The sequence below is a fragment of the Oncorhynchus clarkii genome, unplaced genomic scaffold, assembly GCF_045791955.1.
Source record: "Oncorhynchus clarkii lewisi isolate Uvic-CL-2024 unplaced genomic scaffold, UVic_Ocla_1.0 unplaced_contig_261_pilon_pilon, whole genome shotgun sequence".
Taxonomy (NCBI): domain Eukaryota; kingdom Metazoa; phylum Chordata; class Actinopteri; order Salmoniformes; family Salmonidae; genus Oncorhynchus; species Oncorhynchus clarkii.
In genome coordinates this window covers 10949-83037 of record NW_027258337.1, presented here as the reverse complement: position 1 = coordinate 83037, position 72089 = coordinate 10949, and the positions used below count along the sequence as shown (strand labels likewise).

Sequence of the window (72089 nt, the reverse complement as noted above, 5' to 3'; positions counted from 1 at the left end):
CCTAGACATACAAAAACCCCTAGACATACAAAACCCCTAGACATACAAAACCCCTAGACATACAAAACCCCTAGACATACAAAAACCCCTAGACATACAAAACCCCTAGACATACAAAACCCCTAGACATACAAAAACCCCTAGACAATACAAAAACCCCTAGACATACAAAACCCCTAGACATACAAAACCCCTAGACATACAAAACCCCCTAGACATACAAAACCCCCTAGACAATACAAAACCCCCTAGACATACAAACCCCCTAGACATACAAAAACCGCTAGACATACAAAACCCCTAGACATACAAAACCCCTAGACATACAAAAACCCCTAGACAATACAAAAACCCCTAGACATACAAAACCCCTAGACATACAAAACCCCTAGACATACAAAAACCCCTAGACATACAAAACCCCTAGACATACAAAAACCCCTAGACATACAAAAACCCCTAGACATACAAAACCCCTAGACATACAAAAACCCCTAGACATACAAAACCCCTAGACATACAAAACCCCTAGACATACAAAACCCCTAGACATACAAAACCCCTAGACATACAAAAACCCCTAGACATACAAAACCCCTAGACATACAAAACCCCTAGACATACAAAAACCCCTAGACATACAAAACCCCTAGACATACAAAACCCCTAGACATACAAAAACCCCTAGACATACAAAAACCCCTAGACATACAAAACCCCTAGACATACAAAACCCCTAGACATACAAAACCCCTAGACATACAAAACCCCTAGACATACAAAACCCCTAGACATACAAAACCCCTAGACATATAAACCCCTAGACATACAAAACCCCTAGACATACAAAAACCCCTAGACATACAAAACCCCTAGACATACAAAACCCCTAGACATACAAAACCCCTAGACATACAAAACCCCTAGACATACAAAACCCCCTAGACATACAAAACCCCTAGACATACAAAACCCCTAGACATACAAAACCCCTAGACATACAAAACCCCTAGACATACAAAACCCCTAGACATACAAAACCCCCTAGACATACAAAACCCCTAGACATACAAAACCCCTAGACATACAAAACCCCCTAGACATACAAAACCCCTAGACATACAAAACCCCTAGACATACAAAACCCCTAGACATACAAAACCCCTAGACATACAAAACCCCCTAGACATACAAAACCCCTAGACATACAAAACCCCCTAGACATACAAAACCCCTAGACATACAAAACCCCCTAGACATACAAAACCCCTAGACATACAAAACCCCCTAGACATACAAAACCCCTAGACATACAAAACCCCTAGACATACAAAACCCCCTAGACATACAAAACCCCCTAGACAATACAAAACCCCCTAGACATACAAAACCCCCTAGACATACAAAAACCCCTAGACAATACAAAACCCCTAGACATACAAAACCCCCTAGACATACAAAACCCCTAGACATACAAAACCCCTAGACATACAAAAACCCCTAGACATACAAAACCCCTAGACATACAAAAACCCCTAGACATACAAAACCCCTAGACATACAAAACCCCTAGACATACAAAACCCCTAGACATACAAAACCCCTAGACATACAAAACCCCTAGACATACAAAAACCCCTAGACATACAAAACCCCTAGACATACAAAACCCCTAGACATACAAAAACCCCTAGACATACAAAACCCCTAGACATACAAAACCCCTAGACATACAAAAACCCCTAGACATACAAAACCCCTAGACATACAAAACCCCTAGACATACAAAACCCCTAGACATACAAAACCCCTAGACATACAAAACCCCCTAGACATACAAAACCCCTAGACATACAAAACCCCTAGACATACAAAACCCCTAGACATACAAAACCCCTAGACATACAAAACCCCTAGACATACAAAACCCCTAGACATACAAAACCCCTAGACATACAAAACCCCCTAGACATACAAAACCCCTAGACATACAAAACCCCTAGACATACAAAACCCCTAGACATACAAAACCCCTAGACATACAAAACCCCCTAGACATACAAAACCCCTAGACATACAAAACCCCCTAGACATACAAAACCCCTAGACATACAAAACCCCCTAGACATACAAAACCCCTAGACATACAAAACCCCCTAGACATACAAAACCCCTAGACATACAAAACCCCTAGACATACAAAACCCCCTAGACATACAAAACCCCCTAGACAATACAAAACCCCCTAGACATACAAAACCCCCTAGACATACAAAAACCCCTAGACAATACAAAACCCCTAGACATACAAAACCCCCTAGACATACAAAACCCCTAGACATACAAAACCCCTAGACATACAAAACCCCCTAGACATACAAAACCCCCTAGACAATACAAAACCCCCTAGACATACAAAACCCCCTAGACATACAAAAACCCCTAGACAATACAAAACCCCTAGACATACAAAACCCCTAGACATACAAAACCCCTAGACATACAAAACCCCTAGACATACAAAACCCCTAGACATACAAAACCCCTAGACATACAAAACCCCTAGACATACAAAACCCCCTAGACATACAAAACCCCTAGACATACAAAACCCCTAGACATACAAAACCCCCTAGACATACAAAACCCCTAGACATACAAAACCCCTAGACATACAAAACCCCCTAGACATACAAAACCCCCTAGACAATACAAAACCCCCTAGACATACAAAACCCCCTAGACATACAAAAACCCCTAGACAATACAAAACCCCTAGACATACAAAACCCCCTAGACATACAAAACCCCTAGACATACAAAACCCCTAGACATACAAAACCCCCTAGACATACAAAACCCCCTAGACAATACAAAACCCCCTAGACATACAAAACCCCCTAGACATACAAAAACCCCTAGACAATACAAAACCCCTAGACATACAAAACCCCTAGACATACAAAACCCCTAGACATACAAAACCCCTAGACATACAAAACCCCTAGACATACAAAACCCCTAGACATACAAAACCCCTAGACATACAAAACCCCCTAGACATACAAAACCCCTAGACATACAAAACCCCTAGACATACAAAACCCCCTAGACATACAAAACCCCTAGACATACAAAACCCCTAGACATACAAAACCCCTAGACATACAAAACCCCTAGACATACAAAACCCCCTAGACATACAAAACCCCTAGACATACAAAACCCCCTAGACATACAAAACCCCTAGACATACAAAACCCCCTAGACATACAAAACCCCTAGACATACAAAACCCCCTAGACATACAAAACCCCTAGACATACAAAACCCCTAGACATACAAAACCCCCTAGACATACAAAACCCCCTAGACAATACAAAACCCCCTAGACATACAAAACCCCCTAGACATACAAAAACCCCTAGACAATACAAAACCCCTAGACATACAAAACCCCCTAGACATACAAAACCCCTAGACATACAAAACCCCTAGACATACAAAAACCCCTAGACATACAAAACCCCTAGACATACAAAAACCCCTAGACATACAAAACCCCTAGACATACAAAACCCCTAGACATACAAAACCCCTAGACATACAAAACCCCTAGACATACAAAACCCCTAGACATACAAAAACCCCTAGACATACAAAACCCCTAGACATACAAAACCCCTAGACATACAAAAACCCCTAGACATACAAAACCCCTAGACATACAAAACCCCTAGACATACAAAAACCCCTAGACATACAAAACCCCTAGACATACAAAACCCCTAGACATACAAAACCCCTAGACATACAAAACCCCTAGACATACAAAACCCCCTAGACATACAAAACCCCTAGACATACAAAACCCCCTAGACATACAAAACCCCTAGACATACAAAACCCCTAGACATACAAAAACCCCTAGACATACAAAACCCCCTAGACAATACAAAACCCCCTAGACATACAAAACCCCCTAGACATACAAAAACCCCTAGACAATACAAAACCCCTAGACATACAAAACCCCCTAGACATACAAAACCCCTAGACATACAAAACCCCCTAGACATACAAAACCCCCTAGACAATACAAAACCCCCTAGACATACAAAACCCCCTAGACATACAAAAACCCCTAGACAATACAAAACCCCTAGACATACAAAACCCCTAGACATACAAAACCCCTAGACATACAAAACCCCTAGACATACAAAACCCCTAGACATACAAAACCCCTAGACATACAAAACCCCCTAGACATACAAAACCCCTAGACATACAAAACCCCTAGACATACAAAACCCCCTAGACATACAAAACCCCTAGACATACAAAACCCCTAGACATACAAAACCCCTAGACATACAAAACCCCTAGACATACAAAACCCCCTAGACATACAAAACCCCTAGACATACAAAACCCCCTAGACATACAAAACCCCTAGACATACAAAACCCCCTAGACATACAAAACCCCTAGACATACAAAACCCCCTAGACATACAAAACCCCTAGACATACAAAACCCCTAGACATACAAAACCCCCTAGACATACAAAACCCCCTAGACAATACAAAACCCCCTAGACATACAAAACCCCCTAGACATACAAAAACCCCTAGACAATACAAAACCCCTAGACATACAAAACCCCCTAGACATACAAAACCCCTAGACATACAAAACCCCTAGACATACAAAAACCCCTAGACATACAAAACCCCTAGACATACAAAAACCCCTAGACATACAAAACCCCTAGACATACAAAACCCCTAGACATACAAAACCCCTAGACATACAAAACCCCTAGACATACAAAAACCCCTAGACATACAAAACCCCTAGACATACAAAACCCCTAGACATACAAAAACCCCTACACATACAAAACCCCTAGACATACAAAACCCCTAGACATACAAAAACCCCTAGACATACAAAACCCCTAGACATACAAAACCCCTAGACATACAAAACCCCTAGACATACAAAACCCCTAGACATACAAAACCCCCTAGACATACAAAACCCCTAGACATACAAAACCCCTAGACATACAAAACCCCTAGACATACAAAACCCCTAGACATACAAAACCCCTAGACATACAAAACCCCTAGACATACAAAACCCCTAGACATACAAAACCCCCTAGACATACAAAACCCCTAGACATACAAAACCCCTAGACATACAAAACCCCTAGACATACAAAACCCCTAGACATACAAAACCCCCTAGACATACAAAACCCCTAGACATACAAAACCCCCTAGACATACAAAACCCCTAGACATACAAAACCCCCTAGACATACAAAACCCCTAGACATACAAAACCCCCTAGACATACAAAACCCCTAGACATACAAAACCCCTAGACATACAAAAACCCCTAGACATACAAAACCCCCTAGACAATACAAAACCCCCTAGACATACAAAACCCCCTAGACATACAAAAACCCCTAGACAATACAAAACCCCTAGACATACAAAACCCCCTAGACATACAAAACCCCTAGACATACAAAACCCCTAGACATACAAAACCCCCTAGACATACAAAACCCCCTAGACAATACAAAACCCCCTAGACATACAAAACCCCCTAGACATACAAAAACCCCTAGACAATACAAAACCCCTAGACATACAAAACCCCCTAGACATACAAAACCCCCTAGACATACAAAACCCCCTAGACATACAAAACCCCTAGACATACAAAACCCCCTAGACATACAAAACCCCTAGACATACAAAACCCCTAGACATACAAAACCCCTAGACATACAAAACCCCTAGACATACAAAAACCCCTAGACATACAAAACCCCTAGACATACAAAACCCCTAGACATACAAAAACCCCTAGACATACAAAACCCCTAGACATACAAAACCCCTAGACATACAAAACCCCTACCAAAACCCCTAGACATACAAAACCCCTAGACATACAAAACCCCTAGACATACAAAACCCCTAGACATACAAAACCCCTAGACATACAAAACCCCTAGACATACAAAACCCCTAGACATACAAAACCCCTAGACATACAAAACCCCCTAGACATACAAAACCCCCTAGACAATACAAAACCCCCTAGACATACAAAACCCCTAGACATACAAAACCCCTAGACATACAAAACCCCTAGACATACAAAACCCCTAGACATACAAAACCCCTAGACATACAAAACCCCTAGACATACAAAACCCCTAGACATACAAAACCCCCTAGACATACAAAACCCCTAGACATACAAAACCCCCTAGACATACAAAACCCCTAGACATACAAAACCCCCTAGACATACAAAACCCCTAGACATACAAAACCCCCTAGACATACAAAACCCCTAGACATACAAAACCCCTAGACATACAAAACCCCCTAGACATACAAAACCCCCTAGACAATACAAAACCCCTAGACATACAAAACCCCCTAGACATACAAAACCCTTAGACATACAAAACCCCTAGACATACAAAACCCCTAGACATACAAAACCCCTAGACATACAAAACCCCCTAGACATACAAAACCCCTAGACAATACAAAACCCCCTAGACATACAAAACCCCTAGACATACAAAACCCCCTAGACATACAAAACCCCTAGACATACAAAACCCCTAGACATACAAAACCCCCTAGACATACAAAAACCCCTAGACAATACAAAACCCCTAGACATACAAAACCCCCTAGACATACAAAACCCCTAGACATACAAAACCCCTAGACATACAAAACCCCTAGACATACAAAACCCCTAGACATACAAAACCCCTAGACATACAAAACCCCTAGACATACAAAACCCCTAGACATACAAAACCCCTAGACATACAAAACCCCCTAGACAATACAAAACCCCCTAGACAATACAAAACCCCCTAGACATACAAAACCCCTAGACATACAAAACCCCTAGACATACAAAACCCCTAGACATACAAAACCCCTAGACATACAAAACCCCTAGACATACAAAACCCCTAGACATACAAAACCCCTAGACATACAAAACCCCCTAGACATACAAAACCCCTAGACATACAAAACCCCCTAGACATACAAAACCCCCTAGACAATACAAAACCCCCTAGACATACAAAACCCCCTAGACATACAAAAACCCCTAGACAATACAAAACCCCTAGACATACAAAACCCCTAGACATACAAAACCCCTAGACATACAAAACCCCTAGACATACAAAACCCCTAGACATACAAAACCCCTAGACATACAAAACCCCCTAGACATACAAAACCCCTAGACATACAAAACCCCTAGACATACAAAACCCCCTAGACATACAAAACCCCTAGACATACAAAACCCCTAGACATACAAAACCCCTAGACATACAAAACCCCTAGACATACAAAACCCCCTAGACATACAAAACCCCTAGACATACAAAACCCCCTAGACATACAAAACCCCTAGACATACAAAACCCCCTAGACATACAAAACCCCTAGACATACAAAACCCCCTAGACATACAAAACCCCTAGACATACAAAACCCCTAGACATACAAAACCCCCTAGACATACAAAACCCCCTAGACAATACAAAACCCCCTAGACATACAAAACCCCCTAGACATACAAAAACCCCTAGACAATACAAAACCCCTAGACATACAAAACCCCCTAGACATACAAAACCCCTAGACATACAAAACCCCTAGACATACAAAAACCCCTAGACATACAAAACCCCTAGACATACAAAAACCCCTAGACATACAAAACCCCTAGACATACAAAACCCCTAGACATACAAAACCCCTAGACATACAAAACCCCTAGACATACAAAACCCCTAGACATACAAAAACCCCTAGACATACAAAACCCCTAGACATACAAAACCCCTAGACATACAAAAACCCCTAGACATACAAAACCCCTAGACATACAAAACCCCTAGACATACAAAAACCCCTAGACATACAAAACCCCTAGACATACAAAACCCCTAGACATACAAAACCCCTAGACATACAAAACCCCTAGACATACAAAACCCCCTAGACATACAAAACCCCTAGACATACAAAACCCCTAGACATACAAAACCCCTAGACATACAAAACCCCTAGACATACAAAACCCCTAGACATACAAAACCCCTAGACATACAAAACCCCTAGACATACAAAACCCCCTAGACATACAAAACCCCTAGACATACAAAACCCCTAGACATACAAAACCCCTAGACATACAAAACCCCTAGACATACAAAACCCCCTAGACATACAAAACCCCTAGACATACAAAACCCCCTAGACATACAAAACCCCTAGACATACAAAACCCCCTAGACATACAAAACCCCTAGACATACAAAACCCCCTAGACATACAAAACCCCTAGACATACAAAACCCCTAGACATACAAAACCCCCTAGACATACAAAACCCCCTAGACAATACAAAACCCCCTAGACATACAAAACCCCCTAGACATACAAAAACCCCTAGACAATACAAAACCCCTAGACATACAAAACCCCCTAGACATACAAAACCCCTAGACATACAAAACCCCTAGACATACAAAACCCCCTAGACATACAAAACCCCCTAGACAATACAAAACCCCCTAGACATACAAAACCCCCTAGACATACAAAAACCCCTAGACAATACAAAACCCCTAGACATACAAAACCCCCTAGACATACAAAACCCCCTAGACATACAAAACCCCCTAGACATACAAAACCCCTAGACATACAAAACCCCCTAGACATACAAAACCCCTAGACATACAAAACCCCTAGACATACAAAACCCCTAGACATACAAAACCCCTAGACATACAAAAACCCCTAGACATACAAAACCCCTAGACATACAAAACCCCTAGACATACAAAAACCCCTAGACATACAAAACCCCTAGACATACAAAACCCCTAGACATACAAAACCCCTAGACATACAAAACCCCTAGACATACAAAACCCCCTAGACATACAAAACCCCTAGACATACAAAACCCCTAGACATACAAAACCCCTAGACATACAAAACCCCTAGACATACAAAACCCCTAGACATACAAAACCCCCTAGACATACAAAACCCCCTAGACAATACAAAACCCCCTAGACATACAAAACCCCTAGACATACAAAACCCCTAGACATACAAAACCCCTAGACATACAAAACCCCTAGACATACAAAACCCCTAGACATACAAAACCCCTAGACATACAAAACCCCTAGACATACAAAACCCCCTAGACATACAAAACCCCTAGACATACAAAACCCCCTAGACATACAAAACCCCTAGACATACAAAACCCCCTAGACATACAAAACCCCTAGACATACAAAACCCCCTAGACATACAAAACCCCTAGACATACAAAACCCCTAGACATACAAAACCCCCTAGACATACAAAACCCCCTAGACAATACAAAACCCCTAGACATACAAAACCCCCTAGACATACAAAACCCTTAGACATACAAAACCCCTAGACATACAAAACCCCTAGACATACAAAACCCCTAGACATACAAAACCCCCTAGACATACAAAACCCCTAGACAATACAAAACCCCCTAGACATACAAAACCCCTAGACATACAAAACCCCCTAGACATACAAAACCCCTAGACATACAAAACCCCTAGACATACAAAACCCCCTAGACATACAAAAACCCCTAGACAATACAAAACCCCTAGAAATACAAAACCCCCTAGACATACAAAACCCCTAGACATACAAAACCCCTAGACATACAAAACCCCTAGACATACAAAACCCCTAGACATACAAAACCCCCTAGACATACAAAACCCCTAGACATACAAAACCCCTAGACATACAAAACCCCTAGACATACAAAACCCCCTAGACAATACAAAACCCCCTAGACATACAAAACCCCCTAGACATACAAAACCCCTAGACATACAAAACCCCCTAGACATACAAAACCCCTAGACATACAAAACCCCTAGACATACAAAACCCCTAGACATACAAAACCCCTAGACATACAAAACCCCCTAGACATACAAAACCCCTAGACATACAAAACCCCCTAGACATACAAAACCCCTAGACATACAAAACCCCCTAGACATACAAAACCCCTAGATATACAAAACCCCCTAGACATACAAATCCCCTAGACATACAAAACCCCTAGACATACAAAACCCCCTAGACATACAAAACCCCCTAGACAATACAAAACCCCCTAGACATACAAAACCCCCTAGACATACAAAAACCCCTAGACAATACAAAACCCCTAGACATACAAAACCCCCTAGACATACAAAACCCCTAGACATACAAAACCCCTAGACATACAAAAACCCCTAGACATACAAAACCCCTAGACATACAAAAACCCCTAGACATACAAAACCCCTAGACATACAAAACCCCTAGACATACAAAACCCCTAGACATACAAAACCTCTAGACATACAAAACCCCTAGACATACAAAAACCCCTAGACATACAAAACCCCTAGACATACAAAACCCCTAGACATACAAAACCCCCTAGACATACAAAACCCCTAGACATACAAAACCCCTAGACATACAAAAACCCCTAGACATACAAAACCCCTAGACATACAAAACCCCTAGACATACAAAACCCCTAGACATACAAAACCCCTAGACATACAAAACCCCCTAGACATACAAAACCCCTAGACATACAAAACCCCTAGACATACAAAACCCCTAGACATACAAAACCCCTAGACATACAAAACCCCTAGACATACAAAACCCCTAGACATACAAAACCCCTAGACATACAAAACCCCCTAGACATACAAAACCCCTAGACATACAAAACCCCTAGACATACAAAACCCCTAGACATACAAAACCCCTAGACATACAAAACCCCCTAGACATACAAAACCCCTAGACATACAAAACCCCCTAGACATACAAAACCCCTAGACATACAAAACCCCCTAGACATACAAAACCCCTAGACATACAAAACCCCCTAGACATACAAAACCCCTAGACATACAAAACCCCTAGACATACAAAACCCCCTAGACATACAAAACCCCCTAGACAATACAAAACCCCCTAGACATACAAAACCCCCTAGACATACAAAAACCCCTAGACAATACAAAACCCCTAGACATACAAAACCCCCTAGACATACAAAACCCCTAGACATACAAAACCCCAAGACATACAAAACCCCCTAGACATACAAAACCCCCTAGACATACAAAACCCCCTAGACATACAAAACCCCTAGACATACAAAACCCCTAGACATACAAAACCCCTAGACATACAAAACCCCTAGACATACAAAACCCCTAGACATACAAAACCCCTAGACATACAAAACCCCCTAGACATACAAAACCCCTAGACATACAAAACCCCCTAGACATACAAAACCCCTAGACATACAAAACCCCCTAGACATACAAAACCCCTAGACATACAAAACCCCCTAGACATACAAAACCCCTAGACATACAAAACCCCTAGACATACAAAACCCCCTAGACATACAAAACCCCCTAGACATAAAAAACCCCTAGACATACAAAACCCCCTAGACATACAAAACCCTTAGACATACAAAACCCCTAGACATACAAAACCCCTAGACATACAAAACCCCTAGACATACAAAACCCCCTAGACATACAAAACCCCTAGACAATACAAAACCCCCTAGACATACAAAACCCCTAGACATACAAAACCCCCTAGACATACAAAACCCCTAGACATACAAAACCCCTAGACATACAAAACCCCCTAGACATACAAAAACCCCTAGACAATACAAAACCCCTAGACATACAAAACCCCCTAGACATACAAAACCCCTAGACATACAAAACCCCTAGACATACAAAACCCCTAGACATACAAAACCCCTAGACATACAAAACCCCCTAGACATACAAAACCCCTAGACATACAAAACCCCTAGACATACAAAACCCCTAGACATACAAACCCCCTAGACATACAAAACCCCCTAGACAATACAAAACCCCCTAGACATACAAAACCCCCTAGACATACAAAACCCCCTAGACATACAAAACCCCTAGACATACAAAACCCCCTAGACATACAAAACCCCCTAGACATACAAAACCCCCTAGACATACAAAACCCCTAGACATACAAAACCCCTAGACATACAAAACCCCCTAGACATACAAAAACCCCTAGACAATACAAAACCCCTAGACATACAAAACCCCCTAGACATACAAAACCCCTAGACATACAAAACCCCTAGACATACAAAACCCCTAGACATACAAAACCCCTAGACATACAAAACCCCCTAGACATACAAAACCCCTAGACATACAAAACCCCTAGACATACAAAACCCCTAGACATACAAAACCCCTAGACATACAAAACCCCCTAGACATACAAAACCCCTAGACATACAAAACCCCTAGACATACAAAACCCCTAGACATACAAAACCCCTAGACATACAAAACCCCTAGACATACAAAACCCCCTAGACATACAAAACCCCCTAGACAATACAAAACCTCCTAGACATACAAAACCCCTAGACATACAAAACCCCTAGACATACAAAACCCCTAGACATACAAAACCCCCTAGACATACAAAACCCCTAGACATACAAAACCCCTAGACATACAAAACCCCTAGACATACAAAACCCCTAGACATACAAAACCCCTAGACATACAAAACCCCTAGACATACAAAACCCCCTAGACATACAAAACCCCTAGACATACAAAACCCCTAGACATACAAAACCCCCTAGACATACAAAAACCCCTAGACAATACAAAACCCCTAGACATACAAAACCCCCTAGACATACAAAACCCCTAGACATACAAAACCCCTAGACATACAAAACCCCTAGACATACAAAACCCCTAGACATACAAAACCCCCTAGACATACAAAACCCCTAGACATACAAAACCCCTAGACATACAAAACCCCTAGACATACAAACCCCCTAGACATACAAAACCCCCTAGACAATACAAAACCCCCTAGACATACAAAACCCCCTAGACATACAAAACCCCCTAGACATACAAAACCCCCTAGACATACAAAACCCCCTAGACATACAAAACCCCCTAGACATACAAAACCCCCTAGACATACAAAACCCCTAGACATACAAAACCCCTAGACATACAAAACCCCCTAGACATACAAAAACCCATAGACAATACAAAACCCCTAGACATACAAAACCCCCTAGACATACAAAACCCCTAGACATACAAAACCCCTAGACATACAAAACCCCTAGACATACAAAACCCCTAGACATACAAAACCCCCTAGACATACAAAACCCCTAGACATACAAAACCCCTAGACATACAAAACCCCTAGACATACAAAACCCCTAGACATACAAAACCCCCTAGACATACAAAACCCCTAGACATACAAAACCCCTAGACATACAAAACCCCTAGACATACAAAACCCCTAGACATACAAAACCCCTAGACATACAAAACCCCCTAGACATACAAAACCCCCTAGACAATACAAAACCCCCTAGACATACAAAACCCCTAGACATACAAAACCCCTAGACATACAAAACCCCTAGACATACAAAACCCCGTAGACATACAAAACCCCTAGACATACAAAACCCCTAGACATACAAAACCCCTAGACATACAAAACCCCTAGACATACAAAACCCCCTAGACATACAAAACCCCTAGACATACAAAACCCCCTAGACATACAAAACCCCTAGACATACAAAACCCTTAGACATACAAAACCCCTAGACATACAAAACCCCCTAGACATACAAAACCCCTAGACATACAAAACCCCTAGACATACAAAACCCCTAGACATACAAAACCCCTAGACATACAAAACCCCCTAGACATACAAAACCCCTAGACATACAAAACCCCCTAGACATACAAAACCCCTAGACATACAAAACCCCCTAGACATACAAAACCCCTAGACATACAAAACCCCCTAGACATACAAAACCCCTAGACATACAAAACCCCTAGACATACAAAACCCCCTAGACATACAAAACCCCCTAGACAATACAAAACCCCTAGACATACAAAACCCCCTAGACATACAAAACCCCTAGACATACAAAACCCCTAGACATACAAAACCCCTAGACATACAAAACCCCTAGACATACAAAACCCCCTAGACATACAAAACCCCTAGACAATACAAAACCCCCTAGACATACAAAACCCCTAGACATACAAAACCCCCTAGACATACAAAACCCCTAGACATACAAAACCCCTAGACATACAAAACCCCCTAGACATACAAAAACCCCTAGACAATACAAAACCCCTAGACATACAAAACCCCCTAGACATACAAAACCCCTAGACATACAAAACCCCTAGACATACAAAACCCCTAGACATACAAAACCCCTAGACATACAAAACCCCCTAGACATACAAAACCCCTAGACATACAAAACCCCTAGACATACAAACCCCCTAGACATACAAAACCCCCTAGACAATACAAAACCCCCTAGACATACAAAACCCCCTAGACATACAAAACCCCCTAGACATACAAAACCCCCTAGACATACAAAACCCCCTAGACATACAAAACCCCCTAGACATACAAAACCCCCTAGACATACAAAACCCCCTAGACATACAAAACCCCCTAGACATACAAAACCCCTAGACATACAAAACCCCTAGACATACAAAACCCCCTAGACATACAAAACCCCTAGACAATACAAAACCCCTAGACATACAAAACCCCCTAGACATACAAAACCCCTAGACATACAAAACCCCTAGACATACAAAACCCCTAGACATACAAAACCCCTAGACATACAAAACCCCCTAGACATACAAAACCCCTAGACATACAAAACCCCTAGACATACAAAACCCCTAGACATACAAAACCCCTAGACATACAAAACCCCCTAGACATACAAAACCCCTAGACATACAAAACCCCCTAGACATACAAAACCCCCTAGACAATACAAAACCCCCTAGACATACAAAACCCCTAGACATACAAAACCGCTAGACATACAAAACCCCTAGACATACAAAACCCCGTAGACATACAAAACCCCTAGACATACAAAACCCCTAGACATACAAAACCCCTAGACATACAAAACCCCTAGACATACAAAACCCCCTAGACATACAAAACCCCTAGACATACAAAACCCCCTAGACATACAAAACCCCTAGACATACAAAACCCCTAGACATACAAAACCCCCTAGATATACAAAACCCCCTAGACATACAAAAACTAAACAAACCACCCTCGTCACACCAGGCGTGACAAGAACAGGGCTGTATTAGGTCTAGACAAACACCAGGGCAGGGCTGTATTAGGTCTAGACAGACACCAGGGCAGGGCTGTATTAGGTCTAGACAAACACCAGGGCAGGGCTGTATTAGGTCTAGACAAACACCAGGGCAGGGCTGTATTAGGTCTAGACAGACACCAGAACAGGGCTGTATTAGGTCTAGACAAACACCAGGGCAGGGCTGTATTAGGTCTAGACAGACACCAGGGCAGGGCTGTATTAGGTCTAGACAGACACCAGGGCAGGGCTGTATTAGGTCTAGACAGACACCAGAGCAGGGCTGTATTAGGTCTAGACAGACACCAGAACAGGGCTGTATTAGGTCTAGACAGACACCAGGGCAGGGCTGTATTAGGTCTAGACAGACACCAGAACAGGGCTATATTAGGTCTAGACAAACACCAGGGCAGGGCTGTATTAGGTCTAGACAGACACCAGGGCAGGGCTGTATTAGGTCTAGACAGACACCAGGGCAGGGCTGTATTAGGTCTAGACAGACACCAGGACAGGGCTGTATTAGGTCTAGACAGACACCAGGGCAGGGCGGTATTAGGTCTAGACAGACACCAGGGCAGGGCTGTATTAGGTCTAGACAGACACCAGGGCAGGGCTGTATTAGGTCTAGACAGACACCAGGACAGGGCTGTATTTGGTCTAGACAGACACCAGGACAGGGCTGTATTAGGTCTAGACAGACACCAGGGCAGGGCTGTATTAGGTCTAGACAGACACCAGGGCAGGGCTGTATTAGGTCTAGACAGACACCAGGACAGGGCTGTATTTGGTCTAGACAGACACCAGAACAGGGCTGTATTTGGTCTAGACAGACACCAGGGCAGGGCTGTATTAGGTCTAGACAGACACCAGGGCAGGGCTGTATTAGGTCTAGACAGACACCAGGGCAGGGCTGTATTAGGTCTAGACAGACACCAGAACAGGGCTGTATTAGGTCTAGACAAACACCAGGGCAGGGCTGTATTAGGTCTAGACAGACACCAGAACAGGGCTGTGTGTGTGTGTGTGTGTGTGTGTGTGTGTGTGTGTGTGTGTGTGGATACTCTTATCACTGAACCCAATCTAAAGGCATACATCCACCACACCACATGGCTAGAACTTAATATAAAACCTGGAGGAAATCTAGGCTTACTGTTCACTCAAATAGCACATATATCTGTTCAGATTTTCCACTCAGAGATTTATCAGGTGATGGTGTGTGTTGGTCATGTCAACTAAGCAGCAGGTGTGATGATGAATTTGAACTGGATGAAAACACTGCAGACTCCTGCTGTAAAACTAAAAACAGTTGTATTGTGAGAATAGTGAATAGAAAGCGGTTGCTAGCTAAGTTGATTGACAGTGATTATACTGTACCATTTGAAACAGGTCCATTAAGTCTGGAGGCTCAGGTCTACATATGTGTGTGTGATCAGTCAGTCTATGTAGGGCTTAGAGAGCCAGCAGGACAGGAGGGGCGAGGAGCATCGCTCTGGGGGGAGACAGCAGGGGACTCTCCCCCCTGGGGAATAGTGGACCCTCCAGCCCTCTGGTCATGGACTTGAACCCGGTGGGCCTAAAGGCCAATCTGTTCCGTTCCTCAGTGACATGTGAAGTGTCATGCATGTCCTTAATGGATAAACAGACGGGAGCTGTTGCTCTGTTTCACTGCTTGGTTGGTTCATTCCTTACAGAGGAAAGGAAATAGGCATTTGGAATCTGTTGGTTTATAATCCTACTCTGGAGTTGAATTGCAGAAGGGCTACTGCATGAAAATGAATAAAGCATCTCTATGGGCTTTAGAGAAACATACTGTACCCAGGGTCATTGTGTGTGTGTGTGTGTGTGTGTGTGTGTGTGTGTGTGTGTGTGTGTGTGTGTGAGTTATGTTATGGCCTGCTCATTCTTCACTTGCAAAATAAATAATACTCACCTGGCTCAGAGAAAAATAAATGAATTGAAGGTGAATGGAAACATGGAGAGGAGGAGGCAAGGAGCGTTATGTGGAAACATGGAGAGGAGGAGGCAAGGAGCGTTATATAGAAACATGGAGAGGAGGAGGCAAGGAGCATTATATAGAAACATGGAGAGGAGGAGGCAAGGAGTGTTATATAGAAACATGGAGAGGAGGAGGCAAGGAGCATTATATAGAAACATGGAGAGGAGGAGGCAAGGAGCATTATATAGAAACATGGAGAGGAGGAGAAAGGGTTATGGGTGGGTCATATATTCTCCTGTCTTTAAAAAAATATTTATGCATCTTTCTTCTGGCTGTTTGTGTTTGTGGAGGATGACTTATCAGATTGAAGCTCCATTCAGGCCTTCGGTCAGCCAGGGGAAGCAGGCAGACACCTTTCTCTCCTACCCTTTGGAGAAGAGGAGCCTTGAATTTGATTTTCAGAGTCAGGGAGCGAGAGAGAGGGAGGAGTGGGTTGAGGTGGGATTTGAAGCAGGCGTCGTTGAGAAAGGGCCGGCAGTGTGCGTCCTTCCCTTTCCCCCCTACTAGGGGCCCCGATCGATACCAACTCCGAGCAATAAAGCTTTCCCCCTGTCATCTCAGCAGAATACAAAGCAGAATAGAGAGAGAGAGAGAGAGAGAGAGAGAGAGAGAGAGAGAGGTGAAAAGCTGTTCCGCTAGCCAGACCAATTTCCTACCCCCCTCAACCCACAACCACCACTCCCTCCCTCCCTCGTTCAATCGCTCTTTCTCTCCTCTCCCAATGCACACCATGTCCCTGTGCTCTGACTGTAGAAGGCTGATGTCTCTCCATTATAAATAGAACAGAATATATAAAGAATACAATGAGAAACATTATTCCTCTGATTATCACAGGGAGAGAAGGAGGGATGGAGGGAGAAAGGGAAAAGAGAGGTAAAACATCCACAGAATTGGATGGATGAATGGTGAGCAAAGAACATGCTAGTGGTAGGATAGGATAAAGGGAGTGAGGGAAGATGGGATGGAAGGTAAATGAGAGGGGGAACAGGGGATGTACTGATAGAGGAAGAGGGGGAAGAGGAATATTGATGAGGAAAAGCAGAACAGAGAGAGGAAGACGGAAAAGGTGAAAGAAAGAGAGAGAGAGCACAAAGCAGAGTGTGCTAGGCAGAGAGAGAGGGAGAGTACAAAGCAGAGTGTGCTAGGCAGAGAGAGAGGGAGAGCACAAAGCAGAGTGTGCTAGGCAGAGAGAGAGGGAGAGTACAAAGCAGAGTGTGCTAGGCAGAGGGAGAGGGAGAGTACAAAGCAGAGTGTGCTAGGCAGAGAGAGAGGGAGAGTACAAAGCAGAGTGTGCTAGGCAGAGAGAGAGGGAGAGTACAAAGCAGAGTGTGCTAGGCAGAGAGATAGGGAGAGTACAAAGCAGAGTGTGCTAGGCAGAGAGAGAGGGAGAGTACAAAGCAGAGTGTGCTAGGCAGAGAGATAGGGAGAGTACAATGCAGAGTGTGCTAGGCAGAGAGAGAGGGAGAGTACAAAGCAGAGTGTGCTAGGCAGAGAGAGAGGGAGAGCACAAACAGAGTGTGCTAGGCAGAGAGAGAGGGAGAGTACAAAGCAGAGTGTGCTAGGCAGAGAGAGAGGGAGAGTACAAACAGAGTGTGCTAGGCAGAGAGAGAGGGAGAGTACAAACAGAGTGTGCTAGGCAGAGAGAGAGGGAGAGTACAAATAGAGTGTGCTAGGCAGAGAGAGAGGGAGAGCACAAATAGAGTGTGCTAGGCAGAGAGAGAGGGAGAGCACAAATAGAGTGTGCTAGGCAGAGAGAGAGGGAGAGTACAAACAGAGTGTGCTAGGCAGAGAGAGAGGGAGAGTACAAACAGAGTGTGCTAGGCAGAGAGAGAGGGAGAGTACAAACAGAGTGTGCTAGGCAGAGAGAGAGGGAGAGTACAAACAGAGTGTGCTAGGCAGAGAGAGAGGGAGAGCACAAATAGAGTGTGCTAGGCAGAGAGAGAGGGAGAGCACAAATAGAGTGTGCTAGGCAGAGAGAGAGGGAGAGCACAAATAGAGTGTGCTAGGCAGAGAGAGAGGGAGAGGGGAGGTTAGAGGGTCAAACAGCAATCCCTTGAATTGAGAGCCAATTGCAGTAATTGTAATCTAGATTCAAAGCAGACAGCTACAGCCACACACACACACACATACACTACACACACTACACACCATGTGTAGACAGAGAGAAGCACTTAGGCAGACAGACAAAAGACAGGGAGAATGCATTCTGGTTCTGTAACCTGCGTTGTGTGGATGCTTGTGTGTGAGAGAGGGTCGAGGTGTAAGTGTACTGTTTGTGTGTGTGTGTGTGTATGTGTGTGTGTGTGTGTGTGTGTGTGTGTGTTTTCAGCGGGGCACATTCTCTCTCTGTTCTTCTCCATTGAATGTCAGCACAGGAGTCAGCCGCCAATCAGACATTGTGCTGCCGCCAATTTCATAACATTTCTCTATGCTGACCCCCACAACGCTACTGTGTATATGTGTGTGTGTGTTTCACCTCAATCCGGCACCCCACGCCCCTCTCTCGCCCCCTCTCTCGCCCCCTCTACATTTCCCTCGTTATTTCCTCCTCTGTCTCATTCTCTTATTTATTGGAAGATTCTAGTGTAAATCCTTCATCTCTCGTTTGTTTCTCTACCTTCATTGTCCCCTCTCTCCATCTCCTCCTCTCTGTCTCGCTGCACTCGTTTACCGGGATACCTGCTCTCTTCCCTTCTTTCTGTTCTCTTCTCTTTCAGCCCTATTTTCTCCTAGAACTCACCACTCAATCTATATGTTGTTACATCTCTCTACCATCCTTCCTTCCTTCCTTCCTTCCTTCCTTCCTTCCTTCCTTCCTTCCTTCTCTCTCTCTCTCTCTCTCTCTCTCTCTCTCTCTCTCTCTCTCTCTCTCTCTCTCTCTCTCTCTCTCTCTCTCTCTCTCTCTCTCTCTCTCTCTCTCTCTCTCTCTCTCTCTCTCTCTCTCTCTCTCTCTCTCTCTCTCTCTCTCAATTCAATTCAATTCAAAGGGCTTTATTGGCATGGGAAACATATGTTTACATTGCCAAAGCAAGTAAAAATAGATAATAAAGAAAAGTGAAAAAAAAACAATTTAAAACAATTACAGGAAACATTACACTCACAAAAGTTCAGATAGAAAAAAGACATTTCAAATGTAATATTATGTGCAAATAGTTAGAGTACAAAAGCGAAAATAAATAAACATAAATATGGGTTGTATTTACAATGGTGTTTGTTCTTCACTGGTTGCCCTTCTCTCTCTCTCTCTCTCTCTCTCTCTCTCTCTCTCTCTCTCTCTCTCTCTCTCTCTCTCTCTCTCTCTCTCTCTCTCTCTCTCTCTCTCTCTCTCTCTCTCTCTCTCTCTCTCTCTCTCTCTCTCTCCCTCCTTCCTGCATTTGTCTTTCTCTTTCTTTCTCTCCCTCATCCCTCTCTCCCTCCTGCGTTCCCTGGGGAGGTCAGTAATAATGGTAGTGATGGAGTGAGAGAGGGAGGTGCGATTATTGTCTTGTCGGGAGTCAGACGAATCGATCGGCCCAGAAATATGAGGCGCGAGAAAGAGCCGCTGTGTCAGATACAATAACCACCAGCTCCCAGGGGCTTAGAACAACACACACACACACACACACACACACACACTCACACACACACACACACACACACACACACACACACACACACACACACACACACACACACACACACACGTACACTAACCAAACACACATTTCATACACTGACGCAAACACACACATTTATTTATACAGACAAAAACACAAGCATACATACAGTATATACACACACACAACGGCATCCTCTCTCTCTTTCATTAACACACAGATGGATATATACTTGTCTCTCTGAGAGAACCGACAGGCAGACAGGATGAGCATATGACTTGATATCAGATTTACAGTTACATTTCTTTATTTATACATTTTCCTCCACACGTAGACAAGGACATGACCACAACATCTCTCACACACCGCTCACACACGCATGTATAAACAGAAGTAAACACACGCGCACACACACGCCGAGACCTTTTGCTGCTGTTGCCTGGCAACGTGTGTCCAATCAAGGTGCAGAGCAGTGTCCAGTGATGTCAGAGCTGCTGCTGACCAGCAGAGAGTGAGGGAGAGAGAGAGAGAGGTTGTTAATGTATGTTGTGTACATGTGGATGCATATGTGTTAAATAGAAAGTTTGAATTTAGAGAGTGAAGCTGGTCGGAAAAAAAGTGTTGTGATGAGGGGACAGAGAGGAGGCGAGGGATAGAGGAGGGCCTGGTGAAGGTGAAAGAGGAGGAGAGACATAGAGGAGGGTCTGGTGAAAGTGAAGGAGGAGGAGAGAGATAGAGGAGGGCCTGGTGAAGGTGAACGAGGAGGAGAGAGATAGAGGAGGGCCTGGTGAAGGTGAAAGAGGAGGAGAGACATAGAGGAGGGTCTGGTGAAGGTGAAGGAGGAGGAGAGAGATAGAGGTGGGTCTGGTGAAGGTGAACGAGGAGGAGAGAGATAGAGGTGGGTCTGGTGAAGGTGAACGAGGAGGAGAGAGATAGAGGTGGGTCTGGTGAAGGTGAACGAGGAGGAGAGAGATAGAGGTGGGTCTGGTGAAGGTGAACGAGGAGGAGAGAGATAGAGGTGGGTCTGGTGAAGGTGAACGAGGAGGAGAGAGATAGAGGTGGGTCTGGTGAAGGTGAACGAGGAGGAGGATGGAAAGGATGACACAGAGAAAGATACTGCACCATCATTTAAATTTGTAGGTGATAAACAATACAGATGATTTACTATCCAACTGACCATGATATCTCCTCCTCCTATAGTTAAGTAATGATAACACTTTCTCTTTCAGTCTGCCCTTACAGCTCTGACAGAGTTCTGTCCGTCTCAACTAGCTGGACTGTGTGTTATTACTGGTCACATGGTAGAGACAGGTGTTATCTAGTTCTCACCCCCTGCTGGTTTCCATACACCACCTAAACCTCCCACCCTCCTACCAGTACAGTTTATAATCCTGGAGCTACACACACACGCGCACGCGCACACGCACACAGTGATGAGACAAACACACATTGTAGGTCCAACACCAGTGTAAAGATGAGGATGTGTGTATCTGCTCTGGGCTCCCCTGTGGTGGCTGTACAATAGATGGGAGCTCCAGAGGGCTGTACTGACCTATTCTAGACACCTCTCTTTCCCTCTCTCTATCTCTTTACCTCTCTCCCCCTCCTTCCCTCCTTCCTTCTCTCTTTATCTCTTTACCTCTCTCCCCCTCCTTCCCTCCTTCCTTCTCTCTTTATCTCTTTACCTCTCTCCCCCTCCTTCCCTCCTTCCTTCTCTCTCTATCTCTTTACCTCTCTCCCCCTCCTTCCCTCCTTCTCTCTCTATCTCTTTACCTCTCTCCCCCTCCTTCCCTCCTTCCTTCTCTCTTTATCTCTTTACCTCTCTCCCCCTCCTTCCCTCCTTCCTTCTCTCTCTATCTCTTTACCTCTCTCCCCCTCCTTCCCTCCTTCCCTCTCTCTATCTCTTTACCTCTCTCCCCCTCCTTCCCTCCTTCCTTCTCTCTCTATCTCTTTACCTCTCTCCCCCTCCTTCCCTCCTTCCCTCTCTCTATCTCTTTACCTCTCTCCCCCTCCTTCCCTCCTCTATCTCTTTATCTCTTTACCTCTCCCCCTCCTTCCTTCCCTCCTTCCTTCTCTCTTTATCTCTTTACCTCTCTCCCCCTCCTTCCCTCCTTCCCTCTCTCTATCTCTTTACCTCTCTCCCCCTCCATCCCTCCTTCCCTCTCTCTCTATCTCTTTACCTCTCTCCCCCTCCTTCCCTCTCTCTATCTCTTTATCTCTTTACCTCTCTCCCCCTCCTTCCCTCCTTCCCTCTCTCTTTATCTCTTTACCTCTCTCCCCCTCCTTCCCTCCTTCCCTCTCTCTTTATCTCTTTACCTCTCTCCCCCTCCTTCCCTCCTTCCCTCTCTCTATCTCTTTACCTCTCTCCCCCTCCTTCCCTCCTTCCCTCTCTCTTTATCTCTTTACCTCTCTCCCCCTCCTTCCCTCCTTCCTTCTCTCTTTATCTCTTTACCTCTCTCCCCCTCCTTCCCTCCTTCCCTCTCTCTCTATCTCTTTACCTCTCTCCCCCTCCTTCCCTCCTCTCTCTCTTTACCTCTTTACCTCTCTCCCCCTCCTTCCCTCTCTCTCTATCTCTTTACCTCTCTCTCCCTCCTTCCCTCCTTCCCTCTCTCTATCTCTTTACCTCTCTCCCCCTCCTTCCCTCCTTCCTTCTCTCTTTATCTCTTTACCTCTCTCCCCCTCCTTCCCTCTCTCTATCTCTTTACCTCTCTCCCCCTCCTTCCCTCCTTCCCTCTCTCTATCTCTTTACCTCTCTCCCCCTCCATCCCTCCTTCCCTCTCTCTCTATATCTTTACCTCTCTCCCCCTCCTTCCCTCTCTCTCTATCTCTTTACCTCTCTCCCCCTCCTTCCCTCCTCTCTCTCTTTACCTCTTTACCTCTCTCCCCCTCCTTCCCTCTCTCTCTATCTCTTTACCTCTCTCTCCCTCCTTCCCTCCTTCCCTCTCTTTACCTCTTTACCTCTCTCCCCCTCCTTCCCTCCTTCCTTCTCTCTTTATCTCTTTACCTCTCTCCCCCTCCTTCCCTCCTTCCCTCTCTCTATCTCTTTACCTCTCTCCCCCTCCTTCCCTCCTTCCCTCTCTCTATCTCTTTACCTCTCTCCCCCTCCTTCCCTCCTTCCCTCTCTCTCTATCTCTTTACCTCTCTCCCCCTCCTTCCCTCCTTCCTTCTCTCTTTATCTCTTTACCTCTCTCCCCCTCCTTCCCTCCTTCCTTCTCTCTTTATCTCTTTACCTCTCTCCCCCTCCTTCCCTCTCTCTATCTCTTTACCTCTCTCCCCCTCCTTCCCTCCTTCCCTCTCTCTATCTCTTTACCTCTCTCCCCCTCCTTCCCTCCTTCCCTCTCTCTCTATCTCTTACCTCTCTCCCCCTCCTTCCCTCCTTCCCTCTCTCTCTTTATCTCTTTACCTCTCTCCCCCTCCTTCCCTCTCTCTATCTCTTTACCTCTCTCCCCCTCCATCCCTCCTTCCCTCTCTCTCTATCTCTTTACCTCTCTCCCCCTCCTTCCCTCCTTCCCTCTCTCTATCTCTTTACCTCTCTCCCCCTCCTTCCCTCCTTCCCTCTCTCTCTATCTCTTTACCTCTCTCCCCCTCCTTCCCTCCTTCCTTCTCTCTTTATCTCTTTACCTCTCTCCCCCTCCTTCCCTCTCTCTATCTCTTTACCTCTCTCCCTCTCCATCCCTCCTTCCCTCTCTCTCTATATCTTTACCTCTCTCCCCCTCCTTCCCTCTCTCTCTATCTCTTTACCTCTCTCCCCCTCCTTCCCTCCTCTCTCTCTTTACCTCTTTACCTCTCTCCCCCTCCTTCCCTCCTTCCTTCTCTCTTTATCTCTTTACCTCTCTCCCCCTCCTTCCCTCCTTCCCTCTCTCTATCTCTTTACCTCTCTCCCCCTCCTTCCCTCCTTCCCTCTCTCTCTATCTCTTTACCTCTCTCCCCCTCCTTCCCTCCTTCCGTCTCTCTTTATCTCTTTACCTCTCTCCCCCTCCTTCCCTCCTTCCTTCTCTCTTTATCTCTTTACCTCTCTCCCCCTCCTTCCCTCCTTCCTTCTCTCTTTATCTCTTTACCTCTCTCCCCCTCCTTCCCTCCTTCCCTCTCTCTCTATCTCTTTACCTCTCTCCCCCTCCTTCCCTCCTTCCTTCTCTCTTTATCTCTTTACCTCTCTCCCTCTCCTTCCCTCCTTCCTTCTCTCTTTATCTCTTTACCTCTCTCCCCCTCCTTCCCTCTCTCTATCTCTTTACCTCTCTCCCCCTCCTTCCCTCCTTCCCTCTCTCTTTACCTCTCTCCCCCTCCTTCCCTCCTTCCCTCTCTCTCTATCTCTTACCTCTCTCCCCCTCCTTCCCTCCTTCCTTCTCTCTTTATCTCTTTACCTCTCTCCCCCTCCTTCCCTCTCTCTATCTCTTTACCTCTCTCCCCCTCCATCCCTCCTTCCCTCTCTCTCTATCTCTTTACCTCTCTCCCCCTCCTTCCCTCTCTCTCTATCTCTTACCTCTCTCCCCCTCCTTCCCTCCTTCCTTCTCTCTTTATCTCTTTACCTCTCTCCCCCTCCTTCCCTCTCTCTATCTCTTTACCTCTCTCCCCCTCCTTCCCTCCTTCCCTCTCTCTATCTCTTTACCTCTCTCCCCCTCCTTCCCTCCTTCCCTCTCTCTCTATCTTTTTACCTCTCTCCCCCTCCTTCCCTCCTTCCTTCTCTCTTTATCTGTTTACCTCTCTCCCCCTCCTTCCCTCTCTCTATCTCTTTACCTCTCTCCCCCTCCATCCCTCCTTCCCTCTCTCTCTATATCTTTACCTCTCTCCCCCTCCTTCCCTCTCTCTCTATCTCTTTACCTCTCTCCCCCTCCTTCCCTCCTCTCTCTCTTTACCTCTTTACCTCTCTCCCCCTCCTTCCCTCCTTCCTTCTCTCTTTATCTCTTTACCTCTCTCCCCCTCCTTCCCTCCTTCCCTCTCTCTATCTCTTTACCTCTCTCCCCCTCCTTCCCTCCTTCCCTCTCTCTCTATCTCTTTACCTCTCTCCCCCTCCTTCCCTCCTTCCTTCTCTCTTTATCTCTTTACCTCTCTCCCCCTCCTTCCCTCCTTCCTTCTCTCTTTATCTCTTTACCTCTCTCCCCCTCCTTCCCTCTCTCTATCTCTTTACCTCTCTCCCCCTCCATCCCTCCTTCCCTCTCTCTCTATATCTTTACCTCTCTCCCCCTCCTTCCCTCTCTCTCTATCTCTTTACCTCTCTCCCCCTCCTTCCCTCCTCTCTCTCTTTACCTCTTTACCTCTCTCCCCCTCCTTCCCTCCTTCCTTCTCTCTTTATCTCTTTACCTCTCTCCCCCTCCTTCCCTCCTTCCCTCTCTCTATCTCTTTACCTCTCTCCCCCTCCTTCCCTCCTTCCCTCTCTCTCTATCTCTTTACCTCTCTCCCCCTCCTTCCCTCCTTCCTTCTCTCTTTATCTCTTTACCTCTCTCCCCCTCCTTCCCTCCTTCCTTCTCTCTTTATCTCTTTACCTCTCTCCCCCTCCTTCCCTCTCTCTATCTCTTTACCTCTCTCCCCTCCTTCCCTCCTTCCCTCTCTCTATCTCTTTACCTCTCTCCCCCTCCTTCCCTCTCTCTATCTCTTTACCTCTCTCCCCCTCCTTCCCTCCTTCCCTCTCTCTATCTCTTTACCTCTCTCCCCCTCCTTCCCTCCTTCCCTCTCTCTCTATCTCTTTACCTCTCTCCCCCTCCTTCCCTCCTTCCTTCTCTCTTTATCTCTTTACCTCTCTCCCCCTCCTTCCCTCTCTCTATCTCTTTACCTCTCTCCCCCTCCAACCCTCCTTCCCTCTCTCTCTATATCTTTAACTCTCTCCCCCTCCTTCCCTCTCTATCTCTTTACCTCTCTCCCCCTCCTTCCCTCCTCTCTCTCTTTACCTCTTTACCTCTCTCCCCCTCCTTCCCTCTCTCTCTATCTCTTTACCTCTCTCTCCCTCCTTCCCTCCTTCCCTCTCTCTATCTCTTTACCTCTCCCCCCTCCTTCCCTCCCTCCTTCCCTCTCTCTATCTCTTTACCTCTCTCCCCCTCCATCCCTCCTTCCCTCTCTCTCTATATCTTTACCTCTCTCCCCCTCCTTCCCTCTCTCTCTATCTCTTTACCTCTCTCCCCCTCCTTCCCTCTCTCTATCTCTTTACCTCTCTCCCCCTCCTTCCCTCTCTCTTTATCTCTTTACCTCTCTCCCCTTCCCTCCCTCCTCCCCTCCCCCTCCCCTCCCTCTCTCTCTCAGTGACAGCAGGGTGATTGATGTTACTCAGAAGGCCCCAGCCTCCCCATCCCCCTCCCTGGGGTCCCACTATCAGATTGTTAGTGTGTGTGTGTGTGTGTGTGTGTGTGTGTGTGTGTGTGTGTGTGTGTGTGTGTGTGTGTGTGTGTCAGATTTTTTTTCTCTTCTGTGTATGTGTTTTTATTCCGTATTAAAATATATATAGTTAAATCGATACAATTTCATGAATAACTGAGTTATTATTAATCAAGTACAGCAGTGTGTTTCTGAAATTCCATGAAAGGATTATTTCTTTATTTGATGTTGTATGTCATTGTATTGGTTCCTAATCATTATGTTATTATGTAATGTCTGTGATAATATGTTGCCCAAATAAGGGTGTCTTACCCCAGCATCCTCAGATTACCCAGAATGGAGTGTCGCTGGGTCTAGTTGTCATGGTAACCAAGGCTTAGACCTCCTCAAAGGCAGGAAGGACCCCCTTGTCCCTGGACATGACACACACACACACACAAACACACACACGGGAGAGGGGGGATGGTGGTAGTAGGGCCACGGCCAAATCCAGGCTGCCCAGACGACCTCTGACCCATAGACACACCCCCTCCCCACACGCAGTCTGTCACTGTCTCTGGACAACCATGACTGCTGGGGTCACCACCTTCTAACACACACACACACACGCACGCAAACTTGAGAGCTCTCCTTTCGATAGTTTTTGAATTAGTGAAGAGAGAGAGAGAGAGAGAGAGAGAGAGAGAGAATGGGGGAGGCACAGTTCCTTCTCCTTGGCCTTGGATGGATGCTGTCTGCATCTGTAAGTGGAATTGATTGCCAATACTGCCACCATGTGGCTGACTCATGCTACTTCAGAGAAACCCATATTTCCACTGTGGTAGTGAACTCAAGCTGGTTGGTCAGTGATAGTGCTGCACTTACTCAATTTTTCCTCCGTTGGAGGAGTGGGGTTGAGAGGGGTAGTGGTTTATGCGGATGTTGTGATGGCTCACATCTCCCGCCTCATGTGACAGTGAACACAGTCTGAGTAGGTAGAACCAACAAAAGTGCCAATATAATGAAAACTGTTGAGCATGTGGATTAAATGTTTTGTAACACTTGACTTAAAGTCGACAGCAGGTATAATGCTATATCACTTGTTATATTGTCTTATTGTATGGCATATGATGGGTTAAGTCTCTAACTGGCCTGGTAGTTTGGTCTCCCGAGTGGCGCAGCGGTCTAAGGTTTGATTCCAGGCTGTATCACCACCGTCTGTGATTGGGAGTCCCATTAGGCGGCGCACAATTGGCACAGCGTCGTCTGGGTTTGGCCGGAGCAAGCCGTCATTGTAAATAAGAACTTGTTCCTAACTGACTGGTTAAATAAAGGTTAATAAAAGTAGTGCGCTGGAAAACATTTAAATCTCAGCTAGATATCTCTTACAGTGTGTTGACTAGAGGTAAACAGGCAGATCATTTAGCTGATTTTAACCTAAAAAGGCTTGATACAAGTGGGGTAAGATACATCATCTTTTTTCAAGATATTTGATCTTAGTAAGACATCTTACCAAGGTAAATGATCTTAGTGCGGCAGACCATTTCTCTACTTTAACCTACAAAAAGGCTTGAAACAAAAAAGACATTTCCTGGGTGAGCGATATCAACTCAAAACATTTTCACTTAATTATCTCAATACAATACTAAAGAATATAGGTAGTATATCATTTTTCTGCAGTGTGACTGCAGTAGTGTCAGCCAAAGGGTTGTTTTCTCTGAGCTGTGAGTGACAGTTTCCAGACACCCTGTCACTTTCCACTGATAGTCTTCCCCCTCTTCTTTCTCCTCCTCTATTTCTTAGATCTCACCCTCTCCCACTCTTTAACCTCGCGTGTCCCCCTTTCTCTTTCTGACCCCACTTCCTACTCTTCTTTTGTTTACTTCCTCTTCTCTTTCTCTTTCTCTCTCTCTCTCTCTGTAAGGATGTGGGGAGGGGTGGGGCATGTGTGGGGGCGTGGACAACAAGAGGGAGAATGATTTTTATCACTCCTCCATTGGGTGAGAGAGAGACAGAGACAGAGAGAGAGAGAGAGAGACAGAGACAGTTAGAGAAAGAAGGGGACTCAGACACTCAGACAGATATGACCAAGACAGCAGCTCTAGCAACCATGGACTTCTGCAATATGTGGGTAGAAGGTGAGTGTCTGTGCCTCTCCCTGCCTTCATTAGCACGGCCCAATTAAGCTTGCCGTGTGTGTGTTTATGTGTGTGTGTGTCTGTCTGTCTGTCTGTCTGTCTGTCTGTGTGTGTGTGTGTGTGTGTGTGTGTGTGTGTGTGTGTGTGTGTGTGTGTGTGTGTGTGTGTATCTGGGCTGAACCAATTGATTAGCACCACTGCGAGCATGGCTAATTAGAGCACATCAAAGAGAGGGAGATGGATGGAGCGAGGAGAGGGGAGGAGAGGACGGAGGTGTGGATGTCTGTCGCAGGCAGAGAGAAAGGTCAGATGCGTCTCTCCAGGGTGGACAGGGTTGCAGTGTGTGGGTGGGTGTGTGTGTTTTCTGTACAAGTATTAAACAGAGAACCTAAAGGTACACTTTAGTTATGTGTCCTACATAACAGCATTAGAAGTGGTCTTTAGCCTACATATAGAATGTCACGTTTTAATTTCAAATTAAGAGATGATAGAGAAATAGTTTCTCAAAAATACATTCACAGGAAATGATTCATCAATAACAGAAAAACCTATCAACAAACGTCAATAGTATTACTGCATGTCATGAATAATCAGGTATAGATAACACCACAGTGAACCATTTACGGTATGTGCGTGTGTATCCATTTGATGGGAATGATTCATGCGATGAAGCACCTTGTCACTTCTCACACCAACGTGGACAGTGATGAATAGGGCTTTTTAAAATCAACCCTCCTGTACATTCCTGTGACCAGACCACGGTGACGGGATGACACATCATATTATGGTGTCCGTGTAGTACAGTATCCCCGCTGGATAGAGAATGAGGTTACTCAGGTGAATAGTTGACTTGAGGGGTGAACTACAGTGTCTCATCTATGCCTTGAATTGCACACAGACAACACAGTCGATTGTCAGTATTCATTGTGAATACACCAGTCATAATGTTAGGGTTTCAGTGTGCAGTTTGTTAACTGACAGGATTATCACACAACACTACTGACCTGCCACAGATTTAGACAGTTGTAGTCCAATGACTACAGTTTTTTTCATTGAATGATTTCATAGCAGTAGTGAAATATGAATGGAAAGTTTAAACGTTTCATCAGTAGACTTCATTTCCCAGACCCCCCTTGGCACCACAGTGATCTCCTTCAGCAGGAAGTGAAGGTTCAGTTGAGGTCAGTTTCACCCAAAATACCCCTGGGAGAACACACCATAGAAACAGAATGCATAGAACATGTAATGGCAAGGCATATCATGCTGTGCACTATGCAACCGTATACAGCAGTATACAGTACAGTTTGTGAGACTGGGCGGCAGGTAGCCTAGTGGTTAGAGCATTGGGAAAGTAACTGAAAGGTTGCTAGATTGAATCCCTGAGCTGACAAGGTAAAAGTCTGTCGTTCTGCACCTGAACAAGGCAGTTAACCCACTGTCCCCTGGTAGGCCGTCATTGTAAATAAGAATTTGTTCTTAACTGATTTGCCTAGTTAAATAAAGGTTAAATAGAAAATAGACATCCATTTCTATGGTACATACATACACCTATTCATTAGGTAGTGGTAAGGCTTCTGAGAATAGCTTGTCTTGTTCCAACGGCAGCGAGAGGAGAGACTATAACGGCTGACACGTATCAGTAGTTATGTGTCTTACAGTGGGGCAGTTAACATGGCAGTTTGATGTAATCACAGAGAATGTTGCCAGTGCTGCGATAGTACTATATTATGGGTCTACTGAGCCGTTCCTTATGTATCAGAGTAAAGATACCATGTCTCTAAACCACCACCAGAACACTTCAGATACTGCAGGTTTGTCACTGTCACGTGATGGTATTATTATGTTAGTATTATTACAGCACCTATAGATAGATTCACTGTGTGTGTGTGTGTGTGTGTGTGTGTGTGTGTGTGTGTGTGTGTGTGTGTGTGTGTGTGTGTGTGTGTGTGTGTGTGTGTGTGTGTGTGTGTGTGTGTGTGTGTGTGTGTGAGCGTGCGTGCGTGCGTGCATGAAAGTAGGGTGGCAGGTAGCCTAGCAGTTAAGTGCGTTGGGTCAGTAACCCAAAGGTCGCTGGTTCAAATCTGCAAGCACTTAACTCTAATTTCTGTTATAAGGTGCTCTGGATAAGAGGGTCTGCTAAATTACTAAAATGTCAGTCTGTGTGTTGTGTGACAGTGTAACATTGAGTGAGAAAGCATTAGAGTAATATTAATAGTCTCATTGACAGTAAGTGTTGGGTTTAGCACTCTGTGTTCAAGATGGTGTGAGCTAGGGGAAGTAGAGGGGGGAAGTGAGAGAGACATACAACACACCATGATACACTAGCATTACACCAGCCTACTGTATATTAACTACTACCCTCACTACATACCACTAACACTGTATATACACTACTACCCTCACTACATACCACTAACACTGTATATACACTACTACCCTCACGACATACCACTAACACTGTATATACACTACTACCCTCACTACATACCACTAACACTGTATATACACTACTACCCTCACGACATACCACTAACACTGTATATACACTACTACCCTCACTACATACCACTAACACTGTATATACACTACTACCCTCACGACATACCAATAACACTGTATATACACTACTACCCTCACTACATACCACTAACACTGTATATACACTACTACCCTCACGACATACCAATAACACTGTACATACACTACTACCCTCACTACATACCACTAACACTGTCTTCCCACCTTACACTACATATCACGAACGCTGTCTTCCCACACTACATATCACTAACACTGTCTTCCCACATTACATATCACTAACACTGTCTTCCCACACTACACTTCATATCACTAACACTGTCTTCCCACACAACACTACATATCACTAACACTGTCTTCCCACACTACACTTCATATCACTAACACTGTCTTCCCACACAACACTACATATCACTAACACTGTCTTCCCACACTACACTTCATATCACTAACACTGTCTTCCCACACAACACTACATATCACTAACACTGTCTTCCCACATTACACTACATATCACTAACACTGTCTTCCCACACTACACTTCATACCACTAACACTGTCTTCCCACACTACACTTCACTACACTGTCTACCCACACTACACTTCATACCACTAACACTGTCTTCCCACACAACACCACATATCACTAACACTGTCTTCCCACACTACACTTCATACCACTATCACTGTCTTCCCACACTACACTACATACCACTATCACTGTCTTCCCACACTACACTACATACCACTATCACTGTCTTCCCACATTACACTACATACCACTAACACTGTCTTCCCACACTACACTTCATACCACTATCACTGTCTTCCCACACTACATATCACTAACACTGTTCTCCCACACTACACTTCATACCACTATCACTGTCTTCCCACATTACACTACATATCACTAACACTGTCTTCCCACACTACATATCACCAACACTATCTTCCCACATGACACTACATATCACTAACACTGTCTTCCCACACTACACTACATATCACTAACACTGTCTTCCCACACTTCATATCACTAACACTGTCTTCCCACACTACACTACATATCACTAACACTTTCTTCCCACACTACACTTCATACCACTAACCCTGTCTTCCCACATTACACTACAATTCACTACCACTGTCTTCCCACACTACACTACATATCACTAACACTATCTTCAAACATGACACTACATATCACTAACACTGTCTTCCCACACTACATATCACTAACACTATCTTCCCACATGACACTACATATCACTAACACTGTCTTCCCACACTACGCTACATTTCACTAACACTGTCTTCCCACACTACACTACATATGACTAACACTGTCTTCCCACACTACACTACATATCACTAACACTGTCTTCCCACACTACACTACATATCACTAACACTGTCTTCCCACACTTTATATCACTAACACTGTCTTCCCACACTACACTACATATCACTAACACTGTCTTCCCACACTACACTACATATCACTAACACTGTCTTCCCACACTACATATCACTAACACTTTCTTCCCACATTACACTACATATCACGAACACTGTCTTCCCACACTACATATCACTAACACTGTCTTCCCACATTACACTACATATCACGAACACTGTCTTCCCACACTACATATCACTAACACTGTCTTCCCACACTACACTACATATCACTAACACTGTCTTCCCACACTACATATCACGAACACTGTCTTCCCCACACTACACTACATTTCACCAACACTGTCTTCCCACACTACACTACATATCACTAACACTGTCTTCCCACACTACACTACATATCACTAACACTGTCTTCCCACACTAAACATCACTAACACTGTCTTCCCACATTACACTACATATCACTAACACTGTCTTCCCACACTACACTACATATCACTAACACTGTCTTCCCACACTACACTACATATCACTAACACTGTCTTCCCACACTACATATCACTAACACTTTCTTCCCACATTACACTACATATCACGAACACTGTCTTCCCACACTACATATCACTAACACTGTCTTCCCACATTACACTACATATCACGAACACTGTCTTCCCACACTACATATCACGAACACTGTCTTCCCCACACTACACTACATTTCACCAACACTGTCTTCCCACACTACACTACATATCACTAACACTGTCTTCCCACACTACACTACATATCACTAACACTGTCTTCCCACACTACACATTACTAACACTGTCTTCCCACATTACACTACATATCACGAACACTGTCTTCCCACACTACACTACATATCACTAACACTGTCTTCCCACACTTCATATCACTAACACTGTCTTCCCACATTACACTACATATCACGAACGCTGTCTTCCCACACTACATATCACTAACACTGTCTTCCCACATTACACTACATATTACTAACACTGTCTTCCCACACTTCATATCACTAACACTGTCTTCCCACATGACACTACATATCACGAACGCTGTCTTCCCACACTACATATCACTAACACTGTCTTCCCACACTACATATCACTAACACTGTCTTCCCACACTAAACTACATTTCACCAACACTGTCTTTCCACATTACACTACATATCACGAGCACTGTCTTCCCACACTACATATCACTAGCACTATCTTCCCACATTACACTACATATCACGAACACTGTCTTCCCACACTACATTTCACTAACACTGTCTTCCCACATTACACTACATATCACTAACATTGTCTTCCCACATTACACTTCATACCACTAACACTGTCTTCCCACATTACACTACATTTCACTAACACTATCTTCCCACACAACACTACATATCCCTAACACTATCTTCCCGCACTACACTACATATCCCTAACACTGTCTTCCCACACTACATATCACTAACCCTGTCTTCCCACACTACATATCACTGACACTGCCTTCCCAAACTACACTACATTTCACTAACACTGTCTTCCCACACCACATACCACTAACACTATCTTCCCACACTACACTTCATACCACTAACACTGTCTTCCCACACTACACTACATATCACCAAAACTGTCTTCCCACACTACACTTCATACCACTAACACTGTCTTCCCACACTATACTACATATCACTAACACTGTCTTCCCACACTACATATCACTAACACTGTCTTCCCACATTACACTACATATCACAAACACTGTCTTCCCACACTACACTACATATCACTAACACTGTCCTCCCACACTTCATATCACTAACACTGTCTTCCCACATTTCTCTACATATCACGGACGCTGTCTTCCCACACTACGTATCACTAACACTGTCTTCCCACACTACACTACATTTCACTAACACTGTCTTCCCACACTACACTACATATCACTAACACTGTCTTCCCACACTACACTACATATCACTAACACTGTCTTCCCACACTTCATATCACTAACACTGTCTTCCCACATTACACTACATATCACGAACGCTGTCTTCCCACACTACATATCACTAACACTGTCTTCCCACACTACATATCACTAACACTGTCTTCCCACACTACACTACATTTCACCAGCACTGTCTTCCCACACTACATATCACTAACACTGTCTTCCCACATTACACTACATATCACGAACGCTGTCTTCCCACACTACATATCACTAACACTGTCTTCCCACATTACACTACATATCACTAACACTGTCTTCCCACACTTCATATCACTAACACTGTCTTCCCACATGACACTACATATCACGAACGCTGTCTTCCCACACTACATATCACTAACACTGTCTTCCCACACTACATATCACTAACACTGTCTTCCCACACTAAACTACATTTCACCAACACTGTCTTTCCACATTACACTACATATCACGAGCACTGTCTTCCCACACTACATATCACTAGCACTATCTTCCCACATTACACTACATATCACGAACACTGTCTTCCCACACTACATTTCACTAACACTGTCTTCCCACATTACACTACATATCACTAACATTGTCTTCCCACATTACACTTCATACCACTAACACTGTCTTCCCACATTACACTACATTTCACTAACACTATCTTCCCACACAACACTACATATCCCTAACACTATCTTCCCGCACTACACTACATATCCCTAACACTGTCTTCCCACACTACATATCACTAACCCTGTCTTCCCACACTACATATCACTGACACTGCCTTCCCAAACTACACTACATTTCACTAACACTGTCTTCCCACACCACATACCACTAACACTATCTTCCCACACTACACTTCATACCACTAACACTGTCTTCCCACACTACACTACATATCACCAAAACTGTCTTCCCACACTACACTTCATACCACTAACACTGTCTTCCCACACTATACTACATATCACTAACACTGTCTTCCCACACTACATATCACTAACACTGTCTTCCCACACTTCATATCACTAACACTGTCTTCCCACATTTCTCTACATATCACGGACGCTGTCTTCCCACACTACATATCACTAACACTGTCTTCCCACACTACATATCACTAACACTGTCTTCCCACACTACACTACATTTCACCAGCACTGTCTTCCCACACTACATATCACTAACACTGTCTTCCCACATTACACTACATATCACTAACACTGTCTTCCCACACTACATATCACTAACACTGTCTTCCCACACTACACTACATTTCACCAACACTATCTTCCCACATTACACTACATATCACGAACACTGTCTTCCCACACTACATATCACTAACACTGTCTTCCCACATTACACTACATATCATGAACACTGTCTTCCCACACTACATATCACTAACACTGTCTTCCCACACTACATTACATTTCACCAACACTGTCTTCCCACACTACACTACATATCACTAACACTGTCTTCCCACACTACACTACATATCACTAACACTGTCTTCCCACACTACATATCACTAACACTGTCTTCCCACATTACACTACATATCACGAACACTGTCTTCCCACACTACACTACATATCACTAACACTGTCTTCCCACACTTCATATCACTAACACTGTCTTCCCACATTACACTACATATCACGAACACTGTCTTCCCACACTACATATCACTAACACTGTCTTCCCACATCACACTACATATCACGAACACTGTCTTCCCACACTTCATATCACTAACACTGTCTTCCCACATTACACTACATATCACGAACACTGTCTTCCCACACTACATATCACTAACACTGTCTTCCCACATCACACTACATATCACGAACACTGTCTTCCCACACTACATATCACTAACACTGTCTTCCCACACTACACTACATTTTACAAACACTGTCTTTCCACATTACACTACATATCACGAACACTGTCTTCCCACACTACATATCACTAACACTGTCTTCCCACACTACATATCACTAACACTGTCTTCCCACATTACACTACATATCACTAACACTGTCTTCCCACACTACATATCACTAACACTGTCTTCCCACACTACATATCACTAACACTGTCTTCCCACATTACACTACATATCACTAACACTGTCTTCCCACACTACATATCACTAACACTGTCTTCCCACACTACACTACATTTCACCAACACTGTCTTCCCACCTTACACTACATATCACGAACACTGTCTTCCCACACTACATTTCACTAACACTGTCTTCCCACACTACATATCACTAACACTGTCTTCCCACACTACACTACATATCACTAACACTGTCTTCCCACATCACACTACATATCACTAACACTGTCTTCCCACACTACACTACATACCACTAACACTGTCTTCCCACATTACACTACATATCACTAACACTGTCTTCCCACATTACACCATATATACTGTTTCACTAACATTGTCATCTCACAAACAGACATGAAACTTTTTGAGGTGTGCCGTTTTAGCTATTGGTTTGCACTTTTGGGACTACTCCATTTGTTCTGTTGTAGATTCTTTGAATTGCTTCCTTATATCTGAGTTGTTCAGACTAAATTAAGTTATGGAGAAAATCCACCTATTCTAGAAGGGTCCTTCCTGTGGTTAGATGTGCACGTCATTGGTGAGGAACAGCCAATGGGCTTTTCTGTCTGACCACTGCTTCCCCTAGCAGACCCTGTGTTTGTAGAAAAAAAAACTCCTGACTGTCACAAGTAATGTACTGCCCCTGCCTTCCTGTGTTCTGTGTTATCCAGCCTGGATATAGCTTGTTCAGACATCTAGGCCTCAATGGCCTCACCACTATTGGTTTTCATTGGTTTGGTTTAACTGATTCAGACCTGGGTCTCCAGGCAAGTGGACTCTCTGGCCAATCAACAACATGAATCAATCATTGAACTACTTGGGAGAAAGGAAACCCAGCAGCTCTACAGATATTGAGGCCTGGTATTGAATAGCCCTGTTGCTATTCAATCCACTACATATCACGAATAGTACCCTAGACCGCTGCTCTCCATAGTTGTGCAGTGGTCTTAAGGCACTGCATTTCAGTGCTAGAGGCGTCAAGACAGACCCTGGTTCGATTTCAGGCTGTATCACAACCGGCCGTGAATGGGAGTCCCATAGGGCGGTGCACAATTGGCCCAGCATTGTCCGGGTTAGGGTTTGGCAGGGGTAGGCCGTCATTGTAAATGATAATTTTTTCTTAACTGACTTGCCTAGTTAAATAAAAAAATAAAAAATAATAACAACCTCATCCATCGTAATTGTTGGTAAATGTGTTCAGTGTCTCACTACTACCCCCTATTGGTTGGTAAGTGGTCCTGCTCAGAATATGTGAGCGGAGCAGTGAATACTTGGACCTACCACTTGGACCTACCAAACAAAATGATTTGAATGAAAAGTATTTTAATAAACATGAAAATGTGAATGTGAGAAGCACTCATATTTTTTAAATAGGCTACATGTCATATTAAACAGCATATAAACACTCTAGATAGCCCAGGAGCCAGACAGGGAGCCTAAGAAGGAACGGAAATTAATTATTTAGGCTATATTATTTAATTATTTCAAGGCTATCGAGACAAAGAAATACATTGTGAAGCATTTGCGAGCGCGACACACTAGGCTGGTAGGGAGTCAGTGACATTAAGTGCTCAACAGTTAATTTTGTTGTATTAAATCATTATACTGTATAAATTGCACATATAGGCTGTGACTAACTTACGAATGAAACAAAAAATGCCTTATTAGGCTTTGAATTCATTTTTAGAGTCACCAGTTTGACCAGAGTTAGTGGCTTCAGGCTCATGCAATGGTGCCTGGAGAGCAGGGCAGCAGTGGAGAACACCCTCTCCACACTTGCAGAGCCACTTGGGATGCTAAACACCCTTTTGGCCACCCTAGGGTGGGAAGGGCTGCAGAGTGTTTTTTATATAGGTAATCCTAAAGGCAAAATAAAGGAATCAAAATGGAAAACTCCTTAAAAGTTGGAATATGCCGGGCCTATTGGGTCAAAATCAATTATGGACGATTTGTATAGATAGTAGAACAAAAATTAAGGAAACGTAAAAAAAAAAATATTTTGCTACAATGGTACACTTAGTTATGTACCCACCTCGTTCCTTTGTTTTAGCATGCGCACGTAATACGTACACCATCATGCTTTCGGGATATGTGTCTTTTCAGATTCCACAATTATTCTTTAGTTGTGGACATAAGATCTCCACAGTCCCTCTCTTGCTCTTGGTCCTCATCTTTGTCACCTTGATTTTGCACCTGTTTGTTTGATCAGTTTCTTTATGAAAATATTTAGCAAACTCCATGACAGTAGCTAAAGCAAGGGACTATAGCAGCAGACAAATGCATGCTGGGCCGGGCAGGCCCTGAGCTCCTGAAGTGAGCGCTACTGGAGCACTGTTGAAGCTAAATTGGAGCGAGCTAAAAGGCCAACACTCCAGCCTTTGGGAATCTCGCTCCAGGCTCCAGTTAAATTGGGCACGCTCAGCTCCCCTCCACTCACATACTCTGGTCCTGCTCCATAGCCCAGAGGACAAACAAGGGAAGTCTCTGTAGTGCTATGCCATTACTCATAAACAGTACCAGTCAAAAGTTTGGACACCTACTCATTCAAGGATTTTTCTTTATTTGTACTATTTTCTACATTGTAGAATAATAGTGAAGACATCAAAACTATGAAATAACACATATGGAATCATGTAGTAACCAAAAAAGTGTTAAACAAATCGAAACATATGTTATATTTGAGATTCTTCAAAGTAGCCACCCTTTGCCTTGATGACAGCTTTGCACACTCTTGCCATTCTCTCAACCAGCTTCAGGATGAATGCTTTTCCAACAGTCTTGAAGGAGTTCCCACATATGCTGAGCACTTGTTGGCTGCTTATCTTTCACTCTGCGGTCCAACTAATCCCAAGCCATCTCAATTGGGTTGAGGTCGGGTGGCAGGTAGCCTAGAGGTTAGAGTGTTGGGCCAGTAACTGAAAGGTTGCTAGATCAAATCCCTGAGCTGACAAGGTTAAAATCTCTCGTTCTGCCCCTGAACAAGGCAGTTAACCCACTGTTCCTAGGCTGTCATTGTAAATGAGAATTTGTTCTTAACTGGCTTGCCTAGTTAAATAAAATATTAATAAAACATTAAAGGTTAAGTGATTTTGGAGGCCAGGTCATCTGATGCAGCACTCCATCAGTCTCCTTCTTGGTTAAATAGCCTTTACACAGCCTGGAGGTGTGTTGGGTCATTGTCCTGTTGAAAAACAAATGATAGTACCACTAAGCCCAAACTAGATGGGATGGCGTATCGCTGCAGAATGCTGTGGTAGCCATTCTGGTTGTATGCCTTGAATTCTAAATACATATAGTGTCACCAGCAAAGCACCTCCACTCCATCACACCTCCTTCTCCATGCTTCAGGGTGGGAACCACACATCCGTGCACCTACTCTGCTCTGCGTCTCACAATGACACAGCGGTTGGAACCAGAAATCTCAAATTTGGACTTATCAGACCAAAGAACAGATTTCCATCGGTCTAATGTCCATTGCTTGTGTTTCTTGCCCCAAGCAAGTCTCTTCTTCTTATTGGTGTCCTTTAGTATTGGTGTTTTTGTATATTTGTATATGTGTTATTTCATAGTTTTGATGTCTTCATTATTATTCTACAATGTATAAAATAGTAAAAATAAAGAAAAACCCTGGAATGAGTAGGTATGTCCAAACCTTTGACTGGTACTGTATATAATAACCTGTTACAGACATAGTAGCTTACTGAGTCTGTTGGTTGTATTTGTTCATTTGTGTTGTTGTTTCACAGTTTAGTTTTGTTATGACTTCAAAAAGGTAAACTGGATTTTGTCATCTTTGAGAATAAAAAAATATGCATTTATGTTACTCTGAGCACTCATCCTTTATACTGGAACCGAGAGAGAGAAAGAGGGGGGGGAGAAGTGATAGAGAGAACTGGGAGGAAAGGACAGAGAGAGAGAGAGAGAGAGAGAGAGAGAGAGAGAGAGAGAGGAATGTTTTTAATAATGCAGGTGGCAGATATAATTAGTTGTTCGTTGGGTTGATTTGCATGTTTTCATAAAAGGGAAGTTGGTGTGAGGGAGGGAGTGTGTCAGCAAAGACCAGTGTCTGTGTAGATATTGTGGGTTCTCACAAAATAAGCTGTAGTTAATACAGTAACTGCTAAATGAAACACCTGTTATGGTAACTTGCTTTAAAATAATTTACTTAACATAAGTTCCCTTCAATATCAGATTTTATTTACAGTGAATTGTGTACCCCTCACCGCCCCTCACTCGCTCTCTATCTCTTTAAATCTTTCTACCTGCCCCAACTCTCTCCCATTCCACCACCTGTTCCTCCTCTCTCTTTCCCTCCCTCTCACCCTCCCCCCACACCCCTCGACTCTCTGTCTATGGGGACAGTCCCAGCCCTGACTGGCTGTCTGTACAGAGGAGAGGAGAGGAGAGGAGAGGAGAGGAGAGGAGAGGAGAGGAGAGGAGAGGAAGGAGGAAGTGTTGTGGTGTAGTATAGCGGGGTGTGGTGTGGTGTAATGATGACACTACAGTGAGTAACATCAGTATAGAGGTGTCTAGTGGGGTTCTGTTCCCACTCAAACCTCTGTAGGGCCTATTGTTAGACCAAACAAACACCTACATATAGGAAAGAATGAACGGAGGCTGCACAGCAAAACATATCACCGCATATACAAAAGCCAATACTGCAGTGTGACATCATATTTCAGCGCCTATTTCAGCACCGTAACATCAACCAAAAGCATTTGCACTTTCTCTTTTTTCTATTGCTATGTGATTATCTGTATAATGCTTCAACTGAACCTGAACATGCTGACTCACATGTCATTAGTCATTAAACCTAATCATCTGCTTTCTCCGTCTCTCTCCCCCCCTGGTCTCCCTCTCTCTCTCACGCTGTCTCTCCCTCCCTCTCTCTTTCGCTCTCTCTGTCTCTCTCTCTCTCTCACTCTGTCTCTCCCTCCCTCTCTCTTTCGCTCTCTCTGTCTCTCACTCTCTCCGTCTCTCTCCCCCCCGGTCTCCCTCTCTCTCTCACTCTGTCTCTCCCTCCCTCTCTTTCGCTCTCTCTGTCTCTCACTCTCTCCGTCTCTCTCCCCCCCGGTCTCCCTCTCTCTCTCTGTCTCTCTCTCTCTCTCTGTCTCTCTCTGTCGCTCTCTCTCTCTCTCTCTCTCTCTGTTTCTCTCGCTCTCATAGAAATCAGGATGTCAAAGCCAGTTGAGGTTGAGAACACAGTGGCTGACTCTCCAATGGAGAGCACAGGTATTTGTCTGTGTGTGTGTGTGTGTGTGCATACCTACATGTGTTCGTGTGTGTGCGTATGTGCATGCAAGTGCGTGTGTATGAGGAATTTCTAATTGTTTCCTATGCCCCCCACACAGATTCAGAGCGGAATGGTCCTGACTCAAATCATCAGGTTTGTGTCCGTTTGGTGCTTCACCTTCATTTCAGTACTGACATCACTGGTAAGATACTGTGCATTCAGACCCCTTGAATTTTTCAACATTTTGTTACATTACAGCCTTATTCTAAAATTGATTCAATAGTTTTTTTCCTCTCATCAATCTACACACAATACCCCATAATGACAAAGCAAAAACTGTTTTTTAGAAACGTTTGCAAATATAAGAAAAATAAATAACTGAAATATCGGACCGTTCACTTAGTACTTTGTTAAAGTACCTTTGGCAGCGATTACAGCCTTGAGTCTTCTTAAGTATTACGCTACAAGCTTGGCACAGCTGTATTATGGGGAGTTTCTCCCATTTTTCTCTGCAGATCCTCTCAAGCTGTGCCAGGTTGGATGGGAAGCGTTGCCGCACAGCTATTTTCAGGTCTCCAGAGATGTTCGATCGGGTTCAAGTCCGGACTCTGGCTGGGCCACTCAAGGACATTCAGAGACTGGTCCCGAAGCCACTCCTGCGTTGTCTCGGCTTTGTGCTTAGAGTTGTTGTCCTGTTGGAAGGTGAACCTTCGCTCCAGTCTGAGGTCCTGAGCGCTCTGGAGCAGGTTTTAATCAAGGCTCTCTCTGTACTTTACTCTGTTCATCTTACCCTCAAACCTGACTAGTCTCCCAGTCCCTGCTGCTGAAAATCATCCCCACAGCATGGTGTTGCCACCACCATGCTTCACTGTAGGGATGGTGCCAGGTTTCCTCCAGACGTGACCCTTGACATTCAGGCCAAAGAGTTCAATCTTGGTTTCATCCGACCAGAGAATCTTGTTTTTCATGGTCTGAGAGTCTTTTGGCAAACTCCAAGCGGGCTGTCATGTGCCTTTTACTGAGGAGTGGCTTCCGTCTGGCCACTCTACCATAAAGGCCTGATTGGTGGAGTGCTGCAGAGATGGTTGTCCTTCTGGAAGGTTCTCCAATCTCCACAGAGGAACTCTGGAGCTCTGTCAGAGTAACCATTGGGTTCTTGGTCACCTCCCTGACCAAGGCCCTTCTCTCCCGATTGTTCAGTTTGGCTGAGTGGCCAGCTCTATGAGTCTTGGTGGTTCCAAACTTCTTCCATTTAAGAATGATGGAGGCCACTCTGTTCTTGGGGACCTTCAATGCTGCATATTTTTTTTGGGGGGTATTGTGTGTAGATTGATGAGGGAAAAAGTAAATTTGATCAATTTTAGAATAAGGCTGTAACGTAACAAAATGTGAAAAGATCAAGGGGTCTGAATACTTTGCGAATGCACTGTACCTCTAGGAAACATAATAATCAGTCATTTTCAATGGTGACAATCATGATCTGAATAACACACACATTAGGTCTGAAAAGTAAAGATGACTGACAACAAGTAGCCTAATACCAAGACACAAGCATCAACACAGCAGTGCAGTGTGTTTCCCAAATCTGGTCCTGGAGACCCCAAGGGAGGTCCGGCTGTTTTTACCCAAAATACACCTGATTCCACTTATCTAAGGCTGGATGATGAGTTGCTGAGTGGAATGTTGTGTGTTTGGGTCCCCAGGAATGGGATTGGAAAACACTGTAGTCATATATTCTTTTTTTATGATCATTTATGTTTATGTTTCTCTGTACTGATGGTTTTTGTCTTTTTAACAGCTTCAGCAGATGAAAATCAGTCCCTTTCACCTTTCTCCAACCCTCAGCAGCAACAAGGTGTGTGTGTGTGTGTGTGTGTGTGTGTGTGTGTGTGTGTGTGTGTGTGTGTGTGTGTGTGTGTTTTTGTGTGGCCACACTATAGAGTATTTTGCCACATTTGCATACAGATTGACAGGTATGCAAAACAGTCAGACTAGCCAGTTTGGACATGCCCATTCCAGGAAGAAGGGATGACTAGAAAAGAAGGCACCTTCCTGTTTGGCATGCATGTTACCACAGTAGATAGAGCAGAACAGTCAGCTTCGTTTAACTGTATCCCTCGTTCTCTCTCCTCTCAGAATAAGATGGAAGAGGGTGGTGAGATGTCCCCGGGCCCTCCTCCCCACCACAGCCACGCCCCCTCACAGACGCCCCTCCCACACACACAGCTCATGCTGACCGGCTCCCAACTGGCAGGGGTAAGACAAGGAGGAAGAGGCTTAACAAACACACATTGATGCACACTCACAAAAACACAGACTCATGCTTATGGTCTGGCTTGAGTTCACTGCTTTATTCCTTCTTTCTTTCCTCTGCTCTCCCTCCCTCCCCTTCCTCTCTCCCTCTCTCCCTCCGTCTTTCCCTCTCTCCCTCCCTCCCTCCCTCTATCCCTCCTTCCCCTTCTTTCTCTCTCTGTCCCTCTCTCGCTCTCTTTCTCTGTGTGTCTCTCTCTCTCTCGCTCGGTGTCTCTTTCTCAGTTGACAGCTCTCTTGCCAGCTCAGCAGCAGTTGTTACTGCAGCAGGCTCAGGCTCAGCTTCTAGCTGCAGCTGTGCAGCAGTCTGTTCAGCAGTCCAACGCAGCTCACGCAGCTCACGCAGCTCACGCAGCTCATGCAGCCCACGCAGCCGCCCAAGCCAATCAGCAAGCTCAGGCAGCCGCAGCAGCCAATCAACATGCCCAGCAGCAGGCGGGACAGACAGGGCAGCAGGGCCAATCACAGCCCCAGGGACAGAGCACACATGAACAGACAGGTCAACCTGTCCCTGTCCCGCCCACTCATCCTCAGCTCACCCTCTCTCAGCCAATTCAGCTCACCGCCCAGGTACTGACAACCAATCACAAGGCACATCCTGGCTGGGAAGAGGTGGGGAAGGGTCTTGATTCAGGAGACAGTCTGGGATCCTCTGTTTTTATTGACCTTTTTCTTTATTGCTTGTGTTGCTCTGCTGTTCTTTCAGTCTTTTCTCTTGGCCTCTATATGAAGGGGTTGTTTTCATTTCTTCTCTGACCCCTCTGTTCTCTCCATCTCTGACCCCTCTGTTCTCTCCATCTCTGACCCCTCTGTTCTCTCCATCTCTGACCCCTCTGTTCTCTCCATCTCTGACCCCTCTGTTCTCTCCACCTCTGACCCCTCTGTTCTCTCCATCTCTGACCCCTCTGTTCTCTCCATCTCTGACCCCTCTGTTCTCTCCATCTCTGACCCCTCTGTTCTCTCCATCTCTGGACCCCTCTGTTCTCTCCATCTCTGGACCCCTCTGTTCTCTCCATCTCTGGACCCCTCTGTTCTCTCCATCTCTGACCCCTCTGTTCTCACCATCTCTGGACCCCTCTGTTCTCTCCATCTCTGGACCCCTCTGTTCTCTCCATCTCTGACCCCTCTGTTCTCTCCATCTCTGACCCCTCTGTTCTCTCCATTTCTGGACCCCTCTGTTCTCTCCATCTCTGGACCCCTCTGTTCTCTCCATCTCTGACCCCTCTGTTCTCTCCATCTCTGGACCCCTCTGTTCTCTCCATCTCTGGACCCCTCTGTTCTCTCCATCTCTGGACCCCTCTGTTCTCTCCATCTCTGGACCCCTCTGTTCTCTCCATCTCTGGACCCCTCTGTTCTCTCCATCTCTGACCCCTCTGTTCTCTCCATCTCTGACCCCTCTGTTCTCTCCATCTCTGACCCCTTTGTTCTCTCCATCTCTGATCTCGGTTCTGTCCTCCTGTCTCCCTGCAGGACATCCAGCAGTTGTTGCAGCTGCAGCAGTTGGTTCTGGTGCCAGGACACCACCTGCAGTCTCCTCAATTCCTCCTCCAACAGCACCAAGGGCAGCAAGGTGGGCTCCTCGCACTAGTCACTACCACCGGTTTCTGTTCTATTGGGACAGTGCCCTGAAGATGGGCTGTAGATGTTCCAACTATCAACAAACAGATTGAATTTATTGTGACAACTGTTGACAACCATTAACAGGTTCTTCAAATGTCTAATACTAGACCATGGAGCTTTGTGGAATATTACGTGTGTTGTTTGTTCACATAACTGATCAAAGGCCTACTGATTCCCTCACTTCTTCACTCGTCAGGACTGCTATCAACACCAAATCTGATTCAGCTACCTCAGCAAAACCAAGGGAGCCTCCTGTCCGCTCCCAGGCTGGGACTCCAAGCACAGGTAGGCCCACTGAGGAAACACTGAGGCTACACTGAGGCTACAGGCCCAGCTCTTTCCAACAAACATCTCTTCTCATCATTCTGTCATATCCAGTAAACGCCTCTCTTCTGCTATATAATTCTCGCTCTCTCTTGCTCTTCCACTTTATTTTTCCTCCTCCTCCCCCTCTACCCCTGTAGAGAGATAAGGCTATGGAGGGCAGTGGGGTCATGACCTCTGTGTCCTCTGTGACCTCTCACCCCGAGGAGCCCAGTGACCTTGAGGAACTGGAGGTGTTCGCCCGCACCTTCAAACAGAGACGCATCAAACTGGGCTTTACACAGGTACGCCTTTCTGTGTGTGTGTGTGTGTGTGTGTGTGTGTGTGTGTGTGTGTGTGTGTGTTAACTCTCTATTTTCCTCCTCCCTCGCTCTCTCAGGGTGACGTGGGAATGGCCATGGGGAAGCTATATGGTAATGATTTCAGCCAGACCACCATCTCTCGCTTCGAGGCCCTCAACCTGAGCTTTAAGAACATGTGCAAACTCAAACCACTACTGGAGAAGTGGCTCAATGATGCAGGTGAGAGGGGAGGGTGGGGAGGAGAGAGAGGACGGGAGGGTGGGAGGGGAGGGTGGGGAGGAGAGAGAGGATGGGAGGGGAGGGTGGGGGATGAGAGAGAGGATGGGAGGGGAGGGTGGGGAGGGGAGGGTGGGGAATGAGAGAGAGGACGGGAGGGGAGGAGAGAGGAGGGGAGGGTGGGGATGAGAGAGAGGAGGGGAGGGTGGGGATGAGAGAGAGGACGGGAGGGGAGGAGAGAGGAGGGGAGGGTGGGGGATGAGAGAGAGGACGGGAGGGGAGGGGGGGGGATGAGAGAGAGGATGGGAGGGGAGGAGAGAGGAGGGGAGGGTGGGGATGAGAGAGAGGACGGGAGGGTGGGGAATGAAAGAGAGGACGTGAGGTGAGGAGAGAGGAGGGGAGGGTGGGGATGAGAGAGAGGACGGGAGGGGAGGGTGGGGAGGAGAGAGAGGACGGGAGGGGAGGGAGAGAGGACGGGAGGGTGGGAGTAGGGAGGGGCCGGGAGAGAGGAGAGGGAGGACGGGAGGGGAGGGAGGGGATGAGAGAGAGGACGGGAGGGTGGGAGTAGGGAGGGGAGGGTGGGAGTAGGGAGGGGCCGGGAGAGAGGAGAGGGAGGACGGGAGGGGAGGTAGGGGATGAGAGAGAGGACGGGAGGGTGGGAGTAGGGAGGGGAGGGTGGGGGATGAGAGAGAGGACGGGAGGGTGGGAGTAGGGAGGGGCCGGGAGAGAGGAGAGGGAGGAGGGGAGGGTGGGGGATGAGAGAGAGGACGGGAGGGTGGGGGATGAGAGAGAGGACGGGAGGATGGGAGTAGGGAGGGGAGGGTGGGGGATGAGAGAGAGGACGGGAGGATGGGAGTAGGGAGGGGCCGGGAGAGAGGAGAGCGAGGACGGGAGGGGAGGAGAGAGGAGAGAGGAGGTGAGGGAATTGGTGAAGGAGAAAGGTGTATGACACTTTGAATTAATCAATAAATCAGTTGATTAATTAACCAATCCCCAAGTTGCATTCATCTTTAACTCTTTTTATTGGTATTTTCTTTCACAGTTACAGTAAACAATGGTTGAAATACAGTACATTGCACATATGGTTTTATACATTCGATATACCATGGAAACATGCTTTTTGAATGAGGAAGGAATGTATACGCCCATACGGAAATATAAGACTTTAGTAATGCTTTCATAACAAAACAAACATTAGAAACAACAAAGTGCACAAAAAAACAAACATGGTTCGTCTTCAAAAACGAAAATAACAATTATAATAATAAGACTAATATTAAACACAAAGGTAGATCCATTAAATACAATGCTTGGGTAGGCAGTTTACTGTAGAGTAGAGGGAAATTGCAGTGTCTCTTCATAGGTAAAGAAAGGTTGCCACATTCGGTAGAATTTGTCAGAAACCCCGTATATTTTATCTTCTCCAATTTACTAATGTTTAAGACATCTTTAATCCACACAAAATGAGAGGGAGGAGAGGGCGAATTCCACAGAAGTAAAATCAACCTTCTTGCCAACAAAGGCTACAAAGTCAGATGTGTGTTTTGGTAGTGTTATAGTAGCAGGTATTACCCCAAATAATGATGTCATGGCAGTAGTTTCAAAAGGTACCTGTAATACTTTAGATATGCTATCGAAGATGGCAGACCAATAGTTATGTAGGGAAGACCAAAACATACGCATTAATGAAGCAGGAGCTTGCCGACACCTGTCGCAAACAGGGTGGACATCATGTTAGAAAGCCTGAGTTTAGTCCAGTGAGTGTGGTGGAGGATTTTGCATAGGATCAAACCTATGTTTGGCACAAATAGAAGAGGAGTGGACATGGTGCAGAATATCTTCCCATGTGTCATCAATCAACTCATCAACCAGATCCTGTTCCCATAAAGTTTTAATAGCTGCAAACGAAGGATTGTGAAGAGAGGAAATTTGATCATAGCTATAAGAAATAATCCCTTTTACTGTTGGGGATGGTGGGATAAATGCATCAGTGGGAGGGTCACAGGAAGACTGGGGAATTGAGAGGTCATGTCACGGACAAAGCTACGCACTTGTAGATATCTAAAGAAATGACTATTCGGGAGGTGGAATTTAGCTGAGAGTTGTTGGAGAGATGCAAACGTGCCGTCAATATAAAAATCATTGAATCATTGCAGCTTCCATCTACAGGGATGGATGAAAGCGTGATTTCTGAGGGGCCATTAATGAATAGGTTTGCAAACCAAACCAAAGTCTAAACTGGTTCCGCCCATGCTTGAATGATATGTTGGGTATCTGTACGAATCCAGTACTGAATTACACAGAAGTTGGCAGCCCAATAATAGAACTGTAAATTAGGTAGGGCCATGCCCCTCACACTTCCAGATGAAGTGGGAGATAATCCAATCTAGTTTGCGGAAGAAAGATTTAGAATAAAAATGGAATAAAAATAGGTATACATTGAAAGAGGTAGGATCATTTAGGAAGGGTATTCATTTTAACCAAATTCATTCGACCAGCTAATGATAGGGGGAGTCGTGACCATCGTTCAAAATCTTTCTCCACCAGAGTAAGGAGTAAAATTAGCCTTAAAAAGGTTGTCAAATTTGTCCATGACATGACATGAGAACTACTCTGAAAGAAAATGTGTGCAACGAGCTGCTGCATCTAAATGGAAAAGCTTGCTCTTATTCAGATTTGACTTGTAACCAGAGACTAGGCCAAATGCATTAAGAACAGATAGCACAATGGGTAAGGATACATCGGGGTCTGAGATATAGAGAAGCAAGTCATCAGCATAAAGTGAAACCCTTCGTTTGATGTTGCCTCTGAACACTCTCGTTACATGTGGGTTGGATCTGAATGAATGTAACCTATATCTGTAGAATGAGGATTCCAGTTTGTGTGATTTTAAATCATCCCACTAATCAATCTCTCTGTTTGACAGAGACCATGTCCACAGACAGTACTATGCCCAGCCCCAGCTCTCTGTCCTCTTCCTCAATGGGCTTCGAGGGCCTGCCGGGCCGACGCAGGAAGAAAAGAACCAGCATCGAGACTAACGTCCGCGTGGCCCTGGAGAGAGCCTTCATCACGGTGAGAGGCATGACAAATTGTCGTGGAAATTCTACACAGGGACACTGGAAGTCAATCTTAAATTAATAATTGGTTATTATCAACGCGCTGAAGAGGTTCCAACCAACTCAATGCACCAAGTACACATGTCAATCAGGAGCTCAACCCGGGGCAGTCCCGTTAGTTCTCTTAAATACAGACAGGTTATATTTGCCTATTTTAGCTTATTCATCATTCATAATTCATTCATTATTAACGTTTGCTGCCTTCTTGTGACCGACCAATACTGGGTCATGCATGTGACGGACCAATACCTCACAAGGCTTCTTCTCTCTATGCTGAGACCTTGAAACTCAGATATCCCATTCTCAAAACAAGGTTCTGGGCGTACTGCCAAATTGCAGCTACTGATAGTGAAGATTTGTTCAATCAGTCACTTGCATGAACACAGAAATTGCTTATTAGAAAAGCACAAACATAAAAATGTCCATCACAAGATCACTGACATAAGGCCTTCATAACACTGTCATACAGGAGACATAAATCTTAAGCTGACATAACATCTACACGGCTTGTTGTGTAGTTTCTGCCCTCAGAAGAACACTATAACACCGTGATATCAGAGAGGTGATATAAGGCTAAGTGTCTATTAGTACTAATGTGTCCATCTCTGTCTTTCCCGTGTGTCAGCAGAACCAGAAGCCTACCTCAGAGGAGATCCTGTGTATTGCGGACCAGCTCAGCATGGAGAAGGAGGTGATCCGTGTGTGGTTCTGCAACCGCCGACAGAAAGAGAAGCGTATCAACCCCAACAGTGCCACCCCTCCCTTGCCCAGCCAGCCCCCCCAAGCCCCACCGACGCACAAACCCCCCTGCTACAGCCCACACATGGTATGGCCTGACCCGCATGATCCCCCTCTCCCAACCTTAGCCATCACAATTCTCCCCCCCATATGAATGGTGTGTCCCGCATGTCATAGTGGATGTTCTTCTGCACCCCCTGTTCCAGTGTGCAGATGGTACTACCCAACCTGCACTGCTTTAGTGCTTTGCTATTACACATTAATAATTCTATCCCATTTATCCTTTTTCTATTGGATAAAGCTTAGTATAGATACTCTTTTAAATATAAACTCTCCCTCTTTTTCTCTTTGTCTTTCTCACCCGTCTCTCTATCAGATGTCCAGTCAGCTGTCCAGTCAGCTGTCCAGTCAGATGTCCAGTCAGCTGTCCAGTCAGATGTCCAGTCAGCTGTCCCAGGCAGTGACCAGCCTCAGTACCACATTGACCACCATGTCATCGTTCTCCCCTCTGATCCCCAGTGGTCCCACCCACTCATCTCTCAGCTCCGCCTCCTCTCCAGTGACTCCTCCTCCTCCTCCTCGCAGCACAGCCAGCCCAGCCACTCCCAGCCACAGCACACTGAGTCTCAACACAGGGTGAGTATGCATACAAAGTGTACACTTTGGCCACTGTGCTTCACCATTGGTTCAGTATTCAATTCACCTGCAGTTTGCAGCAAATGTTTATCACACCCACACATGATTGACACACACTGATCCGTGACACTGCTACTTCTGTGCAGCAGTACTTTCTAACCTGTGTGTGTGACTGTGTGTTTTGTGTCCACAGCTTATGGCGTTTGGGTAAAAAGAATGGTGATGTGTCTAACTACATCACCGATTTTGCTGCAAACTTGAGGTGAAGACAACAGAGACACACATACCTATACTGTACACCCACCCACCCACCCACCCACACACACACACACACACTCTCTCTCTTACAGGAATATGATCGTCCGCACACAGACACAAGGTCCACAAGCAAGCATTTGGATTTGTAGCTCATAAAAACAAGATATTAATCAAGATGGTGTGTGTGTATCTGACCTGTGGGTTTCTCCTGCAGTGTGTCTGTATTCAGGTCCCTGAGTCTGTCCTCTGTCTGTTCTGCTGCTAAACCTGCTTCTCTCTCTGTTTCTCCTCTGTATGTAAATGGATTTTCTCCTGTGTGTGTGTGTGTGTGTGTGTGTGTGTGTGTGTGTGTGTGTGTGTGTGTGTGTGTGTGTGTGTGTGTGTGTGTGTGTGTGTGTGTGTGTGTGTGTAACATAGGAACACTGTGATGGGAGTAAACACAGGGAACCAGACTCTGAACCAAGCTCTCCTCAGCAACAACCCTTTGGCTACTATACAAGGTGTGTTAGAGGGAGAGAGAGGTGTAGGGAAGGAGGGAAAAGAGAGGAAGAGGGAAATCAAGGAGGAAGAGAAAGTGTAGAGGGAGGGACAGTAATTTGAGGTACAAAGTGATAATAAAGGTAAGTAATGTTAATGAATGCTAGGCAGAAAGAATGACAGAGATGATGAGAGGGACAGTTAGAGCTGATGAGATGAATGATAGATCACCTGATGGAAGAAGCTGGAGAACTGGTGAGCAGGGCCATCACTCCAACATGTTCATCCCCATCTCTGTGTGTGCGTGTGTGTGTGTGTGTGTCTTTAGTCTGTCTTTCATTCTTTTTCTCATTCATCCGCTTCTTAATTGCATCTCTATAGTAAAGTCTATAGTAAATGTAGTTATTTCACAGTAGGTATAATGACGTTAACTCTCATCTCCCTCCCTTCTCAGCTCTAGCAGCCAGTGGTGGCCAGCTGCCCCTTTCCAGTCTTGAGGGGGGCAGTAAGGTGTTGCTGGGTGGTGCAGGGGGGCAGGGAGGGGGTCTACAGTCCTCCTTTTTCCTCAACCACCCCGCTTTCCTCCACATGGGCCAGAATCCTGGTGCTGGATTGGTCAGCGCTGCCATAGCCAAAGCATCCCAGCCCTCCCCTTTCCCCTCCACCAGTAGCATAAGCCCCACCCCCTGCTCCCCCTCCCCTTGCTCCAGCCCCGCCTCTTCCTGCGACTTCGATGAATTGGCGCACAGCCCATCCTCATTGGGAGGGGCTAAGATTGAGTGACACAGCCAAGTGCCAATCAGAGAGGAGGAGGAGAAAGGAGGAAACGACAACCTCACCTTTCAACCAAAGCTATCTCTTTTATCACTCTCACCCTACACTCTCTCTCTCTTTCCCCCAGTCTTTCGATGCCAAAAATACACAGAATGAAAGAGAGGAGAGGGGGGAGTCAGAAGTGAAAAGGGGGAGAAGGGGGGAAAGAGGAAGATTGAAACCAAAAATCTTTATCTATCCAAAGTGATGGAGGAGGCATCGTGGGACTGTTTAGTCAATACTGAGCGATATCGCACCTCTCCTCTCTGTCTCTCTTTCTTTCCCGGGAAAATAAACCAATGACAAATAACAGGAGTAGAGATGTGTGTCGAATCGCGTGAACCAAAAATGACAAAAATAAACATTACTGTGTGTTTTGGGGGAATGGTGACAGGGACAGAAAAAAGAAGTGGATGATTTTCTTTGAAAAGCTGCAGGTCTGAAAGAGGAGGAGATGGGAGGAGGATTTTAAACCAAAAATGTACCTGAGGAGGAGAAGAGGAACACACAATGACAAAAATCAACAACCATACCAAAATCCCAGAAACCAAAAATACGGAAGGAAAAGCTTTATCCAAACGACTTGTACATACTGATCCTATCCAGGACCAGGACTCTGCTACACACACACACACACACACACACACACACACACGATATCCACATTCGATCACATTCATCTATCCATCTGATTAGTCATCCACCCTTCATGTCTGTCATAGTCTGTCACTCACTTTCACTGCAATTATATTGTTTCTGTGGGATATTTTAGATTGTTATAAATGGTTGATACTTAACGAGCCAAGCTTACAGGTGTATAGTTTGTGTTTTCCTACCACTGCTTCTTTAAGTATCGTGTCCTATCTCCCCCTTGCTTTCCAATAGTTGGAGTCTGTCATCGTCATCAATATCATCATCTTGTGCCATTTACTTCATGTTGTCAGAGATAATAAGAGACAAGAGGGAACAAGAGATCAGGCTGAGTGTAGCAGTTTCCAGCCTTGATAAAAACCTCTCTCTCCGTAATTACTCACAACAAAATGACTCACTTGATGAAATAATATTAGACTTAGACTCAATGTAGTCCTTGTGAATGGCCAATCCACCATGGTGACAGTATGAAATTGAGCATGATTGGAGATTTAACCTAGTAACATTTTGAGGCAAGAAATAGGTACATTGATAAAAATGTTAGTTTAGTCATGGACAGGTCTGTCTTACGTTGTCAATCAGCCATCTGTCTCGACGCGCAGTAGAGAAACAGAGATCAAAACCTGTTTAATGTTTAATATACGTTGTTTTTATTATTATTATTTATCATCCCTCCATCCATCCCATTTTCACTGTCATTTTCCACCCAAATCTGCCATTATTACACGTTTAAACCAAAGCATTTGTTACTCTTCAGAGGAGTCAGCCATGACATTAACACTCACATACTGTAGGGGTTGGGGACACACCCTACCCCTCCCGCTGAACCCCCCTAGTTGACCCCTTCCATCTCCTTATGCCGGAGAGGGTCACTTCAAAAGGACAGAACCCTCACCCAACATAAAAGGGGTGCATACAGGGAGGGGATCGAATGGTGCGATGGGATCAAACATACAGAAAGAGGGGATGTTTTTAAGAGGATACCAAAAATACAAACCAAAAATGTCAGAAACAAACCAAAAAGAAACACAACCAAATATGGATGGGGGGGGGGGGTGAGGGGAGGAGGACAAATGTACGTTTTTACAGACTGGAGCTGACACCTCTGTCTGTTATCCAACTAACTGGGCTTCAGTGGCCCTCTCTAAACTGTGTAGCACAGATGGACAGATGTATGGATAGATTGATGGATAGATAGGACAGATTTCCTCCCTCCCCCTGTCTTTCTTTCACTCCAAACTCAGCTCTTCTTCTCTGGTCCTGGATGGAGAAATCTCTAATGACCTCATTGAACTGAATCTTCTAAGTCAGTTTTTATTTTTCCTGTTTGTTGGTTTATTTTGTATTTGATTTGTTTACTGTTTCTCTTGATGCTGTTTATGTGCTGTTCTTTACTCCTTTGGGATAATAACGTATTCACTTACTACAACAGCTTCTTATTTTTTCCTAGTTGTTCTAGAGATTTTATCAGGTGGTTGGAAAAATACTGTGAAAATGTTGCTTCCAGATTTTTATTAGATAAAATAAAACTGACTGTCTTGGCAGAAAAAAAGACAGAAAAAGTCCCAAACAAGAGTTGAAAAGCAAAACGTGTAAACCAAACAACAAATACCAAACCAAACCAAATACCAAACCAAACACCAAATACCAAACCAAACACCAAATACCAAACCAAACACCAAATACCAAACCAAACCAAACACCAAATACCAAACCAAATACCAAATACCAAACCAAACACCAAATACCAAACCAAATCAAACACCAAATACCAAACCAAACCAAATACCAAACCAAACACCAAATACCAAACCAAATACCAAATACCAAACCAAATCAAACACCAAACACCAAATACCAAACCAAACACCAAATACCAAACCAAACACCAAATACCAAACCAAATACCAAACCAAATCAAACACCAAATACCAAACCAAACACCAAATACCAAACCAAACCAAACACCAAATACCAAACCAAACCAAATACCAAACCAAACACCAAACCAAACCAAAAAGGCAGGATAAAACTAGAGATGGTTCAACTGCCGTCCCTGCCGTTGCATTAGGGCTCACACTTATGATTGTGTCAATTTATCTGAAGTGTGTGCGTATGTGCGTTGTGTGAGGGTGTGATAGTGTGTGTGTGTGTGTGTGTACACACGTTATAGAAAGAATTCAGTGGAGTTTACAAAGATGTTCTCTCTTGCACGTTTACCCCCGTTATCACAAACACACTCGTACTTTACACATACACACTTGTAGATACACACACACACACTTACTGTATACACACACACACACACACACACACACACACACACACTTCAGCAAAAATTTACAGTAGAGTTTAAAATGCATCCGAAGAGTATTTGGTTTGACACAGAAATACAGCTGTGGAGGTTCTAACCACGAGGTGAAACCTTTCCTCAACATTAACTCTTAGACGGAATGTATCTGTTAGTGCTTCTATAGATTTTGTAGAAAAAAAGATCTGTGTCCTAATGCTTACTTATTGCTAATGTATTGAAAAACATACAAAAAATATCTTAAAAAACATTGATGATAATGACTTGATTTTAGACCAAAAATGTTACTCTCTCTTGATAAATATATGGTTTATTTTTCTTTGTCGAATCATTTAGGACTTTTGATTGATTGTACTATTTATTCATTTTAAATTTGATTGATTTAAGCTTATATTGATTTCTTCTAACTATTTATTTGTTCTTTATTTATACTAGAGTCTTTTTACAGGGGATATATTTTGGGGTATATATTTAGAATATATATTATGTGGCTGTGACCAAAAATCCTGCTGAAGTACCTTCTCACCTCTTCAAACCAGATACATGCAACCACAGGTCTCACGGGGCCTAGGAGAACATGGTCATGTTTGGCCACAGACTCACTGCGACTACTCTTAAGGGGTGGGGGTGAGCTCACCGAGACTCTTTTAAAATGGATGGGGTGAGCTTACAGGGGGCAGCACTGTGTCTACTTCAGTACGACCACCTAACAGCATTTTCTCAGGCATTACAGGGCAGGGAAAGGTCATGGAAATAGGAACGTCAGCTTCATATGTAAATTTGAGCAATTCAATGTTTTCAGGTGTTGAATGCTGTCTTTCCTAAATATGGGGTTAATTGTCCTACTGATAATTATATTACTAGTGATGTCCTTATTGTATGATTGATGAGTAATGACTGGTGAGATGAGAGGGACAGAGCATCTGAGTGTTTCTGGCTTTATGTGCGGTCTTGTGATGTTGTGTTTAGTTGAAGTGGGGATAAGGAGCCTCAGTAGGGTTCTCTACAGCCTTACTACAGTCCAGGATTGTTACTAGAGACCCACACCCAGGTGGGATCAAACCAGTCATGAGTGAAACTTTTAAAACATTGTATTAATAAATCTCAAAGCTTTAGAACTGGAGTTTGTTCCCATTACGATGTATACCATATACTTTGGACCAATCAGGTTAGAGGGATTTATATCCCGGATGTACACGTAGTCAATGCTGCCTATAAGATAGTATAATGTATGTTTGAATATAGCCCAACGGTTCTGGAAGAGATCTCCGCTGACAGGGATGGTCAGGCAGGTAGATTGTTCTTAAAGATACAGTGCTGTTCCCTCACAACCTCTCCCCTCCTCATGAGAAATACACTGAAAGCTTTAAACAGCTACCAAACCAAAAAACTAGTTAGAAGATGCATTGACTGGGGTAAAGGAACGTGACAGAGGGGCTTGTTTTCTTTTCTTTCTGTTTTGACTTTTCTTAATGTTGGTAGGTTTTGTTTCCCACATCTACTGTAGGATGTTAAAGAGAGATATACCTCATATACTCTGATGATAAACCAAATAGATTAAAGCTTTTTTTTTTAAAGCGGGGTTCGTGTGGGGATCGGGGTGTGACTGTGTGTACGTGTGTGTGTGTGAGTGTGACCATGGATGGCCAGAGCGAGGTTTGGGTCCGGCAGAGTTCAAAGGTAAATAATGGGGTCAGAGATCACATTTCCTGTGCCCCATCCTAATCAGGAGACATTTTGGGTAGCAAGTTGTATGTCAGCCCTCTCGCTGTGGTTCCCAGTCCACTCCCCCACACACCTCCCTCTCCGTCTGGTCTGAAGAACAACCCCCCGCTCTGTACAGCCTTCTCTCCATCCCCCTCTCCCCTACTGCTCCCTCCCTGCTGAAACAAAGCACTCTCTGAGTATAAGTTTTCCATAGGCACAGATATAGGATCAGCTTACCTTCCTCCAAATCCTAATCTTAATTAACTATTGAGGGCACATAACACTGGCCTTAGCTCAGTGTCTATGGAGCCACTTTTTCCTACTCCTTAACACAAAGCTTTATTACAGGGGCTAGCCTCTGGGTACCCAGCGTCTTTAGGTGATTGGCTGGATGTTGTGTCCGTCAGAGATGTGTGTGGCAGCGAGCGCAGAGGGGTAGGTGACTGGGGAAGGGCTGAGACTGTGGTTGCTAGGTGACGCATGCATACACTCCCCCAAGGTGGAAGTCCCTATTTCTCCCTTGCTCTTTCCTTCTGTAATGAGGTGTAGATCAGTTTAGGTCCTCTACATCCTGGTAGGATGCTTCTGTGGATCTCAGGGTCTTAGGGATCACATGTAAAGTGTAGGTCCTTTCAATAGGGATACCCCCACAAGAGAATGATACCAAAGTTTATGCCCTACTGTTGGATACGGCACCATGCACTCACTCCCTAAAACCCTGCTGTTTACCTGTGTCTGCACTGTTGGAGCTAGGAACATAAGCATTTCGCTACACCCGCGATAACATCTGCAAAATATGTGTACGGGACCAATAAAATGTGATTTGTCCATTCAGAGACTACACCTCTCCTATAGACTGAGTAGTCACCTGGCCATAGGCACAGGCACAGATCTAGGATATGTTAACCTTTCCCTAATCATAACTATTAGTGTAGGCAGAACACAAAACTGACCTTAGATCAGCACCTAGAGGCAACAAATCCTACTCTCTCTACTATAGCCTGGGTCAACATTATCACAGCAGAGTTTAGTCTGGAAGAACATCTCCAGACTTTTTTGGCATTAACCATTTTGTACATTTTACAGTCTGAACATCACAACATTGATTCAGTTCATGGATTAATTCCTTGTAGTCTTAGCGAAGCACCTCAGCAACTGTGTCAAACGAGAAACAAAGGAAACTGTGAAATGTAGGAATTGATATTGCAACCTGGACTCAGGGATAGACGTAACATAGTAAAAGTAAATCTGGGACAGTAAATGTAGTATGATATGTTACGTTTGGTATGAGACCAGGCTGGAATTGATTTCAATTGGAGCAGAACAAGCAATGATTGACAGTTTACTGATAGATGACAGAACATCGTGTAGATGTCAAGGCAGGAGAAAGCAAAGGGGGACAAAAAGCAAAGAAAACAAAAATAGCGAAGAAAACAAAAAAAGAGGATGACTGATATTCCTCGTACCTACACACTTCCACACTCCCTCTCTTTCATCCTTTCTTCTGTCTTCATTCTCTCTCTTGTACAATACAGCTTCAGTCCAAAGTTCCTTAAGCAAGACAGCAAAGTCCGATCGTACAGAATAAAACCAAAGAGTTCGACATTCCTCCTCTCTTTCACAGACAGCCACTGCATCCCCCTTTCTTTCTCTCCTTTCTGTCTATTCATCTCTTTTCTGCTCCAACCCCGTCACCTAGTAATCCAGTTTCTGACCTCAGCTATCCTAAGGGAAATAACAAAGATGATAATAATGATGATAAAAATGTATATTTTTAATTATTTGTCATTTGAAAATTACATTAAGCTTCTCGTAAATATGATGATGATGACGATGAAGACAATAATGACGTTTCTCTTGGTATCTCTGTAGTTGTTCTGATCCTTTTTGAGTTTTGTCCCTTTCACTCGTGCTGCCAGAGTAATTCTGATGATCCCATGATCCTCTCTGAGTTTGTTGACCCTGTCCTTTTAGTTCTGTCTGTCTCTTACCACTGTCTGTCTATCTGTCTGTATTCCTGTCTGTCTGTATTCCATGTTGCTCTCTGTGTTCGTTGGGCAGAGGGAAAGCTACATGTTACAACCGAAAATATATGTGTATGTGGGAGAATTCTGTACGAGGCGTTATGGAGAGTTTTTCCAGGGAATTACAGACTTCTTTGGAAGTGATGGTGGTTTGGGGGGAGGGGTTAATAAACGGAGGGAGGAGGGAAAACGGTCATAACTGCTATAACTGTTCTGTGGAAATAAGACCCCAAGATGTGTGTGTGTGTGTTCTTGTGCGCACCTCAAACTGTATCTAATCTGTTAGATAAGCAACAGGTTTGTAAACATTGGCTTGATTGGGGATTTACTGTTAGTCAACATGTAGTTCCCTCTGTCCGACCTTCAACCTTTGTTGTCTGTTTCCCTATCTGTTCTAGTGTGTGTGTGGTGTGTGTGTGTGCTCATCCTGCCTCCTGTGAGCAGTCCTCCTCTTTTCTCTCCCTTCTCTCTGTCTCTCCCTCCCTTCTTCATTGTGGTAGCAACTTAGCCTTTTACTGTGTTTATCTTTAAAACAAAAACAAAAAACAAGAAAAATATCTCTGCTTGTTCATAGTACAGTGTTGTTCATTCAAAGTCATTTTTGTAACTGAAAGTGTTTCATTCATCTAAATAAAAACAGGAGACAAAAACTGTACAGATGATCGTGGCCTCTGGTGTGTTTAAAACCGTACACTACACGCTAATATTTCTAGATCACTTTCTCATCTCTATTATAGCTCTTGTTTTAGAATGTTTGGTTGGCATTGTTTTGTTCTAGCACTGTGATAACCCTGAAGGTCTTAAAGGAAATTCAGCTCAACATGCTCTAGCAGTAGGCCACCACTAGGTGTCAGCTCAACATGCTCTAGCAGTAGGCCACAACTAGGTGTCAGCTCAACATGCTCTAGCAGTAGACCACCACTAGGTGTCAGCTCAACATGCTCTAGCAGTAGGCCACCACTAGGTGTCAGCTCAACATGCTCTAGCAGTAGGCCACCACTAGGTGTCAGCTCAACATGCTCTAGCAGTATGCCACCACTAGATGTCAGCTCAACATGCTCTAGCAGTAGACCACCACTAGGTGTCAGCTAAACATGCTCTAGCAGTAGACCACCACTAGGTGTCAGCTCAACATGCTCTAGCAGTAGGCCACCACTAGGTGTCAGCTCAACATGCTCTAGCAGTAGGCCACCACTAGGTGTCAGCTCAACATGCTCTAGCAGTATGCCACCACTAGATGTCAGCTCAACATGCTCTAGCAGTAGGCCACCACTAGGTGTCAGCTCAACATGCTCTAGCAGTAGGTCACCACTAGGTGTCAGCTCAACATGCTCTAGTAGTAGGCCACCACTAGGTGTCAGCTCAACATGCTCTAGCAGTAGGCCACCACTAGGTGTCAGCTCAACATGCTCTAGCAGTAGGCCACCACTAGGTGTCAGCTCAACATGCTCTAGCAGTAGGCCACCACTAGGTGTCAGCTCAACATGCTCTAGCAGTAGGCCACCACTAGGTGTCAGCTCAACATGCTCTAGCAGTAGGCCACCACTAGGTGTCAGTCAACATGCTCTAGCAGTAGGCCACCACTAGGTGTCAGCTAGCTCTAGCAGTAGGCCACCACTAGGTGTCAGCTCAACATGCTCTAGCAGTAGGCCACCACTAGGTGTCAGCTCAACATGCTCTAGCAGTAGGCCACCACTAGGCGTCAGCTCAACATGCTCTAGCAGTAGGCCACCACTAGGTGTCAGCTCAACATGCTCTAGCAGTAGACCACCACTAGGTGTCAGCTCAACATGCTCTAGCAGTAGGCCACCACTAGGTGTCAGCTCAACATGCTCTAGCAGTAGGCCACCACTAGGTGTCAGCTCAACATGCTCTAGCAGTAGGCCACCACTAGGTGTCAGCTCAACATGCTCTAGCAGTAGGCCACCACTAGGTGTCAGCTCAACATGCTCTAGCAGTAGACCACCACTAGGTGTCAGCTCAACATGCTCTAGCAGTAGGCCACCACTAGGTGTCAGCTCAACATGCTCTAGCAGTAGGCCACCACTAGGTGTCAGCTCAACATGCTCTAGCAGTAGGCCACCACTAGGTGTCAGCTCAACATGCTCTAGCAGTAGGCCACCACTAGGTGTCAGCTCAACATGCTCTAGCAGTAGGCCACCACTAGGTGTCAGCTCAACATGCTCTAGCAGTAGGCCACCACTAGGTGTCAGCTCAACATGCTCTAGTAGTAGGCCACCACTAGGTGTCAGCTCAACATGCTCGAGCAGTAGGCCACCACTAGGTGTCAGCTCAACATGCTCTAGCAGTAGGCCACCACTAGGCGTCAGCTCAACATGCTCTAGCAGTAGGCCACCACTAGGTGTCAGCTCAACATGCTCTAGCAGTAGGCCACTACTAGGTGTCAGCTCAACATGCTCTAGTAGTAGGCCACCACTAGGTGTCAGCTCAACATCCTCTAGCAGTAGACCACCACTAGGTGTCAGCTCAACATGCTCTAGCAGTAGGCCACTACTAGGTGTCAGCTCAACATGCTCTAGTAGTAGGCCACCACTAGGTGTCAGCTCAACATCCTCTAGCAGTAGACCACCACTAGGTGTCAGCTCAACATGCTCTAGCAGTAGGCCACCACTAGGTGTCAGCTCAACATGCTCTAGCAGTAGGCCACCACTAGGTGTCAGCTCAACATGCTCTAGCAGTAGGCCACCACTAGGTGTCAGCTCAACATGCTCTAGCAGTAGGCCACCACTAGGTGTCAGCTCAACATGCTCTAGCAGTAGACCACCACTAGGTGTCAGCTCAACATGCTCTAGCAGTAGGCCACCACTAGGTGTCAGCTCAACATGCTCTAGCAGTAGGCCACCACTAGGTGTCAGCTCAACATGCTCTAGCAGTAGGCCACCACTAGGTGGAGGCCTGGACCTGATTATCAGTGAGACCAACAACTGATGATACCCAGCAGATGAGCAGTAGTCACGCAGCAGACCTGGACAGAGAGGAGAGGAGTCTGACTCTCTCTCTTTCTGTCCTTCTCGACTGAGTCATAGGACATCTGTTGATTGACAAACATCACTGACTGTGTTTGGCCCTTTCTCCGTCTGTCGCTCTCTCTACGTCTGTGCGTGCGCATGCTGAGTGTGTTTGCCAGTGTGTGTGTTGTGCGTGGCATATGCGTGCGTGCTGAATGTTTGTGTGCGTGTTTCGTGTCTATGTGCAACAGTAGGAGGTGGAGGACTCTGTGTGGTAACAGTGTGTGAGTGTGACAGCAGCTTTCTGACGCCCACCGCACAATGACTCACTGATCATGTTGTGTACATAGGATCATATTACTATGGTGACAATCTGGGCCCATATTGACCGATGGAGTCGACCAGTGTGTCAATCAGTGCATCCAATTTAAAGGTCTTCAGGTCCCTTACCGCCTCCGCGATGCCCTGTTTAGGATGGTAAGGATCCAAAGTGTAGCAAAGGTAACCCCAGTTTGAATATAATATCGTGACTTGCTCCCTCTTAGTCCTTGAAAGGATAGATTGGTTGTAGCAACTGTCAGTCATCTCTGAATGCTCTCCTCCACTCACGCTGAGTCTCAGTCAGCTCCCTCCTGCTGCTCCCACCCCCTCACCGTACATGCAGCAGTTCGCCCGCGACTAGGGTGGGCACAGAGAGGGCCTGGAAGCACGTTGCCACTCTCATCCACACAGTGGGCACAAGACTGGAGGCACACACACACACACACACACACACACACACACACACACAGAACCACACACACACACACACACACACACACACACACACACACACACACTGGGTACAACAGGGAAACCCGTCCACCCAGGCATTACACATCACTCACAACAGCCAGAGTACAGAGAAATCCACTCCAGAACAGTAAGTAGCTCTGTTGAAACCAAGGCTGTACCCCTCAACACTGATAGACATTCCAACAGAACACACTTCAGGACTACAGAACAGTCAACCTGATATGGTTTAGAACAGCACTGCACCCACACTGGTGGGGGAGACCTACTGGTTCCAACAGTAGGGCATAAACTTTGTTTAGAATAAACACATTTAGCACAATTCTAAACACAGTATGCTATACAGTGTCAACTTAATGTTAGTTTTGTTAGCATTTACTGTACTCCGTAACTCTCCACAATACAACATCTACAAAGGAAATAAATCAATTTGAACATAACATGTTACATCAGCACCCACCACAAATGAACCCATTGTACAGAACTTCAACTTTTAAAAAAAAGCACACACAACAAACTCACACACGAGAGGAATCCAAAACCCACCCCTGCAGCTATGACACATTACTACACCACCCACAGCCATGCCCGGGTGAGGGAGGGCAGCACTCACCAGACTCACCAGTGGAACACAGCAGTTCCATGTTCCAGTGAGAGCAGCCCGCCCCTAGACTGACACTGCTACTGGCCTGTCACAGTATGACACATAGCTGAACCACCCACAGACCTGCTGTCTACATGCCAATGATGCCACACAGCACAACCAGAGACCAAGGCCCATACCAAGGATCAGGGTCCCAACCACAACCTCCTAGTCTTAGACCATTCTATCTGAACACACTCCGACTGGCTCTGAGAGCATGAGATGAACAGGGCATGAGTTTCATTTGGTAGTGGGGTGAGGGGTGATGAAAGGGGTGTAATCTGGTAGGAGGGGGTGAGTGGCCCTTTGGCCCTGCTCTGATGATGTGATGGGGATGGGAGAATGGGCGAGGAGCGAGCACTGATTGGATCTGACTCAGACCTCTCTCATACTCACTAACTCACAAACACTCACTCACTCACTCTCTCACCTAGCTAGCTAATCTGAGAGGGTTACAGTTGTCTGATCTAATTCTAGCTCTGCTATGACATGTGTAGAAGAGATAGGGGGAGGGGGAATAAATGGAGAAAGGGGGGTAAGAGGGGGTAAAAAGGAGAGAGGTGAGCAAGGGGGAGGGAGGTAGAGGATGATACAATATTGGAGAGGGGAGAGGTGGTTTTGAGAGAGGAAGGGTGAGAACAATTTGGTCAGTGAGGGGTTAGAGGGGGGAGAGAAGGAATGAGAGGGTGAGTAAGAGGGTGAGAGAAGGGAAGCTCACAGCTGTGCCAATAGGAAGAGTTTGTTCCTCTGTGAGATACAGGAGACACTGTCAACACACACGCTGTGCTCAATATAGCAACTGTCACAGTGCCAGGCATACCTCTCTCTCTCGCTCTCTCTCCTTTTACACCCTCTCTGCCTTGCTCACATTCTCTCTCTCTCGGTCTCTGCCCACACCCAGCGCAACCTTAAAACCCCCCAAATGAACTTCCTACTTTCTATCTCTCCTTTTTTGCTTCTCCTGTCAGTGTCATGTCTTGATTTTATTATTTATTATTTTTATTTATTTTATTTCCCCTTTATTTAACCAGGTAGGCCAGTTGAGAACAAGTTCTCATTTACAACAGCGACCTGGCCAAGATAAAGCAAAGCAGTGCGACAAAAACAACAATACAGATACTCATAAACAAACATACAGTCAATAACACAATAGAAACATCTATGTACAGTGTGTGCAAATGTAGAAGATTAGGGAGGTAAGGCAATAAATAGGCCATAGTGGCAAAATAATTACAATTTAGCATTAACACTGGAGTGATAGATGTGCAGATGATGATGTGCAAGTGGAGATACTGGGGTGTGAAAGAGCAAGAAGATAAATAACAATATTGGGATGAGGTAGTAGGTTGTTCTATTTACAGATTGGCTGTGTACAGGTAGTGATCGGTAAGCTGCTCTGACAGCTGATGCGTAAAGTTAACAGAGGGAGATAAAAGTCTCCAGCTTCAGTGATTTTTACAATTCGTTCCAGTCATTGGCAGCAGAAGACTGGAAGGAAAGGCGGCCATATATACCTACTGGAGTGCGTACTACGGGTGGGTGTTGCTATGGTGACCAGGGGCTTTACCTAGCAAAGACTTATAGATGACCTGGAGCCAGTGGGTTAGGCGACGATGATTAAATGGCTAAATGAGCATGGTCTTTCTGACATTAAAAGGCCCAGTGCTGTCCAAAATGTGATTTCCTGTGTTTTATGCTGTACATACTGTACTGTCACACTATGAGGTTGGAATAATACTGTGAAAATGATGATAATACCTTTTTATTGTAAGATCCGTTTGATAAGACTGCCTGAAATTTGAGCCTGTCTTGGCGGGATGAAGTTTTGGCCTGCCTGGTGGCATTAACAGCATAAATTGGTTAATAGACCAGTAAGAATGAGAGTTCCAAAACTCTCTGCCAATAACAGCTAGTTTTCAGTTTCCCCCTCCCCACTCTGACCACTTCCAGACAGTCCAAGCAAAATTATTGGTTGAGAAATTGCGCTTTACTAAAAAGATATGTAACTTTTTTTGTTTTGTTACCATTTTAATTGAAAACAATCACAGTAAGGTACTTAATTGTTACCCAGAAATGTTTTGCTATTGGGATAAAAAAAAAACTGCATTGGACCTATAATTATCTTACTCAGTGTATTTCAGGCTTGACACACTGCCAGACATTGGTTTAATATAACACACATTCTCTGTGCTTCTCTCCAGCGCTCACATTACCCTCTCTTTCCACCTCCCACCTCCCCATTTTATTACGGTCCACCCTGCACACTTTTTCCAGACTTTCCAGACTGCAAAATGAGCGTTTTGTTCTTTACTGGCTCGGTCATTGCCATGGTAATCCTACATTAAATGTGTGGCTTTCTGTCTAGCTCTAGGGTGATGTAAATAGTGCCAGGGGCTGGTTTTAAGCTGGCATGCATTGGAATGCCAGTGCTACATAGAAGCTGTCTTCTAAAAGAGAGAGTCAGGTGTACTTCTGTGGGTATACTAGGACACGTATTGTGTGTGTGTGTGTGTGTGTGTGTGTGTGTGTTTGTGCGTGCGTGCGTGCTTGGATTCTCTGCATGTCACTGGCAAAACTCAATCTGTGACATTCCATTTACAATCATCAGAATATCCGGCATTGTCTACTTCCTCAATTATCAGTCTTTCTTCTCCCCACCTTAACCTCCCTACTGTTGCCCCTCTCTCTTCCTCTGTGTTACGTCTTCTCCACTGTGACTCCCCCCCCCCCCCCCCCCCCTTCTCTCTCCCTGCTCCAACGTTCACTGTGGTAATCCCATTACTCATGTACAAATACCAGCTGGTAGAGAGAGGGACGGGGAAAGGGGAGGCAGAAAGAGGGAGGGAGAAAGAGGGAGGGAGAGAGGAAAGAGTGAAAAGGGGACAGAAAGAGACCAGGGAAAGGGAGAGAGGATGGAGGGTGAACATGAAAGAAAATAAGAGAGAAAGTGAGAGAACAGTGAAAAGGGGGCCGTTATAGGCGGGAGAGAGAGATAATGGAGTAGAAGAATGGTGAGAGACTAAACATGCACAGAGGGAAGCTGTGTAGAGAGCGCATGCCAATGCCACAGGTAGGGAGACTACAGAGGAATGACACAAAGACATACGTACAGACAAACATCAAATTGGTTGAAGATGATAGAGACCTTAAAACTTGACCCCAGAAGGAGAGAGAAAGAACGACAGAGACAGACAGAGAGTGAGATGGTGTGATCCTGACGGTTGGAGTGGCAAGCTTGAAAATAAACAAGTTCTTTGATGACAAAGAGCCCATTGACTCTCTCTCTCCACTCCTCACTCTTATTCTCCCCATGTCTACTTGCTTTCATCACTTTTTCCCCTCTCCCTTCTATCACAGGGGCATCAACCACCACCCTCCAACACCCGGCAGCTTGTTGTCCTTTCAACCACCACCCTCCAACACCCGGCAGCTCGTTGTCCTTTCAACCACCACCCTCCAACACCCGGCAGCTTGTTGTCTTTTCAACCACCACCCTCCAACACCCGGCAGCTTGTTGTCCTTTCAACCACCACCCTCCAACACCCGGCAGCTTGTTGTCCTTTCAACCGCCAACTCTTTCATTCTTTGGCCTCCTCTAATCCTTCTCATCTACTTGAACCCTCTTTCCCAGTCCCCTCAAAGTGTCTCTCTTTCCAAGCTGAGGTGTTAAGTAGACATTTTTATAATAATGAAAATGATAATAATGATAATATTAATAATGATAATAATCATAAATTATAATAATAATCATAATGTTAATAATGTTAATAATAACAATGCTAATAATAATAACAGTGATAATAATAATGATAATAATAAGGTAACACACTGATTGAGAAATCAAGGTCAAAAGGATCATAGGTTTTACCTTTTAGGGTTAATATCCCTTCAGTCCCTTTCACCTTTCTCCAACCCTCAGCAGCAACAAGGTGTGTGTGTGTGTTTGACGTCATCAGCCATATGAGTCATAGCATATTACACCATATAATGAATGCCCTGTTCAGGTATTTGGCCTAATCCTGGTAGGCCTAATACTGGGCCAGCCCTCTACTGAATAAGGAGTGTTAGAGATGGGTTGGAAAAAAGCCAACAGAACCTGTAGCTCACTAGGAGTCTAGTTCTGGACACCCCTATTTAAAGGGAGAGGGATGTTTTGGTGTAAATCTATCAGGTTCATTCGGGGTTTGGGGGGGATATGGTCTGGTGATATTGAAGGGGGGCTGGAGGGTCTAGCTGGGGAAGGGGTTCAGCGGGTGATGTTAGTGGGGGTTGGGGGGGTGTCCCTGTTCTCTTTCTTTCACCATCTCTGTCTTTCTCTCCACAGCGTCTGTCTGTCATTCCCATTAGGAACGGAGAGACTCTCCAAGCACGGAGGGAAGAACAGGATAAAAAGCAAGGAGCGAGAGAGGGAAAGAGAGAGAGAGAAAGAGAGAGAGGGAAAGAGAGAGAGGGAAAGAGAGAGAGGGAAGATTAGGCAAACGTGTGGGAAAGCATGAAGATGTTCTAAAATCAGGATCTGAGGAATGACTCTTTCAGATGAACACGTCCTTAGGAGTAACCGTGGCTGAGGACACTTTGTCATGGAATATCAATAGAGATACATCAGTACACAACCAAGAGCAGCATCCAGGGAACCTTCAAACAGGATTTCAGCCACGAGACTGGACCAATGTGTTTCCACTGCCCAAAGAGAGACGTGTTCTATCCAGCCAGTCAACACAACAAACCAGTGGTAGAATGTATGTTACTACACAATAACAAAGTTGTGAAAACAAATATTAGGTAACATAGGGAAAAGTATTAGCTTTGAATTGCTACTCATTGATTTTTTCCCCACACATTATTCACCTGATAGAAACAGGACTCTCGTGATATTGGCATGAATGTCATTGGCAGTCCTTGTGCTTTTATATTGACAAGCTGTAATTAAAAAGATGACAAGTCCTGTTGACTTTGAATTCAACAGTTGTTATGAAACATGATCAGTGGGTTTTATGTAAAAACAGTCTGGAGAATGTGAGTAATGCATTATGTAGTTCACACAAGTACATAACCTTGACAGCATTGTAAGACTTCAAACTTGACATGAGAGAAGGACTGATGGATGGAGAGAGAGAAAAGGCGAGGTAGGCAAGGGAGAGGCGGCGAAGAACAGAATGAGAGGAAGAATAAGAAAGAGGTGTGGGGGGGGTGATGGCACAGCAACAGAGGGTGGAGTGGGAGAGAAAAAGAACACAAACTATTTTGCTTTGGCAATATTTACCTGTATTTCATGCCAATAGAGCACATTGAATTGAAAAGGGAGAGAGGGGAGGAGAGGGTCGTGGCAGGAGAAGAGGATGAAGATGGAGTGAGAGAAGTGAAGGGCATGGGAAAGAGTGAATAGAAAAGAGTGGGGAGAGAGAGAGAGGTGACAAACAGAAGGGGAGGAGGACAGGGGTAGGGAGGAGGACAGGGGTGGAGGGTGGGAGGGAGGAGGATGGGGTGGGAGGGTGGAGGAGAACAGGGGTGGGAGAGGGGTGGAGGGTGAGAGGGAGGAGGACTGGGGTGAGGGAGAGAGGTAGAGGGGTGGAGGGTGGGTGGGAGTCCTCCTCCCCGACCCTCTACCACTGTCCTCCTCCCCTCCCACCCCTCCTCCACTCCTTCCCTCAACCCATCTCTCCAACCCAGGTCCTCTCTCCCACCCCATCCTCCTCCCTCCCACCCTCTACCACTGTCCTCCTCCCCTACCACCCCTCCTCCACTCCTTCCCTCAACCCATCTCTCCAACCCAGGTCCTCCTCCCTCCCACCCCTCTCTCCCACCTCTGCCGTCCTCCTCCCTCTCTTCTGTTTACCATTCATAAAGGGGAGGGTGGGAGGGAGGCACTGTGTGTTTATCAGTGTTCAGAATGTACTGTAGATTTCTATGAAAATGTCATCTCATCTACTTGGATTACCATAGAGCACCTTTTAAAAGGGGGTGGACACTCGTACACATGAATGCACACACACACACGTGAGCAATTGATAGATGGACAGAAAGGCCATTTGTTCTCCACCGTTTTAATGGTTTAATTTCATGTCTCATACCTGACTCACTCTTTTTCTTTATTCTTCATCTCTCGCTTCTCTCTCTAACCATACTTCCTCTGTGAAGAGCTTGGGGGATGCTGAAGAGCTCTTCAAATGAAAGAGCAATATGGAGATAGGAGGAGAGGTGGATGGACAAAGAGGACAACAGAATGAAACTGAAAGAGATAAGACTAGAGCGACAGAGGCAGAGAAAGTGAGTGAGGACAGAGAGGGAGCGCGAGAGAGAGACAGAGAGTGAAAGGAGGGGGGGGGGGGGGGGCGAGAAAACAATGCAATGGCTAATGTTCCCCTAGATGTGGTTGACAGGGAGTCCGGGCGTGGGAAAACATTAGCCTGGCCCTTCTGCTCAGGAAGAGACAGGATGGGATGGTGCTCGCTGTTTCCTGGATTTGGGAATGCTGCATCCAGCACTCTGATGCTTATCTGGGAAAACAGAGTGAGTTTCCTGCCCTCCTGAAGAATAGCTAGTGGAGGACAGAGAGATCCTGTTTGCAAATCACACCATGGGAAGAAGGGTTGTTAAATGTGTTTGACATTGCAGTGTTATCCTGTTCATGTCCCTGCGCATTGGTCTGTGTCACACACACACACACACACACACACACACACACACACACACACACACACACACACACACACACACACACACACACACACACACACACACACACACACACACTAGATGTACTGTTCTTATGAGCAGCTGGGGTTGTACATAGGGCTCATGAGACACACTTCACCTGCCATGTATGATGCCACCTCTCTCACATGCACTTGTTGACATTGTGACAGTTCTGCATCAGTGCCACAGACTAGTGCCTGAGTGACAGGACACAATATTGTATATATGCAATACTTTCTCCTGAGACCGCAGGTGGCCAGGGAATATCCCATCACTGACACCAAATTCAGCAGGGAGGTGTAGTAGACCATGTGAAATAGAGGGGGAAGTGTGTATAAGTTTGGTTTCGTTCCTGTTGCAATATGCTCAGAGTCTAGTGTTATAATGCCTTGTGCATTTGTACAGTGGTTTAATAATCTGGCCACATCAATAGATATAATTACCATTAAATGAAAAGAGATAATTAGAAGAAAGTACCTGCTATTGACGTAAAAGGACGTGATGACGGTCTTCTCTCCTATAGAATCGTAGGACACGGATATGATGTCACCACGGCAGTGTCGCTGTGGCGGTCTCTATGGCGACGCCGCGTGCTGCAGCAGTGACGCCACCCTGGCTCGTGGTGAGTGGGTGTGACCCGCCCCTTAGA

At 45.1% G+C, this 72089-nt stretch overlaps 1 protein-coding gene across 4 annotated transcripts; it reads left to right on the top strand.

The window, feature by feature from the left end:
• Nucleotides 1–29328: 29328 nt before the first annotated feature.
• LOC139396700 (POU domain, class 2, transcription factor 2-like) lies at nt 29329–55724 on the top strand. Of its 4 annotated transcripts, XM_071143651.1 has the most exons (15): nt 29354–29465; nt 42768–42833; nt 42953–42987; nt 44633–44689; nt 44971–45090; nt 46615–46714; nt 46961–47049; nt 47229–47372; nt 47468–47609; nt 50533–50681; nt 51354–51551; nt 51900–52099; nt 52293–52361; nt 52775–52857; nt 53289–53705. In XM_071143651.1, exons 1-15 carry the CDS (start codon nt 29411–29413, stop codon nt 53615–53617), a joined length of 1836 nt encoding a protein of 611 aa, XP_070999752.1. In that variant the 5' UTR covers nt 29354–29410; the 3' UTR covers nt 53618–53705. The 4 variants fall into 4 exon arrangements, with proteins under 4 accessions (XP_070999750.1, XP_070999749.1, XP_070999752.1 ...); XM_071143649.1 differs by lacking the exon at nt 52775–52857 and having other exon boundaries at nt 29329–29465; nt 50548–50681; nt 51351–51551; nt 51840–52099; nt 53289–54447; XM_071143648.1 differs by lacking the exon at nt 52775–52857 and having other exon boundaries at nt 29341–29465; nt 51840–52099; nt 53289–55724.
• Nucleotides 55725–72089: the final 16365 nt, after the last annotated feature.

What these genes read in the sequence shown, in the direction of transcription:
- LOC139396700 (XM_071143651.1), top strand. Translation starts at nt 29,411, where the DNA reads ATGACCAAGACAGCAGCTCTAGCAACCATGGACTTCTGCAATATGTGG. An exon ending in CCGGCTCCCAACTGGCAGGG is followed by an intron (nt 45,091 to 46,614) that starts GTAAGACAAGGA and finishes GTCTCCCTGCAG; the next exon opens with GACATCCAGCAGTTGTTGCA. An exon ending in TGGAGAGAGCCTTCATCACG is followed by an intron (nt 50,682 to 51,353) that starts GTGAGAGGCATG and finishes GTGTGTCAGCAG; the next exon opens with AACCAGAAGCCTACCTCAGA.